Below are 72,089 nucleotides of genomic sequence, written 5' to 3' on the forward strand. Positions count from 1 at the left end.
TCGCACTGGGATCGTGCACGCCGCCTGTCAGCTCAATGTTTTTCGTGGTTCGTTCATATGAGCTGTTTCGCTGTGAGTTGCTCTGAGTTGTACTTATTCATACTATGTGTGAAAGGACCCTAAAGGGATATCATTTTTATTTTAAAAGAGAAGTGAATGGACATTACATGTGTGTTTATCATTTTGTGCAAACACCAAGCTGCAGATTCTGATAATGTACCTTACATAATATCCCTATCTTTCAAAACTGTCACTTGATGAATATTTAGATGTAACTCTTTTTGTGAGTTTGAAGTTCAAATATGATTAGTCCAATGGATAGCAAGTTGATGAGTCATATAAGTAGAATCATGCATATGCAGATGTATATGTGAAATGACTTAATAACACCAAACATTTACATACATTGACATGATAATATCAGTTATCAAGTCGTTCACCAATGAATATGGCTTTATACACACTGAAGAAAACCATACACCCTGAGGCCGAAGGCCGAAATTTGATGTTTGATAAAATTTGATAAAATTTGATGTGTGAAACAGCCTAAATATTTCTGTTGTGTAATAAATGTGAATACCATTGCACTGATGCATATTTTAGCCCCTTTCTCAATTCAAGGTTCTTTTTGTCAATGTGCTTTTGTTTCTGTGATTCCTTTGAGATAACAACCCTGTGCAACACTGAATTATTTAATGATGGAGATAGAAAAAGGAAGGTAACAGAAAACGTCCCACAAAATTGCTTATTATATTGTTCCCTATATATATATATATAAATTTATTCCATTCATTCAGTCACTCATTTTCCATCCCTCCTTACTCCAGTTAAATTTGCTGGAACCTATCCCAAAATTCATAGGATGAGAGGAAGGGTACACCCTGAACAGGATGCCAGTCTATCACAGGGTGTTTTGTTTGATTGGATGTTAAAATTTCAAAGAATGTTTTACCTTGTGATATTGTTTCTCTGACTATGAGTATTTGTTCCTCTTGCATTGACATCACAGTGTTGCCTTGCAAAGTAAACAGAAAATGTGATAACCTCCTCAAACAATAAAAGCAGAGAAGAAAATCATATATTGGTACATATTTCTGCTTGGATATAACCTAGACCGTCAAGGGCATGACAATTCAAATGTGGTACTCCTGCTGTCTACACTGGCATTGTTAGCATCCCATACGAATTGCCTGTGATCCATATCAGCTGTGTAATGCTCAGTGAAACATTGTTACAGGCTCAGCATACCAATTTACATAAATTCAACAAAATATTTGGCAGGTGCTCCACTTTGATTATGCATCTCAGGTGGGTTTGACTGAAAGCAGGCAAGGGTGATTTTTTTATTTTTTTTATTTTTTTCATTTTTTGAGATTTCAAATCCAACTGTGGGTTTGTGTATTTTTGCCAAAGACTTGATCTGAGTACATTACCTTGAAATAATATTGCAGGCTCAACCAATTAAAATATTTCACTACTTCCCACAACATTCAGCTGTTTTTGGTTATGTATGTATGTTTGTTAAAGTGTGAACAAAATATTGTTCATTCGAGTTGGTCCTAACTTTGAATGGCTGAGAGACAACAACGGACAAACTATGAGGTCTGTTAGAAAAGTATCGGACCTTTTTATTTTTTGCAGTATCCTTATGGATTTGAATCACGTGTGATTGCATCAGCCAAGCTTGAACCTTCGTGCACATGCGTGAGTTTTTTTCACACCTGTCAGTTGTGTCATTCGCCTGTGAGCACGCTTTGTGGGAGAAGTGGTCCAGCCCCCTCGGCGGATTTTCATTGTCAGGAAAATGGCCGAGCGACTGCCGCTTTGCTGCATCAAAATTTTTTCAGAAACTGTGAGAGACAGCCAGGTGGAAACCATTCGGAAACTTCAGATGGCTTTCGGTGAAGATCTTATGGGCATCACACAGATTAAGGAGCATTACAACCGGATTAAAGACGGCCCACAGCGGATGAGGGCACGCTGCGCTTCGAGCGGCCATCGACAGGCTGAAACGACCAGATCATTTCCAAAGTGAAGGCTGTATTGATCCGGGACGTTATCTGACTACCAAAGAAATGAGAAGGCGGAAGCTTCACAAAGACAGCTGTCAAAACAAATCGAGCGTGGGCTGACCCAGAACCTGAGGAAACGTGGACAAACATGAACTATAAATAGAAATATAACTAAAAACCAAAACCGTGGGCGGAACCTACTGGATCACAACAACCGGGGCAACCCCCAGAAGCCACGCGAATGAAAGGAAATCCTGGTCCCCGTATGCAGCAGAACGAGTAAGAAATACGTCACAGACACACATTCTTACATACGCACAACAGAACACTGAATCAACTACATATACCTTCATCCCTACTCAGGCACGCACGCACACACACAGAGTTCCACTGAATCAACCACACACACACTCACACCTACTCAAGCAGGCACGCACGCACACACACACAGAGTTATCTGACTCCACAAATAACACATGCACCGGCTTTACCGTCATGACAACTAATGCAGAACACTTAACAGAAGAGAGTGAGAGACAGTCAGTCACAAACCTTCAACCAGAAACAGCATGATGGGACAACACTAAGACACAAAAGAGCATGGGAACCAGGGACACATCCAACACAACCCCCAGAACCGAAACCCAACAGTACCCCCGCCCAAAGGCTGGCCCACGACAGCAAAAAACACAACCCCCCCAAGGGGAAAAAAAACAGACGAGAGACAAAAACCACAACAGCAACCGCAGGGGACACGGAACAAACACAGGACCACCACCGAAGGAGGCCAAAACACACCCCAAACCCAACAAAAGAAACATAAGACGGGAGGGGGGGACCAGGCCCACGGAAAACAACCGGCCAAGCCTGGGGGAACCACCCAGCGGACCAATGGACAGGAAAGGCCCACCAACCAAGGGAGAGGCAGCCTGGAAACCCAGAGGCAGAGGAACAGGTACATGTGAGGGGCGGAGCTCTCGCATGACAGCTGTCACAAACCCCAGGCCGGAAAGACCCATCCAACGGGGACAGCCTTGGCCGGAACCTGGGGAAACAAAGGAAAAGGACAATGCCCCGATGGGGCAAACCCACCTAACCGGGACAACTCAAACTGAGAGCTTTGAAAAGAAGGATTAGAGGAACACCCTGGTGGGATAAGCCTGCCTAACAGGGGTGACGCTATAGAATCATACCCGGGCCGGTAAGGCCAGCTACACAGAGGCACTCCGGTCTGAACACCGAGACTGGTCTGGAAACAAACATAAAAGCGGGAATGGTTTGGAAACCAGGGAGTAACAAACTGTGGTTCATCTGGGAACCAGGAGACACAACATTAGGACTGGCCCGGGACCCAGGAGACACAACATAAGGACTGGACTGGAAACCAGGACACAAAACCTCAGAACCGGGAGACACAAAATGAGGACTGGTCTGGGCACCAGGACACAAAACCTCAGAACCGGGAGTCACAAAATTAGGACTGGTCTGGGCACCAGGACACAAACCTCGATACTGGTCTGGGAACCAGGAGACACAAGATTAGGACTGGTCTGGGAACCAGGCGACACTGGTCTGGGAACCAGGACACAAAACCTCGGAACCGGGAGACACAAAATTAGGACTTGTCTGGGAACCAGGCGACACAAAATTAGGACTGGTCTGGGAACCAGGACCCACTTCAGCCAGTCCAGCCCCACTTCACTGTCGTCGGCACGAGTGGGGACGTCCAGCCCCACTTCACTGCCGCTGGCATAAGTAGGGATGTCCAGCCCTGCTTCACTGTTGTCATCCTGAATGGAGACGTCCAGCCCCACTTCACCGTCACCATCGGGAGTGGGGACGTCCAGCCCCACTTCACCGTCATCATCGTGAGTGGGGACGTCCAGCCCCACTTCACCGTCGTCATCGCGAGTGGGGACGTCCAGCCCCACTTCACTGTTGCGGGCATGAGGAGAGACGTCCAACCCCACTTCACTGCTGCTGGTGTGAGGAGGGAGATCCAACCTCATCCCATCAATATTCTCTGAAGCCCCAGACTCCTTCTCAAATGCAGGCGACCATCTGGATAGCACGTCTGACCCCACGTTGTCCACGGACGGAGGACCGGGTGACAGACTGGAACAAATTTGACAACTGTTAGCGGGTTCCCCGTCCCCCCTGTAGTCAGAAGACTCACCACCAATGTCCAAGAGGACCTCCCCGTCAAACTTCTGGAACTCCGCCTGGGCAGCGGGTGGACCACCTGAGGGCACCTCAGATCCTTCAGCTATGATCTAGTCTGTGGACCTGGAAAATAAGTCACAATAATTACTGCATCCCACCCTGGAGTCAAGGAACTGCTTCCCTGGGGCCCCAGCTGAATCACTGAAGCTGTCCGGGGCCGGTGACTGCAGAGCAGTGACTGAATCCAAAAGGGATGTATGATCTGCTGGCTGTAGGAGTGGATGAAGATCTGCTGATGGAGGACCTTGGAGGACTGTCCTCATAGTGGACACTTTTATAGAACAGACCTTCAGTGAAGCTGGAACCTGCGGAATAGCAAATGATCAGATGTGTGGCAAAGGAGCCTCTTCTGTGGCAAGACGTGTGTCAAAAATCAATTGACCAGCACCAGCCCTGATCCAAGTGATGCTTAAATAACAAACAGAATTAATGGCAACTATGACCAACATGTGCGAACGAAAACACAGGAGGCATGTGAGAAACAAATCTGTTGTGAAAGTGTAGTGACACGGACCCACAACAGGGGGCGCAAATGAACGGTCAATAGATGAGCCAAAAGGTAACAATTTAATGTTGTGAAACGTGCACAACGAACATACAGACAATCTCAGAATATAATTACAGTCAAATTACAAAGGTGACGTGTGGGCAGGCTCGAGGATAGAAGACGTCTGTCCTGAGAAGAGCCGGAACCACACGATTTCCGCCCCCACAGAACCTGGTGAATACTGGAGCCGCCAAGTCCCGAATTCCCAGGTGATCACCGTCCCCGACTGTCGGATCTGGTACTGCTGGCGAAGAACAAAGACAGTCAAGTGTGGGTGTGTGTACACCCAGTAACAACAGCGGTGGGAATGCTACCTCCACCTCTCACTCAATATGTTGCAGAGTACCGCAGTGATTCCTCAGGGGAAAAGAGTGCCGTCCTGCACTCACTCAGCCTCCACAGAAAAAGGAACCGGTACTCCTGCAAACACTCACAATATACAGATATATTGCAAAAGACACAAACGGCTGAGGATATTACCTCCAATGAAGTATGATATCTCGGCGATGAGGTGGAGATGACGTCTGGTCTTTATGGAGTGCGATGATGAAGAATGTGTGACAGCTGTCAGGAATTAATGAGTGACAGCTGTCACTCCCGGCTGTGTCCGTGGCGGCAGCGCCCTCTCGTGCCTGAAGCCCGCACTTCAGGCAGGGCGCCCTTTGGTGGTGGGCCAGCAGTACATCCTCTTCTGGCGGCCCACACAACACAAATCCATCAGTATTGAACGATAACAAAATATTCTGATTGGGTGGAGAAATAAACTGAGCACAAAACCAAGAAAAGTATAACAATATCGTGATGACTCAGAAACAATCAATAAGGGAACTTCAGAATGTTTTGCAGGAGGAAAGAAACACTAAATGTGTGAGGGGCGGAGCATGACAGCTGTCACAAACCCCGCGCTCGGCTAACAGCATGAGAAGGCGGAAGCTTCACAAAGACAGCTGTCAAAACAAACCGAGCGCGGGCTGACCCAGAACCTGAGGAAACGTGGACAAACATGAACTAAGGGAGAAATATAACTAACAACCAAAACCGTGGGCGGAACCTACTGGATCACAACAACCGGGGCAAGCCGCGTGAATGAAAGGAAATCCCAGTCCCCGTATGCAGCAGAACGAGTAAGAAATACGTCACAGACACACATTCTTACATATTAACAAAAGCATACTGACTCGACCACGTACACCATCCCTACTCAGGCACGCACGCATGCACACAGAGTTCCACTGAATCAACCAGGGAAACATTCACACCTACTCAAGCAGGCACGCATGCATACGCGCGCACACACACACACACACACACACACACACACACACACACACACACACACACACACACACACACACACACACACACACACAGAGTTATCTGACTCCACAAATAACACATGCACCGGCTTTACCGTCACGACAACTAATGCAGAACACTTAACAGAAGAGAGTGAGAGACAGTCACTCACAAACCTTCAACCAGAAACAGCATGATGGGAGAACACTAAGACACAAAAGAGCATGGGGACCAGGGACACATTCAACACAACCCCCAGAACCGAAACCCAACATGTGCAGTCCAAAGCAAAGATCAGCACTCATTGGAATCGTAAAGGTTTGCAGCTTTGAGGCGTTTTGCCTCATTAACCCTCCTTGTGGGTTAATGAAGCACAACGCCTTCTTGATATCTTTATCATGAATAGCAGACACATAGAGGAACATAATAAAACAAGTTCCACTGAAATCCATATGGGGCGCACCGAGATGTGGCCAAATGAAAATTGCCAAATATCGCATTTTTAACATAATGAGCACCACCTATGCAAAAGAACCCTAACAAAGCCACTGCCATTTATGCAAATTTGGAAAGAATTTGTCCCGGTGTATCCAAATATGTATAAATGAGCAAGGCTTATTCAGGGCGCAGGCCCTGGGAGGGTCCCAAATGTAGCCCAACATGCCAAAAGTTGTGAATTGAAGCGCCACTTATAGGCAGCACCCTCAGTTAGCCTTGAAAATTATAACGCTAAATGGGACAACTCCATGCATACATTCATATACTATAAGATCAATGATGCTTACTGAGGGCGCACAAAGATATTCAAAGGTCAAAATCCACATTTTGACTATATCACTGTCTTGGCCCCATTACCCCCTATCCTAAAAAGGTCCATAAATTTCCTCCCGAAGGGATTTTTGGATAAAAAACTTTTTTTTTTTTTTTTTTGTCCATTTGTACAATACATCTTCCCCTAAAAAAAACTTCAGTGGCCTACTGAAACATGATATATCACCACCCATTTGAAAGTTAGGGCCCTGTCCCACAGGCATTTAGGAGATTTTGCGTATGGATTGCACACAAAATTGGCTCATATTCGCTTAATATCCACAGTATGCGTGAAACATGCTTGTATGAGTTGGCTGACACCCGCACATGTCCACAATTATCCGTAGAGGCACGTTTTTCCGCTGCCAGGATTTTTGAGCTGCACAAAATTTGGGCTGCGGATGACATCCGCCTTACATACTCCATACATACTCAATACATACACAATACATACATATACATACTCAATCTATGCGCTATATATTCGCCGTCATCTACTCATATCCGCAACTGACAGGGATTTGCAGCTTGGCAGCTGACTGGGTGTCAGATGCGCTGTGTTCACAGCTGTATGTCGTTCTTTGTTATACCGGCTGCCACGCGCTCTGCGCTGGACGCTGTGTATATATAATAATTTAGTGGCAGATTAATCATTTTATTGTGCAAATTGGCTGTTGAAAATGGATATAATCACCTCCTGAATCATAGGAAGCTGCAGCTGAGCCGTCTAAAAAGGTAATTATTTGACTTGTTTACATTGTCAAGGCTTGATAAAACAGTTGCGTGTTTTTTTCCTTCTTGTCTGCAGCTGTTACAGTATTTGTGTTTATAACAGATTTAACTTCTTGTTATAATCCTTCAGATGAGCTGCGCTCTGATGCAATCCGCTGACGTCTTCACTCGCCCTGTTCACTGCTTGTTTACTCCAATCAACTTGTCCAAGTCCAGCAAATGCTCCAGAGGCTGTATTGTTGGTGTGAATAGCGATGCCAAAAGGAGCGAGTGCGCTTCTTTTATGACCGCAATGCAGATGCCATGGACGCTCAAACATGAGCGAGATGCATTCATAATACACCCGTAACACTGCCGTGATAATCGCAATGCGTCGGATCCGTTTCCTCACTACATGCATTATACAACCGTGATTGTTCATCATATATTCGCTATACATTATTAATATATCCATAATTCATACTGGGACATTTGTCATTTTTAACCATTTTTGTTGCGGACAACAACGAATGCCCGTAATTTGTATACTCAATTCATGTGCAATTAATCCTCTCCCCAATGGGACAGGGCCCTTACAGATTTCGGCTCTTAAATATTATATGGTTTGTTTCCACAACTAAAGATGAATATTAGAAGACATTTGTGTAAATCTTCTTTCATATCTGATTTGAAAACTCCATCCATCCATCCATCCATTTTCTTCCGCTTTATCCGGAGTCGGGTCGCGGGGGCAGAAAAACATATGTGGACTGGTTGGGCGAACTCCCATGAACTCTCGAGCACCTGATGGAGCGTGTAGAGCTGGTCCAGTGTGCCGCGACCAGGACGAAAACCACACTGCTCCTCCTGAATCCGAGGTTTGACCATCAGTCGAATTCTCCTCTCCAGTACTCTGGAATAGACCTTACCGGGAAGGCTGAGGAGTGTGATCCCCCTATAGTTGGAACACACCCTCCGGTCCCCCTTTTAAACAGAGGGACCACCACCCCGGTCTGCCAATCCAGAGGCACTGTCCCCGATCGCCGCGCGATGTTGCAGAGGCGTGTCTGCCAAGACAGTCCCACAACATCCAGAGACTTAAGGTACTCAGGACGGATTTCATCCACCCCAGGAGCCTTGCCACCGAGGAGCTTTCTAACCACCTGCACCATAAACAGTGCTGGTGGAGAGCTGATTCCGCCTCCTGAGGCGTCAGACGGTTTGCCAGAATCTCTTCGAGGCCGACTGATAGTCCTCCTCCATGGCCTCCCTGAACTCCTCCCAGACCAGAGTTTTTGCCTCTGCGACCGCACGGGATGCGGCACACTTCGCCTGCCGGTACCTGTCAGCTACCTCTGGGGTCCCACCTACCAACAAAGATAAGTAGGACTCCTTCTTCAGCTTGACGGCATCCCTTACTTCCGGTGTCCACCACCGGGTTCGGGGATTGCCACCGCGACAGGCACCGGAGACCTTGTGACCACAGCTACGAGTGGCCGCATGGACAATGGAGGTGGAGAACATGGTCCACTCGGACTCCATGTCTCCAACCTCCCCCGGGATCTGGGAGAAGCTCTCCCAATCAATCAATCAACTTTTTTTTTATATAGCGCCAAATCACAACAAACAGTTGCCCCAAGGCGCTCTATATTGTAAGGCAAGGCCATACAATAATTATGAAAAACCCCAACGGTCAAAACGACCTCCTATGAGCAAGCACTTGGCTACAGTGGGAAGGAAAAACTCCCTTTTAACAGGAAGAAACCTCTAGCAGAACCAGGCTCAGGGAGGGGCAGTCTTCTGCTGAGACTGGTTGGGGCTGAGGGAAAGAACCAGGAAAAAGACATGCTGTGGAGGGGGGCAGAGATTGATCACTAATGATTAAATGCAGAGTGATGCATACGGAGCAAAAAGAGAAAGAAACAGTGCATCATGGGAACCCCCCCACAGTCCACGTCTAAATGGATGGTCCAGGGTCACCTGATCCAGCCCTAACTATAAGCCTTAGCGAAAAGGAAAGTTTTAAGCCTAATCTTAAAAGTAGAGAGGGTATCTGTCTCCCTGATCTGAATTGGGAGCTGGTTCCACAGGAGAGGAGCCTGAAAGCTGAAGGCTCTGCCTCCCATTCTACTCTTACAAACCCTAGGAACTACAAGTAAGCCTGCAGTCTGAGAACGAAGCGCTCTAATGGGGTAATATGGTACTACGAGGTCCCTAAGATAAGATGGGACCTGATTATTCAAAACCTTATATGTAAGAAGAAGAATTTTAAATTCTATTCTAGAATTAACAGGAAGCCAATGAAGAGAGGCCAACACGGGTGAGATATGCTCTCTCCTGCTAGTCCCCGTCAGTACTCTAGCTGCAGCATTCTGAACCAACTGAAGGCTTTTTAGGGAACTTTTAGGACAACCTGATAATAATGAATTACAATAGTCCAGCCTAGAGGAAATAAATGCATGAATTAGTTTTTCAGCATCACTCTGAGACAAGACCTTTCTGATTTTAGAGATATTGCGTAAATGCAAAAAGGCAGTCCTACATATTTGTTTAATATGCGCTTTGAATGACATATCCTGATCAAAAATGACTCCAAGATTTCTCACAGTATTACTAGAGGTCAGGGAAATGCCATCCAGAGTAAAGATCTGGTTAGACACCATGCTTCTAAGATTTGTGGGGCCAAGTACAATAACTTCAGTTTTATCTGAGTTTAAAAGCAGGAAATTAGAGGTCATCCATGTCTTTATGTCTGTAAGACAATCCTGCAGTTTAGCTAATTGGTGTGTATCCTCTGGCTTCATGGATAGATAAAGCTGGGTATCATCTGCGTAACAATGAAACTTTAAGCAATACCGTCTAATAATACTGCCTAAGGGAAGCATGTATAAAGTGAATAAAATTGGTCCTAGCACAGAACCTTGTGGAACTCCATAATTAACTTTAGTCTGTGAAGAAGATTCCCCATTTACATGAACAAACTGTAATCTATTAGACAAATATGATTCAAACCACCGCAGCGCAGTGCCTTTAATACCTATGACATGCTCTAATCTCTGTAATAAATTTTATGGTCAACAGTATCAAAAGCAGCACTGAGGTCCAACAGAACAAGCACAGAGATAAGTCCACTGTCCGAAGCCATAAGAAGATCATTTGTAACCTTCACTAATGCTGTTTCTGTACTATGATGAATTCTAAAACCTGACTGAAACTCTTCAAATAGACCATTCCTCTGCAGGTGATCAGTTAGCTGTTTTACAACTACCCTCTCAAGAATCTTTGAGAGAAAAGGAAGGTTGGAGATTGGCCTATAATTAGCTAAGATAGCTGGGTCAAGTGATGGCTTTTTAAGTAATGGTTTAATTACTGCCACCTTAAAAGCCTGTGGTACATAACCAACTAACAAAGATAGATTGATCATATTTAAGATTGAAGCATTAAATAATGGTAGGACTTCCTTGAGCAGCCTGGCAGGAATGGGGTCTAATAAACATGTTGATGGTTTGGATGAAGTAACTAATGAAAATAACTCAGACAGAACAATCGGAGAGAAAGAGTCTAACCAAATACCGGCATCACTGAAAGCAGCCAAAGATAACGATACATCTTTGGGATGGTTATGAGTAATTTTTTTCTCTAATAGTCAAAATTTTGTTAGCAAAGAAAGTCATGAAGTCATTACTAGTTAAAGTTAATGGAATACTCAGCTCAATAGAGCTCTGACTCTTTGTCAGCCTGGCTACAGTGCTGAAAAGAAACCTGAGGTTGTTCTTATTTTCTTCAATTAGTGATGAGTAGAAAGATGTCCTAGCTTTACGGAGGGCTTTTTTATAGAGCAACAAACTCTTTTCCAGGCTAAGTGAAGATCTTCTAAATTAGTGAGACGCCATTTCCTCTCCAACTTACGGGTTATCTGCTTTAAGCTACGAGTTTGTGAGTTATACCACGGAGTCAGACACTTCTGATTTAAAGCTCTCTTTTCAGAGGAGCTACAGCATCCAAAGTGTCTTCAGTGAGGATGTAAAACTATTGACGAGATACTCTATCTCCCTTACAGAGTTAGGTAGCTACTCTGCTCTGTGTTGGTATATGACATTAGAGAACATAAAGAAGGAATCATATCCTTAAACCTAGTTACAAGCGCTTTCTGAAAGACTTCTAGTGTAATGAAACTTATTCCCCACTGCAGGGTAGTCCATGAACGGGTTGACGGTGTACACGGGGCTTCTGTTTAGGGCTACGCTTCCTCTCACAGTCACCCAGTCAGCCTGCTTTCCCGACTGCCCGGGATCTGCCAGGGGGGAACTAACGGCGGCTAAGCTACCTTGGTCCGCACCGACTACAGGGGCCTGGCTAGCTGTAGAATTTTCCACGGTGCGGAGCCGAGTCTCCAATTCGCCCAGCCTGGCCTCCAAAGCTACGAATAAGCTGCACTTATTACAAGTACCGTTACTGCTAAAGGAGGCCGAGGAATAACTAAACATTTCACACCCAGAGCAGAAAAGTACGGGAGAGACAGGACAAGCCGCCATGCTAAATCGGCTAAGAGCTAGTAGCTACGCAACCTAGCGGATTCCTAAAAACACACAAAGTGAAACACACAAACTCCCAGAGGTGGGAGTTGAAGACTTCACTGACAGAGGGTTCCGCCAGTCGTTCCCAGCAGACCCTCACGATACATTTGGGCCTGCCAGGTCTGACCGGCTTCCTCCCCTCCAAGCAGATCCAACTCACCATCAGGTGGTGATTGGTCGACAGCTCTGCCCCTCTCTTCACTCGAGTGTCCGAGACACCTGGCCCGAAGGTCAGATGATACGACTACAAAGTCGATCATCGACCTCCGGCTCAGGGTGTCCTGGTGCCACGTGCACTTATGGACACCCTTGTGCTCGAACATGGTGTTCGTGATGGACAAACTGTGACAAGCACAGAAGTCCAACAACTGAACACCACTCGGGTTCAGATCGGGGAGGCCATGCTTCCCGCATCACCCCCCTCCAGGTCTCACTGTTGCCGCCCACGTGGGCGTTGAAATGCCCCAGGAGAACAATGGAGTCCCCAGTTGGAGCGCTATCTAGTACCCCTCCCAGGGACTCCAGGAAGGTCAGGTACTCTGCACTGCCACTCGGCCCGTAGGCCGAGACAACGGTGAGAGACCTGTCCCCAACCTGAAGGCGTAGGGACGCGACCCTCTCATTCACCGGAGTGAACTCCAATACATGGCGACTGAGCTGGGGAGCAATGAGCAATGCGACCCCAGCTCTCCGCCTCTCCCCGTGGGCAATGCCAGAAAAATGAAGCGTCCAGCCCCTCTCCAGGAGTTGGGTACCAGAGCCCAAGCTGTGCGTGGAGGCGAGCCCAACTATCTCTAGGCGGTATCTCTCAACCTCCGGACAAGCTCAGGCTCCTTCCCTCCCAGCAAAGTTTTCAAGTCCCCAAGGGGGGACTTGAAAACTCTATTTTCCTAAAAACAGTAGCTACATCAGTACTTCACACAACAGGTTATCCTTGAAAATTTGTAGTAAAATGTATGAAAAGTAAGCCCCTATGGCTCCTCCCTTGTTTTCACTCAGGGTCCCACAGCAATTGTGAGATGTATCTGCATGTTAATTTGGCATACATTTTACACTGGTCGCCATTCCTGATGCAATTACGTATTATATGGAGAATGGACAGGGATGGGGTGTGAACCAAGAGCTCTCTGTCCTGGAAAAATGCACACTTAACTGCTTGTCCACCACCCCTGCAGTAAAGCATCCAAAAAGTAATGCAGCAAATTGTATATATTCCACATATTCGTCAGCCAGTAGTTAGTAAATCAATGAAAACAAGATGGCAGTTTTTTTTTTTCATCAGATCTTTCTTTGATTGGTGGATTTTATGTCAAATGATATTCATTATTTATCCCAGTGGATGGGTGACATTACCACATTTTTTGTACAATTTGCCGTGCATTTTTTCTCCCATCCATTTCGCTGTATTGCACGGCTCTGTTACATTTTTCGCAAAAATGCTTCCATGATACAAAGTAACTAAATCCAGCAACTGCAGTGTTCATGGAAACATTTTAAGCGGCTATTGAAGCACTGTCAGATGAAAACCTAGACAGGTGTTTGACATGATTTTTTTTTTTTGGACTGAAGAAAAGACAGATGTGTTTCCACACACACTGCGAAGTGCCACAGGTTCTCACACTACTCAGCAACATGTTGACTGAGCTGCCAGCAGGGTCTTTCAGCGTTCTGATTCATGTGCTGAAAAGAAACACCTCCCTCAATTTAAGTAAAATACAACCCCAATTCCAGTGAAATTGGGATGTTGTGTAAAATGTAAATAAAAACAGAATACAATGATTTGCAAATCCTCTTCAACCTATATTCAATTGAATACACCACAAAGACAAGATATTTAATGTTTAATCTGATAAACTTTATTGTTTTTGTGCAAATATTTGCTAATTTTTAAATGGATGCCTGCAAAATGTTCCAAAAAAGCTGGGACAGTGGTATGTTTACCACTGTGTTATATCAGCTTTCCTTCTAACAATACTCAATAAGCATTTGGGAACTGAGGACACTAATTGTGAGTGTCATGATTGGGTATAAAAGGAGCATCCCCAAAAGGCTCAGCCGTTCACAAGTAAAGATGGGGTAAGAATCACCACTTTGTGAACAGCTGCGTGAAGAAAATAGTCCAACAGTTTAAGAACAATGTTTCTCAATGTTCAATTGCAACAAATTTATGGATTATATCATCTACAGTCCATAATATAACCAGAAGATTCAGAGACTCTGTAGAACTTTCTACATGTAAGCGGCAAGGCCAAAAACCAACAGTGAATGCCTGGACCTTTGATCCCTCAGACGGCACTACATTAAAAAACCAACATCATTGTGTAAAGGATCTTACGGCATGGGCTCAGGAACACTTCAGAAAACTATTGTCAATTAACACAGTTCGTCACTACATCTACAACTGCAAGTTAAAACTCTGCCATGCAAAGCGAAAGCCATACATCAACATCATCCAGAAACGCCACCACCTTCTCTGGGCCTGAGTTCATTTGAAATGGACAGACGCAAAGTGGAAAAGTGTGCTGTGGTCTGAGGAGTCCACGTTTCAATTTGTTTTTGGAAATCATGGATGCCGTGTCTTCCGGACAAAAGAGGAAGAAGACCACCCAGATTGTTACCAGTGCAAAGTTCAAAAGCCACCATCTGTGATAGTATGGGGGTGTGTTAGTGCCATGGCATGCACGTGTTACAACAGCGTGGCTTTGTAGTAAAAGAGTGCAGCTACTAGACTGGCCTGCCTGCAGTGCAGACCTGTCGCCCATTGAAAATGTGTGGCGCATTATGAAGTGCAAAATACGACAACGGCGACCCCGGACTGTTGAACAACTGAAGTCGTACATCAAGCAAGAATGGGAAAGAATTCCACCTACAAAGCTTCAACAATTAGTGTCCTCAGTTTTCCCAAATTATTGAGTTTGAGCTTATTGAGTATCGTTAGAAGGAAACGTGATGTAACACAGTGGTAAACATACCACTGTCCAGCTTTTTGAAACATGTTGCAGGCATCCATTTCAAAAATGAGCAAATATTTGCACATAAACAATAAAGTTTATCAGTTTGAACATTAAATATCTTGTCTTTGTGGTGTGTTCAATTGAATATAGGTTGTAGAGGATTTGCAAATCATTGTATTCTGTTTTTATTTACATTTTACATAACATCCTAACTTCACTGGAATTGGGGTTGTATTACTAAAATCAATAAAATAACCTATGCAGACCTATGTTGGTGTCATATAAAACAAATAATGATTGTTTTCCATTTGTGAAATGGAAAAAAAAGCTAGAAAGGTGACTGTCTCATTGAATGGTATATTTAATGTTTCAACTTCTGCAAATATTCTTTCCCCTATTCATGCTCTGAGAAGAAGAATCTATCTAAGTTTAAGTAAAAATGTTAAGACTATAAATAAAAGAGGCAGACTGATTTTAGTGTCAGATGAAATAATTGTTTTACATTCATGCAATGAAAAAAAAGAAATTATGGACTGAATGTCTCACTGAATGGTTTGTCCAACTTTCATATCATAGAAATATTCTTCCATTTCGCTTATAAAGATTATTATTTGTAAGACAGAGGACATGTAATGCTCTTAATCATGATGTGAGGTTTTTTGTTTTATTAAACAAAACTAAACTCTAAGATAGTGTGCCATAAATGTTTTGGTTGGTGAGCACATTCATACCATGTACATTGTTTCTAGCTATATCACTAAAATTGAAGCACTGCCAGTTGGGATTCTCTGCACAACATCAGGGTGTAATTTCAGACTTAGCTGTGATTAAAAAAATGGGTGCACTATACATCTCATTAATAATTCTGAGTACATTAAAGGACCATCACAAAGTCTGATTTGAAAGCAGAAACAGCAACAGACAAACAGTCCATATTCAGACAGTTGCTGAAATCAAATTGAACTAAAATAGGATTTGAAGTCCTTCTTACAGCCTGGACTCAGTACCCCTGTAGTTTCGCTGGCTTGACACATAACAAAAAAGCCAGTGCAAATAATAGAAGTGGCTGACATGGAGGGTTCCACTTCAGAAAACTCACATCACTTCTACCCTGAGGAAATTTGGAGTGAAACTTTACTTGGATGTGATTTAAGTGTGAGGGAAACAAGAACAATAGATGGAGAGGCTTTGGAAAGTGACCTCTTCAGTTTCAGTGTATTTTGTGTATGTGTGTGTGTGTGTGTGTGTGTGTGTGTGTGTGTGTGTGTGTGTGTGTGTGTGTGTGTGTGTGTGTGATTCCCTGTAGTGAAATTTGTTCTTGTCCCTCCCTGTAGGGAGGGCAGACGTCAGAGGGCGGGGTCAGATATAAAGCCATGCCCCTGACAATGTCAAGGATTCAGCATGTTGTTTAAGGCACTTAATCAGGGCAGGTTACTGGGTTGATTCCTGGATGGTGTCTCACTGGCATGCTGTCCCACTGACCGTAAAGCTTACAATGACCTTTAGGAATGTCAAATCCCAAACACCACCACTGCTGTGAGGTAATGGGCTGCAATGTCTCACAATGCACCCCCTCCAAAAAACAAAACAAAACAAAACAAAAAAACCTGTCTATCATATTGCTTCAAGAGGCACACAAACGTTTGCATGAATATGTGTTTGAAATTATTACAAAAACCCTGCTTTGACATAACTGATCAAAAATCATATGCCAATCAATCCTGACCTAATGAGTCCATCATATTCTAACACTGAGGTTGATCCAGACACTTGACCTTTCTGTATGGCTTAAATCTTGGCATTAGTGGATCTGACAGTTGAGCACGCTGTGGCGCTGAAAAAGATGGGATGAATCACAATTTGGATTTTTGGCAGGTCAGAAATTAACACAGTCGCCAGGGGAAAGAAATACCCTTGAAAGTTCAGAAAATGCATGTGAAATTAAAACTGAAGAGGAAGAACATGCCCCCTGATAGTAATGGATTGCCTGTTCTGTATTTCACCCTTTCACATTATATTCATTGAGCTGTCAAATATTCACATTTGAATGTGTCGACTGGATCATTTGTAGTGATTTGTTGCAATGAGATTCTCCAGAGTGCATCTTGGGCAAGACAAATGGACCTGTTTTGATCAGAAAACTGAATGCTTATGTGCTCATACACACACACACACCCCCCCCACACACACACAAAAAAAAAAGTGCCTGCTTTGTGGTTGTTTTGACTTTCGTTTTGGCAAATTGTTTTCAAATTAAGTTTTAAATTCACAATGTGCAACACAAATTAATACAGGAAACAGCTTTTAGTGGTTAGAAATAGGGTTTGATAAATCTGAGGTGGGAATAGTACAAAAAGAATGCAGCACAGCGTCACAACAATGAACATAAAGAAATTATACTGAATGCATGGAAAGCCAACAAAAAAGAAAAGTGTTAAACATATGAAAAAAACCAGTATGTCTGGACCATTGTGTTCCATGAAATGTGAATAACTGGATACAATTTGTGAAGATATTCAGTGATTTGTCTTTTACTTTAACTTTACAGATGACTTTGTTTTGTATTTGTTAGTGCACCTTGAAATCAATAATTTCCCACATCCGGAGGTGTGCGTGTGGGTGTGAATGTGATTGTCTGTCTATATGTGGCCTTGCAACAGACTGGTGTCCTGTCCAGGGCGTACCCTGCCTCACGCCCTGTGACTGCCATGATTGGCTCTAACCCTCCGGGACCTTTAATTAGAGTAAGCAATTGTATAAAAAAATGTATGGATTATTATTATCATTAATGAAGACCAATGACTTTTTAAAATGTATTTTTAATGACTTCTCAAGGGGTGGTGGCCAAGCAGTTAAGTGTGCTTGTTTCTAGTGCAGAAGGTTTCCGGTTCAAGGCCACCTCTGCCCATTCTCCATATTATGTAGCGTGGCATCTGGTAGGCCATCCAGTGTAAAACCTGTGCCAAACAAAAATGCAGTTCCACCTTGGATCTGCTATGGTGACCCCATGTGAAACAAGGGAGAAGTTGAAGGGACTTTTACATTTTAATGACGTCTCTTGGCAACCAGCCCACACTTTGAGAGTCACTGTTGTTGAGTGTGAAAAAGGAATCTGAAAACAAAACATCAGCGTAAAACAGCATTTGATTTGGACAAAATGAATACAGTATCCTGTAGTATTGCAACTATAAATTGTTGGGAAAGTGTCGTGACACGGACCCACAACAGGGGCCGTTAAAGAACGGACAATGGATAAGCCAAAAAGTAACAATTTAATGTTGTGAAGCGCACAACGAAGTACAGACAATAACAATAGTGCGGAATGTCAATCATACACAAGGTGGCGTGTGGCAGGGTCGAAGATAGAAGACGTCTGGTGATAGAAGAGCCGGAACCCACACAGCTTCCACCACCAATGGATCTGAAGAACACCGGAGCCGCCAAGCCCTGCGCCCCAGGTGGCCACCGTCTTCAGCAGTCAGACCCGGTACTGCTGGCAGAGAACAGAAACAGTTTGATGAGTGTGAGTACGCACACTCAGTAATCCCACAGTCTGTGTTCAATTAGGAGGGAGCACCTCCACCTCCAATCACACACTCGTGCAGCTCCTGTTTAACCACTTATCTGGTTTGGGGTGTGAGGCGAAGCCGTCGCAGTCCACACCAAACGCCAATACCGCAGAATAAGGACACCGTCACAGGAAAACGGCTGCAACTGAGATCAGACTATTACACAAGGTTTTTGGATTCAGCAGAGAAGTTACCTGTATGGTAGATGATTTCTCGGCGGGGAGGTGGAGTCGCAGTCTGGCTTTTATGGAGGTTGACGTAGATGAGTGACAGCTGGTGGTGATGATGACAGCTGTCACTCCACTGGTTCCGGCGCCCTCTTGTGCTTGAAGCCCGCACTCCAAGCAGGGCGCCATCTGGTGGTGGTGGGCCAGCACTACCTCCTCTTCAGCGGCCCACACAACAATAAATATTCTAATGAAAGGATATAATGATATATACTGTTGTTCTTGTTTCTGGTCCTCCCATTATGCATTGCCACAACAGATCATCCAACTCGCCCAGTCCTCTGCATCTTCTTCTGTCATGATGATGGCCTGCATATCCTCTCTTACCCCATTCATACACCTCCTCTTTGGTCTGATATTGGTGAATAACCAATAATAATCCTGTAATAATTTAGTTTTGATGTACTATATTTTAGAAATACATTTATTGAAAAAATAATTTCAGCTTCAAGATGCTTTTGGGAAACCTGACCCTGATGTGGAAGCCCCAGTTATGAAACTCATAGTGATGATGGCTATAACAGCCAAAGAAGGGCATTGGATAGAGTCAATGATAATGCTGCCCTAGAGAACATTTAAGGTCAACTTGCCCTCAAGAGGAAGATTAAAGACTCTTCACACATCAAGGTGAACACCACCAGTGACCTCTTTGGGTTGAATTGCCCTTAAGGTGACTAACATTAGCATGAGCTCCTTGATGTCCTGCGGGACACTTTTTGGTTAGCAGTCAGAAGGGTATAACTTTGGCTTCCACATAATTTTAGATTAAACCAAAGAAGCCACCCAGAATTTAGGTGAAGCATCTTGAAGAATGAAAAATGACTTAATTTGCTTTCAACAAAAATTTTCCATATATTCATCCTAATTAACTGATCATCTTCAACAATTTACAGTGATCTTTATTCAGTTTTTCTAGTTTGCGATGTAGACATTGTATTTGTATCTTACAGCTAATTCAGTCATTTTATAGTTACTGCATTCCCTGACAGATAGTTTCCTAATATGATGTAATTACCTACATTTCAACATGTGTAGGAAATAGATTTTTTAAAGTATGTGGCACCAGATAAGATATCTTAAGAATAACATGACAAAATTATATTATTGTCATGAATTACAGCAGTGTCTACTATCCATGTTGTCAGGCTGTTGTAAATGATTTCCTCAGTGCAGAACTATTTGCAATAGTTTTTCTGTCAAACAAAATTATTTTCTTTGAATCTTTCTTGCCCCTTTGTTACCTCTTGTGATGAGTTTTTATTATATATTTAGTTTGTGTTTGTTTTGTTTGTAGGATAATTAATGGGAGGCACTGTGGCTTAGTCCCATCTGCATGGGGTTCAGGTGTATCTGCAACGTTTAGTATCATATTGGCATTTCAATGACAGAATCAGCATTTTTGGTGGTCAAATGCAACTTTTGACACTGTCCCAGAGTGGATAAATCTAAAAATGGCGGAGTTGATTTGATTGCTTGTCCTTGTGGACAAGCAATTTGGATGTTTTCTGAAACAGTGATGTACGTCCTACCTCGAACCCTCAGCCACACATGATGATGTTGGTGTTGCTACAGTGTAATTTAACATACTTTTTGTCTTGGTGATCAATGTGATGAATAATAACTGCAGAAAGACTTCAGCTTTTAAAATAAGTTATTGTTTCTTGTTATTGGTGTTGGGTCAAAGCCCTGGCATCTTCCAGCTCAGGCTGAGAAAATGCACCCAGAGCAAACACAGAAGGACTTATAAAAAAAAAATAAAAAAAAAAATGCAGCATTTATTCACAAGTAATGTCCATGTTTAAGGAATTAAAGTATTTCTAGATGTTGGCTTCCAAAGCAAGGGCAGCATGTATATTTTTGGCTGTGATGATGAATCCATGCAACAAGTCAGATTAAAAGACATTGTACACACTGTGTGCTGCTTTGTAAAGTTTACCTTCTGCTGCAGGATTGATTACCTCCTTAAACTAGCTCTGTGCATGCTCCATGTCTTCTCCATTTTTTTGTGGAAGCACTACAGTGTGACATACAGGCCTGGTATTTTGACTAGAGTGTTTTCAAGCGATTTCACTGGATCCGTGTGGATGTAAATGTTACTTGAAATGCTGCAGTGTTTAAGGAACATTTCTTGATACAACAGATAAAAAGCTTGTAAAGGGAAAGTTAAGTTTCCGTGTGGTCTTAGTTGTTTGCACTGTTACCTCATGGCAAGAAGGCCATGCCTTCCTGCCTGGTCCTTTCTCTGTGGAGTTTGCATATTCTTGATTGGGTTGCCTGCAGGTGCACCAGATTCCTCCCACTTCCAAAGCCATGCAGGTTGAGTGAGTTTGGAATTCAGAGTTGACCGTAGGGGGCATGCAAATGTGATTGAGTTTTGTTTGTCGATACATGGCCCTGTACAGACATATCCTGTGACTCCTGGGCTAGGCTCCAGCCCCCATGTGACCTTGACCGGGGTAAGCAGTTACACACAGAAAAAAAATATATATAGGTGTGTGCTCAAACGTTTACATACCCTGGCAATTTTTTGTTATTATTTTGTTTGTTTCACTCATGGTTAGTGGTTGTGTGGAGCCATTTATTGTCAAACAACTGTCTTTTTAAATCATAATGAAAGCAGAAACTAACCAATTACCCTGATCAAAGTTTACATAGTTGTTTTTTTTTTTAGTTTATTTAGACCTGCTAACATGCACACAATTCATACAAACATGTTTGAGTGGCTAAAAAGTAACCATCCTCACCTGTGATCTGTTATCTTCTAATCAGTGTGTGTGTGTGTGTGTGTGTGTATGAAAGGTCAGTGAGATTCTGGGCTCCTGACAGACCCTTGCATCTTTCATCCCAACCTGGTCTCATGGCAAGTCGTGATTCAGCAGCACGAAATATACCTTAATCTATTGGCTCATGATATTGTGAAGAAAAGCCCTCATTTTCATCATGGCAGCACAAAATTAGCATTCCGTGATGGCTGCACAAAATTAAAAGTGAAGCGGGGGGTCGGGGTGGTTATGGTTAGCTTGGGGGTAAGATTAGGTTAGGGTCAGGGGTAGGGTAGGGTTAGTAATAGTGAGTTAAAAACCATGTCACGAAAATTTGACTCATTTTGTCACGGGCATGAAAAAAAAACGTGAGACTGGGCTATTCATCCAGTGCTGCACTGGCATTTCTGGTTTCTGAGTCACAGGGAAAGCAAAAGAATTGTAAAAGAAAATGTAATTGAGCTGTATAAAACAAGAAAGGGATAAAAGAAGATATCCAAGACAATGAGATTGCCATGTTTCAATTAGTGTTCAAGTACAACTAACAAAGATTCAGGACAACTGGCAAGAAATTGATCAGACGCAAATAAAATTGTTCAGGATGCAAAGAAAAACCACAAATTACTTCAGGTGAAATACAAAACTCTCTGAAAAAAGTGGGATGGCTGTTTCAAGATGCACAATAAGGAGGCACAAGAAAAATGAGTTGGCAGAAGAAAGCCATTACTACAGAAATGCCACAAAGTATCACCTATAATACACCAACACTACAGAGAACAAAGTCATGTGAAATTATGAGACCAAAACTGAACTTTTTGGCCACAACCATAAATGTTCCATTTGGAGAGGAGTCAACAAGCCCTGATGAAAAGTACACCCTTCCAACTGTGAAGCAAGGCTGCGGATCGCTGATGTTTTGGGTATGTTTGAGCTACAAAGGCACAGGAAACTTGGTCAAAAGTGATGGCAGGATGAATGCAACATGTTATCAGAAAATACTGGAGGAAAATTTGCTCTCAGCCCAGAAGCTGTACATGTGACATGCTTGGATGTTCCGACATTACACACAAGGCCAAGTTGACCTGTCATTGGCTACAGCAGAATAAAGTGAAGGTTCTGGAGTGGCCATCTGAGTCTCCTGCCCTCAATATCATTGAGCCACTCTGGGGAGATCTTAAATGTGCAGTTCATGCAAGACAGCCAAGGATTTTACAAGAACTGAAGGCTTTTTGCCAAGAGGTGGCCAGATTTACCATCAGAGAAAATAAAGAGCCTCATCCACAACTACCACAAAAGACTCAAACCTGTTATTGGTGTTAAAGGGGCAATACTGGTATTAAGAACTGGGATATGTGAACTTTTATCACGGTCATTTGGGTAGTTTCTGTTGTCATTATAAAAGTGTAAATAATTGACTGACAATAAGTAAATTCAATAAATTGACAATAAATGGCTTCACAAAACCACTAACCATGACTGAAAAAGGTGTTTTTGTTTTATCATTCATATTCTCTTAAAAATGCCCCCCCCCCCCAAAAAAACGTAAATTCTGCCAGAGTATGTAAACTTTTGAGCACAACTGTATATACGAGGTCTGTCAATAAAGTATTGTACCTTTTTATTTTTTCAAAAACTATATGGATTCATGAGCTGAAATGAGCTCTTTATCACTACATACAAATCCCTTAAGAGCACCTAAAACGGTCTGAAAAATGGCATGGAGTAGGAGAGTGCAACAATTTTGCATCTACGTGGTGTGTCCAAAAGTAACGGTCCTTTTTTTTTTTCAAAAACTATATGAGGGAGAGGCAGCCTGGAAACCAGAGGCAGAGGAACAGGTACATGTGAGGGGCGGAGCTCTCGCGTGACAGCTGTCACAAACCCCAGGCCGGAAAGACCCATCCAACGGGGACAGCCTTGGCCGGAACCTGGGGAAACAAAGGAAAAGGACAATGCCCCGATGGGGCAAACCCACCTAACCGGGACAACTCAAACTGAGAGCTTTGAAAAGAAGGATTAGAGGAACACCCTGGTGGGATAAGCCTGCCTAACAGGGGTGACGCTATAGAATCATACCCGGGCCGGTAAGGCCAGCTACACAGAGGCACTCCGGTCTGAACACCGAGACTGGTCTGGAAACAAACATAAAAGCGGGAATGGTTTGGAAACCAGGGAGTAACAAACTGTGGTTCATCTGGGAACCAGGAGACACAACATTAGGACTGGCCCGGGACCCAGAGACACAACATAAGGACTGGACTGGAAACCAGGACACAAAACCTCAGAACCGGGAGACACAAAATGAGGACTGGTCTGGGCACCAGGACACAAAACCTAGAACCGGGAGTCACAAAATTAGGACTGGTCTGGGCACCAGGACACAAACCTCGATACTGGTCTGGGAACCAGGAGACACAAGATTAGGACTGGTCTGGGAACCAGGCGACACTGGTCTGGGAACCAGGACACAAAACCTCGGAACCGGGAGACACAAAATTAGGACTTGTCTGGGAACCAGGCGACACAAAATTAGGACTGGTCTGGGAACCAGGACCCACTTCAGCCAGTCCAGCCCCACTTCACTGTCGTCGGCACGAGTGGGGACGTCCAGCCCCACTTCACTGCCGCTGGCATAAGTAGGGATGTCCAGCCCTGCTTCACTGTTGTCATCCTGAATGGAGACGTCCAGCCCCACTTCACCGTCACCATCGGGAGTGGGGACGTCCAGCCCCACTTCACCGTCATCATCGTGAGTGGGGACGTCCAGCCCCACTTCACCGTCGTCATCGCGAGTGGGGACGTCCAGCCCCACTTCACTGTTGCGGGCATGAGGAGAGACGTCCAACCCCACTTCACTGCTGCTGGTGTGAGGAGGGAGATCCAACCTCATCCCATCAATATTCTCTGAAGCCCCAGACTCCTTCTCAAATGCAGGCGACCATCTGGATAGCACGTCTGACCCCACTTGTCCACGGACGGAGGACCGGGTGACAGACTGGAACAAATTTGACAACTGTTAGCGGGTTCCCCGTCCCCCCTGTAGTCAGAAGACTCACCACCAATGTCCAAGAGGACCTCCCCGTCAAACTTCTGGAACTCCGCCTGGGCAGCGGGTGGACCACCTGAGGGCACCTCAGATCCTTCAGCTATGATCTAGTCTGTGGACCTGGAAAATAAGTCACAATAATTACTGCATCCCACCCTGGAGTCAAGGAACTGCTTCCCTGGGGCCCCAGCTGAATCACTGAAGCTGTCCGGGGCCGGTGACTGCAGAGCAGTGACTGAATCCAAAAGGGATGTATGATCTGCTGGCTGTAGGAGTGGATGAAGATCTGCTGATGGAGGACCTTGGAGGACTGTCCTCATAGTGGACACTTTTATAGAACAGACCTTCAGTGAAGCTGGAACCTGCGGAATAGCAAATGATCAGATGTGTGGCAAAGGAGCCTCTTCTGTGGCAAGACGTGTGTCAAAAATCAATTGACCAGCACCAGCCCTGATCCAAGTGATGCTTAAATAACAAACAGAATTAATGGCAACTATGACCAACATGTGCGAACGAAAACACAGGAGGCATGTGAGAAACAAATCTGTTGTGAAAGTGTAGTGACACGGACCCACAACAGGGGGCGCAAATGAACGGTCAATAGATGAGCCAAAAGGTAACAATTTAATGTGTGAAACGTGCACAACGAACATACAGACAATCTCAGAATATAATTACAGTCAAATTACAAAGGTGACGTGTGGGCAGGCTCGAGGATAGAAGACGTCTGTCCTGAGAAGAGCCGGAACCACACGATTTCCGCCCCCACAGAACCTGGTGAATACTGGAGCCGCCAAGTCCCGAATTCCCAGGTGATCACCGTCCCGACTGTCGGATCTGGTACTGCTGGCGAAGAACAAAGACAGTCAAGTGTGGGTGTGTGTACACCCAGTAACAACAGCGGTGGGAATGCTACCTCCACCTCTCACTCAATATGTTGCAGAGTACCGCAGTGATTCCTCAGGGGAAAAGAGTGCCGTCCTGCACTCACTCAGCCTCCACAGAAAAAGGAACCGGTACTCCTGCAAACACTCACAATATACAGATATATTGCAAAAGACACAAACGGCTGAGGATATTACCTCCAATGAAGTATGATATCTCGGCGATGAGGTGGAGATGACGTCTGGTCTTTATGGAGTGCGATGATGAAGAATGTGTGACAGCTGTCAGGAATTAATGATGACAGCTGTCACTCCCGGCTGTGTCCGTGGCAGCGCCTCTCGTGCCTGAAGCCCGCACTTCAGGCAGGGCGCCCTTTGGTGGTGGGCCAGCAGTACATCCTCTTCTGGCGGCCCACACAACACAAATCCATCAGTATTGAACGATAACAAAATATTCTGATTGGGTGGAGAAATAAACTGAGCACAAAACCAAGAAAAGTATAACAATATCGTGATGACTCAGAAACAATCAATAAGGGAACTTCAGAATGTTTTGCAGGAGGAAAGAAACACTAAATGTGTGAGGGGCGGAGCATGACAGCTGTCACAAACCCCGCGCTCGGCTAACAGCATGAGAAGGCGGAAGCTTCACAAAGACAGCTGTCAAAACAAACCGAGCGCGGGCTGACCCAGAACCTGAGGAAACGTGGACAAACATGAACTAAGGGAGAAATATAACTAACAACCAAAACCGTGGGCGGAACCTACTGGATCACAACAACCGGGGCAAGCCCGTGAATGAAAGGAAATCCCGTCCCCGTATGCAGCAGAACGAGTAAGAAATACGTCACAGACACACATTCTTACATATGCACAACAAATACTGACTCAACCACGTACACCATCCCTACTCAGGCACGCACGCATGCACACAGAGTTCCACTGAATCAACCAGCAACATTCACACCTACTCAAGCAGGCACGCATGCATACGCGCGCACACACACACACACACACACACACACACACACACACACACACCACACACACACACACACACACACACACAGAGTTATCTGACTCCACAAATAACACATGCACCGGCTTTACCGTCACGACAACTAATGCAGAACACTTAACAGAAGAGAGTGAGAGACAGTCACTCACAAACCTTCAACCAGAAACAGCATGATGGGAGAACACTAAGACACAAAAGAGCATGGGGACCAGGGACACATTCAACACAACCCCCAGAACCGAAACCCAACATGTGCAGTCCAAAGCAAAGATCAGCACTCATTGGAATCGTAAAGGTTTGCAGCTTTGAGGCGTTTTGCCTCATTAACCCTCCTTGTGGGTTAATGAAGCACAACGCCTTCTTGATATCTTTATCATGAATAGCAGACACATAGAGGAACATAATAAAACAAGTTCCACTGAAATCCATATGGGGCGCACCGAGATGTGGCCAAATGAAAATTGCCAAATATCGCATTTTTAACATAATGAGCACCACCTATGCAAAAGAACCCTAACAAAGCCACTGCCATTTATGCAAATTTGGAAAGAATTTGTCCCGGTGTATCCAAATATGTATAAATGAGCAAGGCTTATTCAGGGCGCAGGCCCTGGGAGGGTCCCAAATGTAGCCCAACATGCCAAAAGTTGTGAATTGAAGCGCCACTTATAGGCAGCACCCTCAGTTAGCCTTGAAAATTATAACGCTAAATGGGACAACTCCATGCATACATTCATATACTATAAGATCAATGATGCTTACTGAGGGCGCACAAAGATATTCAAAGGTCAAAATCCACATTTTGACTATATCACTGTCTTGGCCCCATTACCCCCTATCCTAAAAAGGTCCATAAATTTCCTCCCGAAGGGATTTTTGGATAAAAAACTTTTTTTTTTTTTTTTTTCCATTTGTACAATACATCTTCCCCTAAAAAAAACTTCAGTGGCCTACTGAAACATGATATATCACCACCCATTTGAAAGTTAGGGCCCTGTCCCACAGGCATTTAGGAGATTTTGCGTATGGATTGCACACAAAATTGGCTCATATTCGCTTAATATCCACAGTATGCGTGAAACATGCTTGTATGAGTTGGCTGACACCCGCACATGTCCACAATTATCCGTAGAGGCACGTTTTTCCGCTGCCAGGATTTTTGAGCTGCACAAAATTTGGGCTGCGGATGACATCCGCCTTACATACTCCATACATACTCAATACATACACAATACATACATAACTCAATCTATGCGCTATATATTCGCCGTCATCTACTCATATCCGCAACTGACAGGGATTTGCAGCTTGGCAGCTGACTGGGTGTCAGATGCGCTGTGTTCACAGCTGTATGTCGTTCTTTGTTATACCGGCTGCCACGCGCTCTGCGCTGGACGCTGTGTTATATATAATTTAGTGGCAGATTAATCATTTTATTGTGCAAATTGGCTGTTGAAAATGGATATAATCACCCCTGAATCATAGGAAGCTGCAGCTGAGCCGTCTAAAAAGGTAATTATTTGACTTGTTTACATTGTCAAGGCTTGATAAAACAGTTGCGTGTTTTTTTCCTTCTTGTCTGCAGCTGTTACAGTATTTGTGTTTATAACAGATTTAACTTCTTGTTATACCTTCAGATGAGCTGCGCTCTGATGCAATCCGCTGACGTCTTCACTCGCCCTGTTCACTGCTTGTTTACTCCAATCAACTTGTCCAAGTCCAGCAAATGCTCCAGAGGCTGTATTGTTGGTGTGAATAGCGATGCCAAAAGGAGCGAGTGCGCTTCTTTTATGACCGCAATGCAGATGCCATGGACGCTCAAACATGAGCGAGATGCATTCATAATACACCCGTATACTGTTTCCTCCTCACTACATGCATTATACAACCGTGATTGTTCATGATATATTCGCTATACATTATTAATATATCCATAATTCATACTGGGACATTTGTCATTTTTAACCATTTTTGTTGCGGACAACAACGAATGCCCGTAATTTGTATACTCAATTCATGTGCAATTAATCCTCTCCCCAATGGGACAGGGCCCTTACAGATTTCGGCTCTTAAATATTATATGGTTTGTTTCCACAACTAAAGATGAATATTAGAAGACATTTGTGTAAATCTTCTTTCATATCTGATTTGAAAACTCCATCCATCCATCCATCCATTTTCTTCCGCTTTATCCGGAGTCGGGTCGCGGGGCAGAAAAACATATGTGGACTGGTTGGGCGAACTCCCATGAACCCTCGAGCACCTGATGGAGCGTGTAGAGCTGGTCCAGTGTGCCGCGACCAGGACGAAAACCACACTGCTCCTCCTGAATCCGAGGTTTGACCATCAGTCGAATTCTCCTCTCCAGTACTCTGGAATAGACCTTACCGGGAAGGCTGAGGAGTGTGATCCCCCTATAGTTGGAACACACCCTCCGGTCCCCCTTTTAAACAGAGGGACCACCACCCCGGTCTGCCAATCCAGAGGCACTGTCCCCGATCGCCGCGCGATGTTGCAGAGGCGTGTCTGCCAAGACAGTCCCACAACATCCAGAGACTTAAGGTACTCAGGACGGATTTCATCCACCCAGGAGCCTTGCCACCGAGGAGCTTTCTAACCACCTGCACCATAAACAGTGCTGGTGGAGAGCTGATTCCGCCTCCTGAGGCGTCAGACGGTTTGCCAGAATCTCTTCGAGGCCGACTGATAGTCCTCCTCCATGGCCTCCCTGAACTCCTCCCAGACCAGAGTTTTTGCCTCTGCGACCGCACGGGATGCGGCACACTTCGCCTGCCGGTACCTGTCAGCTACCTCTGGGGTCCCACCTACCAACAAAGATAAGTAGGACTCCTTCTTCAGCTTGACGGCATCCCTTACTTCCGGTGTCCACCACCGGGTTCGGGGATTGCCACCGCGACAGGCACCGGAGACCTTGTGACCACAGCTACGAGTGGCCGCATGGACAATGGAGGTGGAGAACATGGTCCACTCGGACTCCATGTCTCCAACCTCCCCCGGGATCTGGGAGAAGCTCTCCCAATCAATCAATCAACTTTTTTTTATATAGCGCCAAATCACAACAAACAGTTGCCCCAAGGCGCTCTATATTGTAAGGCAAGGCCATACAATAATTATGAAAAACCCCAACGGTCAAAACGACCTCCTATGAGCAAGCACTTGGCTACAGTGGGAAGGAAAAACTCCCTTTTAACAGGAAGAAACCTCTAGCAGAACCAGGCTCAGGGAGGGGCAGTCTTCTGCTGAGACTGGTTGGGGCTGAGGGAAAGAACCAGGAAAAAGACATGCTGTGGAGGGGGGCAGAGATCGATCACTAATGATTAAATGCAGAGTGATGCATACGGAGCAAAAAGAGAAAGAAACAGTGCATCATGGGAACCCCCCCACAGTCTACGTCTAAATGGATGGTCCAGGGTCACCTGATCCAGCCCTAACTATAAGCCATAGCGAAAAGGAAAGTTTTAAGCCTAATCTTAAAAGTAGAGAGGGTATCTGTCTCCCTGATCTGAATTGGGAGCTGGTTCCACAGGAGAGGAGCCTGAAAGCTGAAGGCTCTGCCTCCCATTCTACTCTTACAAACCCTAGGAACTACAAGTAAGCCTGCAGTCTGAGAGCGAAGCGCTCTAATGGGGTAATATGGTACTACGAGGTCCCTAAGATAAGATGGGACCTGATTATTCAAAACCTTATATGTAAGAATAGAATTTAAAATTCTATTCTAGAATTAACAGGAAGCCAATGAAGAGAGGCCAACACGGGTGAGATATGCTCTCTCCTGCTAGTCCCCGTCAGTACTCTAGCTGCAGCATTCTGAACCAACTTAAGGCTTTTTAGGGAACTTTTAGGACAACCTGATAATAATGAATTACAATAGTCCAGCCTAGAGGAAATAAATGCATGAATTAGTTTTTCAGCATCACTCTGAGACAAGACCTTTCTGATTTTAGAGATATTGCGTAAATGCAAAAAGGCAGTCCTACATATTTGTTTAATACGCGCTTTGAATGACATATCCTGATCAAAAATGACTCCAAGATTTCTCACAGTATTACTAGAGGTCAGGGAAATGCCATCCAGAGTAAAGATCTGGTTAGACACCATGCTTCTAAGATTTGTGGGGCCAAGTACAATAACTTCAGTTTTATCTGAGTTTAAAAGCAGGAAATTAGAGGTCATCCATGTCTTTATGTCTGTAAGACAATCCTGCAGTTTAGCTAATTGGTGTGTATCCTCTGGCTTCATGGATAGATAAAGCTGGGTATCATCTGCGTAACAATGAAAATTTAAGCAATACCGTCTAATAATACTGCCTAAGGGAAGCATGTATAAAGTGAATAAAATTGGTCCTAGCACAGAACCTTGTGGAACTCCATAATTAACTTTAGTCTGTGAAGAAGATTCCCCATTTACATGAACAAACTGTAATCTATTAGACAAATATGATTCAAACCACCGCAGCGCAGTGCCTTTAATACCATGACATGCTCTAATCTCTGTAATAAAATTTTATGGTCAACAGTATCAAAAGCAGCACTGAGGTCCAACAGAACAAGCACAGAGATAAGTCCACTGTCCGAAGCCATAAGAAGATCATTTGTAACCTTCACTAATGCTGTTTCTGTACTATGATGAATTCTAAAACCTGACTGAAACTCTTCAAATAGACCATTCCTCTGCAGGTGATCAGTTAGCTGTTTTACAACTACCCTCTCAAGAATCTTTGAGAGAAAAGGAAGGTTGGAGATTGGCCTATAATTAGCTAAGATAGCTGGGTCAAGTGATGGTTTTTAAGTAATGGTTTAATTACTGCCACCTTAAAAGCCTGTGGTACATAACCAACTAACAAAGATAGATTGATCATATTTAAGATTGAAGCATTAAATAATGGTAGGACTTCCTTGAGCAGCCTGGCAGGAATGGGGTCTAATAAACATGTTGATGGTTTGGATGAAGTAACTAATGAAAATAACTCAGACAGAACAATCGTAGAGAAAGAGTCTAACCAAATACCGGCATCACTGAAAGCAGCCAAAGATAACGATACATCTTTGGGATGGTTATGAGTAATTTTTTCTCTAATAGTCAAAATTTTGTTAGCAAAGAAAGTCATGAAGTCATTACTAGTTAAAGTTAATGGAATACTCAGCTCAATAGAGCTCTGACTCTTTGTCAGCCTGGCTACAGTGCTGAAAAGAAACCTGGGGTTGTTCTTATTTTCTTCAATTAGTGATGAGTAGAAAGATGTCCTAGCTTTACGGAGGGCTTTTTATAGAGCAACAAACTCTTTTTCCAGGCTAAGTGAAGATCTTCTAAATTAGTGAGACGCCATTTCCTCTCCAACTTACGGGTTATCTGCTTTAAGCTACGAGTTTGTGAGTTATACCACGAGTCAGACACTTCTGATTTAAAGCTCTCTTTTTCAGAGGAGCTACAGCATCCAAAGTTGTCTTCAATGAGGATGTAAAACTATTGACGAGATACTCTAACTCCCTTACAGAGTTTAGGTAGCTACTCTGCTCTGTGTTGGTATATGACATTAGAGAACATAAAGAAGGAATCATATCCTTAAACCTAGTTACAGCGCTTTCTGAAAGACTTCTAGTGTAATGAAACTTATTCCCCACTGCAGGGTAGTCCATGAACGGGTTGACGGTGTACACGGGGCTTCTGTTTAGGGCTACGCTTCCTCCTCACAGTCACCCAGTCAGCCTGCTTTCCCGACTGCCCGGGATCTGCCAGGGGGGACTAACGGCGGCTAAGCTACCTTGGTCCGCACCGACTACAGGGGCCTGGCTAGCTGTAGAATTTTCCACGGTGCGGAGCCGAGTCTCCAATTCGCCCAGCCTGGCCTCCAAAGCTACGAATAAGCTGCACTTATTACAAGTACCGTTACTGCTAAAGGAGGCCGAGGAATAACTAAACATTTCACACCCAGAGCAGAAAAGTACGGGAGAGACAGGACAAGCCGCCATGCTAAATCGGCTAAGAGCTAGTAGCTACGCAACCTAGCGGATTCCTAAAAACACACAAAGTGAAACACACAAACTCCCAGAGGTGGGAGTTGAAGACTTCACTGACAGAGGGTTCCGCCAGTCGTTCCCAGCAGACCCTCACGATACATTTGGGCCTGCCAGGTCTGACCGGCTTCCTCCCCTCCAAGCAGATCCAACTCACCATCAGGTGGTGATTGGTCGACAGCTCTGCCCCTCTCTTCACTCGAGTGTCCGAGACACCTGGCCGAAGGTCAGATGATACGACTACAAAGTCGATCATCGACCTCCGGCTCAGGGTGTCCTGGTGCCACGTGCACTTATGGACACCCTTGTGCTCGAACATGGTGTTCGTGATGGACAAACTGTGACAAGCACAGAAGTCCAACAACTGAACACCACTCGGGTTCAGATCGGGGAGGCCATGCTTCCCGATCACCCCCCTCCAGGTCTCACTGTTGCCGCCCACGTGGGCGTTGAAATGCCCCAGGAGAACAATGGAGTCCCCAGTTGGAGCGCTATCTAGTACCCCTCCCAGGGACTCCAGGAAGGTCAGGTACTCTGCACTGCCACTCGGCCCGTAGGCCGAGACAACGGTGAGAGACCTGTCCCCAACCTGAAGGCGTAGGGACGCGACCCTCTCATTCACCGGAGTGAACTCCAATACATGGCGACTGAGCTGGGGAGCAATGAGCAATGCGACCCCAGCTCTCCGCCTCTCCCCGTGGGCAATGCCAGAAAAATGAAGCGTCCAGCCCCTCTCCAGGAGTTGGGTACCAGAGCCCAAGCTGTGCGTGGAGGCGAGCCCAACTATCTCTAGGCGGTATCTCTCAACCTCCGGACAAGCTCAGGCTCCTTCCCTCCCAGCAAAGTTTTCAAGTCCCCCAAGGGGGGACTTGAAAACTCTATTTTCCTAAAAACAGTAGCTACATCAGTACTTCACACAACAGGTTATCCTTGAAAATTTGTAGTAAAATGTATGAAAAGTAAGCCCCTATGGCTCCTCCCTTGTTTTCACTCAGGGTCCCCACAGCAATTGTGAGATGTATCTGCATGTTAATTTGGCATACATTTTACACTGGTCGCCATTCCTGATGCAATTACGTATTATATGGAGAATGGACAGGGATGGGGTGTGAACCAAGAGCTCTCTGTCCTGGAAAAATGCACACTTAACTGCTTGTCCACCACCCCTGCAGTAAAGCATCCAAAAAGTAATGCAGCAAATTGTATATATTCCACATATTCGTCAGCCAGTAGTTAGTAAATCAATGAAAACAAGATGGCAGTTTTTTTTTTTCATCAGATCTTTCTTTGATTGGTGGATTTTATGTCAAATGATATTCATTATTTATCCCAGTGGATGGGTGACATTACCACATTTTTTGTACAATTTGCCGTGCATTTTTCTCCCATCCATTTCGCTGTATTGCACGGCTCTGTTACATTTTTCGCAAAAATGCTTCCATGATACAAAGTAACTAAATCCAGCAACTGCAGTGTTCATGGAAACATTTTAAGCGGCTATTGAAGCACTGTCAGATGAAAACCTAGACAGGTGTTTGACATGATTTTTTTTTTTTGGACTGAAGAAAAGACAGATGTGTTTCCACACACACTGCGAAGTGCCACAGGTTCTCACACTACTCAGCAACATGTTGACTGAGCTGCCAGCAGGGTCTTTCAGCGTTCTGATTCATGTGCTGAAAAGAAACACCTCCCTCAATTTAAGTAAAATACAACCCCAATTCCAGTGAAATTGGGATGTTGTGTAAATGTAAATAAAAACAGAATACAATGATTTGCAAATCCTCTTCAACCTATATTCAATTGAATACACCACAAAGACAAGATATTAATGTTTAATCTGATAAACTTTATTGTTTTTGTGCAAATATTTGCTAATTTTTAAATGGATGCCTGCAAAATGTTCCAAAAAAAGCTGGGACAGTGGTATGTTTACCACTGTGTTATATCAGCTTTCCTCTCTAACAATACTCAATAAGCATTTGGGAACTGAGGACACTAATTGTGAGTGTCATGATTGGGTATAAAAGGAGCATCCCCAAAAGGCTCAGCCGTTCACAAGTAAAGATGGGGTAAGAATCACCACTTTGTGAACAGCTGCGTGAAGAAAATAGTCCAACAGTTTAAGAACAATGTTTCTCAATGTTCAATTGCAAACAAATTTATGGATTATATCATCTACAGTCCATATATAACCAGAAGATTCAGAGACTCTGTAGAAACTTTTACATGTAAGCGGCAAGGCCAAAAACCAACAGTGAATGCCTGTGACCTTTGATCCCTCAGACGGCACTACATTAAAAACCACATCATTGTGTAAAGGATCCTTACGGCATGGGCTCAGGAACACTTCAGAAAACTATTGTCAATTAACACAGTTCTCACTACATCTACAACTGCAAGTTAAACTCTGCCATGCAAAGCGAAAGCCATACATCAACATCATCCAGAAACGCCCACCACCTTACTCTGGGCCTGAGTTCATTTGAAATGGACAGACGCAAGTGGGAAAAGTGTGCTGTGGTCTGAGGAGTCCCCGTTCAATTTGTTTTTGGAAATCATGGATGCCGTGTCTTCCGGACAAAAGAGGAAGAAGACCACCCAGATTGTTACCAGTGCAAAGTTCAAAAGCCACCATCTGTGATAGGTATGGGGGTGTGTTAGTGCCATGGCATGCACGTGTTACAACAGCGTGGCTTGTAGTAAAAGAGTGCAGCTACTAGACTGGCCTGCCTGCAGTGCAGACCTGTCGCCCATTGAAAATGTGTGGCGCATTATGAAGTGCAAAATACGACAACGGCGACCCCGGACTGTTGAACAACTGAAGTCGTACATCAAGCAAGAATGGGAAAGAATTCCACCTACAAAGCTTCAACAATTAGTGTCCTCAGTTTTCCCAAATTATTGAGTTTGAGCTTATTGAGTATCGTTAGAAGGAAACGTGATGTAACACAGTGGTAAACATACCACTGTCCCAGCTTTTTTGAAACATGTTGCAGGCATCCATTTCAAAATGAGCAAATATTTGCACATAAACAATAAAGTTTATCAGTTTGAACATTAAATATCTTGTCTTTGTGGTGTGTTCAATTGAATATAGGTTGTAGAGGATTTGCAAATCATTGTATTCTGTTTTTATTTACATTTTACATAACATCCTAACTTCACTGGAATTGGGGTTGTATTACTAAAATCAATAAAATAACCTATGCAGACCTATGTTGGTGTCATATAAAACAAATAATGATTGTTTTCCATTTGTGAAATGGAAAAAAAAGCTAGAAAGGTGACTGTCTCATTGAATGGTATATTTAATGTTTCAACTTCTGCAAATATTCTTTCCCCTATTCATGCTCTGAGAAGAAGAATCTATCTAATTTTAAGTAAAATGTTAAGAATATAAATAAAATGAGGCAGACTGATTTTAGTGTCAGATGAAATAATTGTTTTACATTCATGCAATGAAAAAAAAGAAATGTATGACTGAATGTCTCACTGAATGGTTTGTTCCAACTTTCATCTCATAGAAATATTCTTCCATTTCGCTTATAAAGATTCATTATTTGTAAGACAGAGACATGTAATGCTCTTAATCATGATGTGAGGTTTTTGTTTTATTAAACAAACTAAACTCTAAGATAGTGTGCCATAATGTTTTGGTTGGTGAGCACATTCATACCATGTACATTTGTTTCATAGCTATATCACTAAAATTGAAGCACTGCCAGTTGGATGCTCTGCACAACATCAGGGTGTAATTTCAGACTTAGCTGTGATTAAAAAAATGGGTGCCTATACATCTCATTAATAATTCTGAGTACATTAAAGGACCATCACAAAGTCTGATTTGAAAGCAGAAACAGCAACAGACAAACAGTCCATATTCAGACAGTTGCTGAAATCAAATTGAACTAAATAGGATTTGAAGTCCTTCTTACAGCCTGGACTCAGTACCCCTGTAGTTTCGCTGGCTTGACACATAACAAAAAAGCCAGTGCAAATAATAGAAGTGGCTGACATGGAGGGTTCCACTTCAGAAAACTCACATCACTTCTACCCTGAGGAAATTTGGAGTGAAACTTTACTTGGATGTGATTTAAGTGTGAGGGAAACAAGAACAATAGATGGAGAGGCTTTGGAAAGTGACCTCTTCAGTTTCAGTGTATTTTTGTGTATGTGTGTGTGTGTGTGTGTGTGTGTGTGTGTGTGTGTGTGTGTGTGTGTGTGTGATTCCCTGTAGTGAAATTTGTTCTTGTCCCTCCCTGTAGGGAGGGCAGACGTCAGAGGGCGGGGTCAGATATAAGCCATGCCCCTGACAATGTCAAGGATTCAGCATGTTGTTTAAGGCACTTAATCAGGGCAGGTTACTGGGTTGATTCCTGGATGGTGTCTCACTGGCATGCTGTCCCACTGACCGTAAAGCTTACAATGACCTTTAGGAATGTCAAATCCCAAACACCACCACTGCTGTGAGGTAATGGGCTGCAATGTCTCACAATGCACCCCCTCCAAAAAACAAAACAAAACAAAACAAAAAAACCTGTCTATCATATTGCTTCAAGAGGCACACAAACGTTTGCATGAATATGTGTTTGAAATTATTACAAAAACCCTGCTTTGACATAACTGATCAAAAATCAATATGCCAATCAATCCTGACCTAATGAGTCCATCATTATTCTAACACTGAGGTTGATCCAGACACTTGACCTTTCTGTATGGCTTAAATCTTGGCATTAGTGGATCTGACAGTTGAGCACGCTGTGGCGCTGAAAAAGATGGGATGAATCACAATTTGGATTTTATTGGCAGGGTCAGAAATTAACACAGTCGCCAGGGGAAAGAAAATACCCTTGAAAGTTCAGAAAATGCATGTGAAATTAAAACTGAAGAGGAAGAACATGCCCCCTGATAGTAATGGATTGCCTGTTCTGTATTTCACCCTTTCACATTATATTCATTGAGCTGTCAAATATTCACATTTGAATGTGTCGACTGGATCATTTGTAGTGATTTGTTGCAATGAGATTCTCCAGAGTGCATCTTGGGCAAGACAAATGGACCTGTTTTGATCAGAAAACTGAATGCTTATGTGCTCATACACACACACACACACCCCCCCACACACACACACAAAAGAAAAAAAGTGCCTGCTTTGTGGTTGTTTTGACTTTCGTTTTGGCAAATTGTTTTCAAAATTAAGTTTTAAATTCACAATGTGCAACACAAATTAATACAGGAAACAGCTTTTAGTGGTTAGAAATAGGGTTTGATAAATCTGAGGTGGGAATAGTACAAAAAGAATGCAGCACAGCGTCACAACAATGAACATAAAGAAATTATACTGAATGCATGGAAAGCCAACAAAAAAGAAAAGTGTTAAACATATGAAAAAAACCAGTATGTCTGGACACATTGTGTTCCATGAAATGTGAATAACTGGATACAATTTGTGAAGATATTCAGTGATTTGTGTCTTTTACTTTAACTTTACAGATGACTTTGTTTTGTATTTTGTTAGTGCACCTTGAAATCAATAATTTCCCACATCCGGAGGTGTGCGTGTGGGTGTGAATGTGATTGTCTGTCTATATGTGGCCTTGCAACAGACTGGTGTCCTGTCCAGGGCGTACCCTGCCTCACGCCCTGTGACTGCCATGATTGGCTCTAACCCTCCGGGACCTTTAATTAGAGTAAGCAATTGTATAAAAAAATGTATGGATTATTATTATCATTAATGAAGACCAATGACTTTTTAAAATGTATTTTTAATGACTTCTCAAGGGGTGGTGGCCAAGCAGTTAAGTGTGCTTGTTTCTAGTGCAGAAGGTTTCCGGTTCAAGGCCACCTCTGCCCATTCTCCATATTATGTAGCGTGGCATCTGGTAGGCCATCCAGTGTAAAACCTGTGCCAAACAAAAATGCAGTTCCACCTTGGATCTGCTATGGTGACCCCATGTGAAACAAGGGAGAAGTTGAAGGGACTTTTACATTTTTAATGACGTCTCTTGGCAACCAGCCCACACTTTGAGAGTCACTGTTGTTGAGTGTGAAAAAGGAATCTGAAAACAAAACATCAGCGTAAAACAGCATTTGATTTGGACAAAATGAATACAGTATCCTGTAGTATTGCAACTATAAATTGTTGGGAAAGTGTCGTGACACGGACCCACAACAGGGGCCGTTAAAGAACGGACAATGGATAAGCCAAAAAGTAACAATTTAATGTTGTGAAAGCGCACAACGAAGTACAGACAATAACAATAGTGCGGAATGTCAATCATACACAAGGTGGCGTGTGGCAGGGTCGAAGATAGAAGACGTCTGGTGATAGAAGAGCCGGAACCCACACAGCTTCCACCACCAATGGATCTGAAGAACACCGGAGCCGCCAAGCCCTGCGCCCCAGGTGGCCACCGTCTTCAGCAGTCAGACCCGGTACTGCTGGCAGAGAACAGAAACAGTTTGATGAGTGTGAGTACGCACACTCAGTAATCCCACAGTCTGTGTTCAATTAGGAGGGAGCACCTCCACCTCCAATCACACACTCGTGCAGCTCCTGTTAACCACTTATCTGGTTTGGGGTGTGAGGCGAAGCCGTCGCAGTCCACACCAAACGCCAATACCGCAGAATAAGGACACCGTCACAGGAAAACGGCTGCAACTGAGATCAGACTATTACACAAGGTTTTTGGATTCAGCAGAGAAGTTACCTGTATGGTAGATGATTTCTCGGCGGGGAGGTGGAGTCGCAGTCTGGCTTTTATGGAGGTTGACGTAGATGAGTGACAGCTGGTGGTGATGATGACAGCTGTCACTCCACTGGTTCCGGCGCCCTCTTGTGCTTGAAGCCCGCACTCCAAGCAGGGCGCCATCTGGTGGTGGTGGGCCAGCACTACCTCCTCTTCAGCGGCCCACACAACAATAAATATTCTAATGAAAGGATATAATGATATATACTGTTGTTCTTGTTTCTGGTCCTCCCATTATGCATTGCCACAACAGATCATCCAACTCGCCCAGTCCTCTGCATCTTCTTCTGTCATGATGATGGCCTGCATATCCTCTCTTACCCCATTCATACACCTCCTCTTTGGTCTGATATTGGTGAATAACCAATAATAATCCTGTAATAATTTAGTTTTGATGTACTATATTTTAGAAATACATTTATTGAAAAAAATAATTTCAGCTTCAAGATGCTTTTGGGAAACCTGACCCTGATGTGGAAGCCCCAGTTATGAAACTCATAGTGATGATGGCTATAACAGCCAAAAGAAGGGCATTGGATAGAGTCAATGATAATGCTGCCCTAGAGAACATTTAAGGTCAACTTGCCCTCAAGAGGAAGATTAAAGACTCTTCACACATCAAGGTGAACACCACCAGTGACGCTCTTTGGGTTGAATTGCCCTTAAGGTGACTAACATTAGCATGAGCTCCTTGATGTCCTGCGGGACACTTTTTGGTTAGCAGTCAGAAGGGTATAACTTTGGCTTCCACATAATTTTAGATTAAACCAAAGAAGCCACCCAGAATTTAGGTGAAGCATCTTGAAGAATGAAAAATGACTTAATTTGCTTTCAACAAAAATTTTCCATATATTCATCCTAATTAACTGATCATCTTCAACAATTTACAGTGATCTTTATTCAGTTTTTCTAGTTTGCGATGTAGACATTGTATTGTGTATCTTACAGCTAATTCAGTCATTTTATAGTTACTGCATTCCCTGACAGATAGTTTCCTAATATGATGTAATTACCTACATTTCAACATGTGTAGGAAATAGATTTTTTTAAAGTATGTGGCACCAGATAAGATATCTTAAGAATAACATGACAAAATTATATTATTGTCATGAATTACAGCAGTGTCTACTATCCATGTTGTCAGGCTGTTGTAAATGATTTCCTCAGTGCAGAACTATTTGCAATAGTTTGTTCTGTCAAACAAAATTATTTTCTTTGAATCTTTCTTGCCCCTTTGTTACCTCTTGTGATGAGTTTTTTGTTATTATATATTTAGTTTGTGTTTGTTTTGTTTGTAGGATAATTAATGGGGAGGCACTGTGGCTTAGGTCCCATCTGCATGGGGGTTCAGGTGTATCTGCAAACGTTTAGTATCATATTGGCATTTCAATGACACAGAATCAGCATTTTTGGTGGTCAAAAATGCAACTTTATGACAACGGGTCCCAGAGTGGATAAATCTAAAAATGGCGGAGTTGATTTGATTGCTTGTCCTTGTGGACAAGCAATTTGGATGTTTTCTGAAACAGTGATGTACGTCCTACCTCGAAACCCTCAGCCACACATGATGATGTTGGTGTTGCTACAGTGTAATTTAACATACTTTTTGTCTTGGTGGATCAATGAATGACATGAATAAAATAACTGCAGAAAAGACTTTCAGCTTTTAAAATAAGTTATTGTTTCTTGTTATTGGTGTTGGGTCAAAGCCCTGGCATCTTCCAGCTCAGGCTGAGAAAATGCACCCAGAGCAAACACAGAAGGACTTATAAAAAAAAAAAATAAATAAAAAAAATGCAGCATTTATTCACAAGTAATGTCCATGTTTAAGGAATTAAAGTATTTCTAGATGTTGGCTTCCAAAGCAAGGGCAGCATGTATATTTTTGGCTGTGATGATGAATCCATGCAACAAGTCAGATTAAAAGACATTGTACACACTGTGTGCTGCTTTGTAAAGTTTACCTTCTGCTGCAGGATTGATTACCTCCTTAAACTAGCTCTGTGCATGCTCCATGTCTTCTCCATTTTTTTGTGGAAGCACTACAGTGTGACATACAGGCCTGGTATTTTGACTAGAGTGTTTTCAAGCGATTTCACTGGATCCGTGTGGATGTAAATGTTACTTGAAATGCTGCAGTGTTTAAGGAACATTTCTTGATAACAACAGATAAAAAGCTTGTAAAGGGAAAGTTAAGTTTCCGTGTGGTCTTAGTTGTTTGCACTGTTACCTCATGGCAAGAAGGCCATGCCTTCCTGCCTGGTCCTTTCTCTGTGGAGTTTGCATATTCTTGATTGGGTTGCCTGCAGGTGCACCAGATTCCTCCCACTTCCAAAGCCATGCAGGTTGAGTGAGTTTGGAATTCAGAGTTGACCGTAGGGGTGCATGCAAATGTGATTGAGTTTGTTTGTCGATACATGGCCCTGTAACAGACATATCCTGTGACTCCTGGGCTAGGCTCCAGCCCCCATGTGACCTTGACCGGGGTAAGCAGTTACACACAGAAAAAAATATATATATAGGTGTGTGCTCAAACGTTTACATACCCTGGCAATTTTTTGTTATTATTTTGTTTGTTTCACTCATGGTTAGTGGTTGTGTGGAGCCATTTATTGTCAAACAACTGTCTTTTTAAATCATAATGAAAGCAGAAACTAACCAAATTACCCTGATCAAAAGTTTACATAGTTGTTTTTTTTTTTAGTTTATTTAGACCTGCTAACATGCACACAAGTTCATACAAACATGTTTGAGTGGCTAAAAAGTAACCATCCTCACCTGTGATCTGTTATCTTCTAATCAGTGTGTGTGTGTGTGTGTGTGTGTGTATGAAAGGTCAGTGAGATTCTGGGCTCCTGACAGACCCTTGCATCTTTCATCCCAACCTGGTCTCATGGCAAGTCGTGATTCAGCAGCACGAAATATACCTTAATCTATTGGCTCATGATATTGTGAAGAAAAGCGCCTCATTTTCATCATGGCAGCACAAAATTAGCATTCCGTGATGGCTGCACAAAATTAAAAGTGAAGCGGGGGGTCGGGGTGGTTATGGTTAGCTTGGGGGTAAGATTAGGTTAGGGTCAGGGGTAGGGGTAGGGTTAGTAATAGTGAGTTAAAAAACCATGTCACGAAAATTTGACTCATTTTGTCACGGGAGCATGAAAAAAAAAACGTGAGACTGGGCTATTCATCCAGTGCTGCACTGGCATTTCTGGTTTCTGAGTCACAGGGAAAGCAAAAGAATTGTAAAAGAAAATGTAATTGAGCTGTATAAAACAAGAAAGGGATAAAAGAAGATATCCAAGACAATGAGATTGCCATGTTTCAATTAAGTGTTCAAGTACAACTAACAAAGATTTCAGGAACAACTGGCAAGAAAATTGATCAGGACGCAAATAAAATTGTTCAGGATGCAAAGAAAAACCACAAATTACTTCAGGTGAAATACAAAACTCTCTGAAAAAAGTGGGATGGCTGTTTCAAGATGCACAATAAGGAGGCACAAGAAAAATGAGTTGGCAGAAGAAAGCCATTACTACAGAAATGCCACAAAGTATCACACTTATAATACACCAAACACTACAGAGAACAAAGTCATGTGAAATTATGAGACCAAAACTGAACTTTTTGGCCACAACCATAAATGTTCCATTTGGAGAGGAGTCAACAAGCCCTGATGAAAAGTACACCCTTCCAACTGTGAAGCAAGGCTGCGGATCGCTGATGTTTTGGGTATGTTTGAGCTACAAAGGCACAGGAAACTTGGTCAAAAGTGATGGCAGGATGAATGCAACATGTTATCAGAAAATACTGGAGGAAAATTTGCTCTCATCAGCCCAGAAGCTGTACATGTGACATGCTTGGATGTTCCGACATTACACACAAGGCCAAGTTGACCTGTCATTGGCTACAGCAGAATAAAGTGAAGGTTCTGGAGTGGCCATCTGAGTCTCCTGCCCTCAATATCATTGAGCCACTCTGGGGAGATCTTAAATGTGCAGTTCATGCAAGACAGCCAAGGATTTTACAAGAACTGAAGGCTTTTTGCCAAGAGGGATGGCCAGATTTACCATCAGAGAAAATAAAGAGCCTCATCCACAACTACCACAAAAGACTCAAACCTGTTATTGGTGTTAAAGGGGCAATACATGGTATTAAGAACTGGGATATGTGAACTTTTATCACGGTCATTTGGGTAGTTTCTGTTGTCATTATAAAAAGTGTAAATAATTGACTGACAATAAGTAAATTCAATAAATTGACAATAAATGGCTTCACAAAACCACTAACCATGACTGAAAAAGGTGTTTTTGTTTTATCATTCATATTCTCTTAAAAATGCCCCCCCCCCCCAAAAAAACGTAAAATTCTGCCAGAGTATGTAAACTTTTGAGCACAACTGTATATACGAGGTCTGTCAATAAAGTATTGTACCTTTTTATTTTTTCAAAAACTATATGGATTTCATGAGCTGAAAATGAGCTCTTTATCACTACATACAAATCCCTTAAGAGCACCTAAAACGGTCTGAAAAATGGCATGGAGTAGGAGAGTGCAACAATTTTGCGTCTACGTGGTGTGTCCATAAAGTAACGGCCCTTTTTATTTTTTTCAAAAACTATATGGATTTCATTCATATGTTTTTACGTCAGACATGCTTGAACCCTCGTGCGCATGCGTGAGTTTTTCCACGCCTGTCGGTGACGTCATTCGCCTGTGAGCATGCCTTGTGGAAGGAGTGGTCCCGCCCCCTCGTCGGATTTTCATTGTCTGGAAATGGCGGAATGAAAAGGACTTTTTTCCATCAGAATTTTTTCAGAAGCTGTTAGAGACTGGCACCTGGAAACCATTCGAAAAAGATATCTGGCTTTTGGTGAAAATTTTACGGGCTTCACAGAGAATAAGGACTTTAACTACAGCTTTAAGGACCCCTTTAAGGACGGTTGGTGCGCCGTGCTCCGAGCTGCGACGTCGCGGCACAAACCACTGGATCATTTCTAAGCTGATGGCTCACGACCGATTCGCTGATGAAGTGAGACAAAGGAACACCTCCGTTTCGGAGTGTTAGAGGACAGGTTTGGACATGTCCAGCTCTCCACAAGTTCTCTTATACTCACTCGACTGGTAAGCACAGAAAGCCGAGATAGGCATGTCCAAACTTGTCCTCTAACACTCCGAAATGGAGGTGTTCCTTTGTCTGGTTCCTTTGTTTGGTCGTGACGCGCGAAGCCTCCGCGTGGCTTTCCATGACAAAATCTCTTGTTAAAAGTGAAATCTGCCGGAAAATGGCTGATGTCCAGCTCTTGTGATAACCAGAGAAAGAGCACACGACAGTCTCGTATCCACAGAGCCATCAGCTTAGAAATGATCCAGTGGTTTGTGCCGCAACGTCGCAGCTCGGAGCGCGGCGCACCGACCGTCCTTAAAGGGGTCCTTAAAGCTGTAGTTAAAGTCCTTATTCTCTGTGAAGCCTATAAAATTTTCACCAAAAGCCAGACAACTTTTTCGAATGGTTTCCAGGTGCCAGTCTCTAACAGCTTCTGAAAAAATTCTGATGGAAAAAAAGTTCTTTTCATTCCGCCATTTCCAGACAATGAAAATCCGACGAGGGGGCGGGACCACTCCTTCCACAAGGAGTGCTCACAGGCGAATGACGTCACCGACAGGCGTGGAAAAACTCACGCATGCGCACGAGGGTTCAAACATGTCTGGCGTAAAAACATATGAATGAAATCCATATAGTTTTTAAAAAAATAAAAAGGACCATTACTTTATGGACACACCACGTACACTAAGAGTATGTTAGTCCCCTCAAAAAAAAAGTTCAAATCCTACTGCATAAAACACGTTTTCCCCGTTGTCATAACTGACGATCAAGACCAAAATTGAAACTTAAAAAAACCCCTCACTACATGCAAAATCCTAAATGGCATCACATGTACCCTCAGTAATGAATTGTTCCTGACTGCTTCATAAGATTTTGTTCTCAGGGTATGTCAGGTCTGTTGGTAACTTCTGAGAAAAAAAAGATCACACAATGGAAGCCAAAGTCCCCAGCTAGTGAGGTGCATTAAACGTACGAGGTCTGTTAGAAAAGTATAGGACCTTTTTATTTTTTTCAAAAACCATATGGATTTGAATCACGTGTGATTGCATCAGCCAAGCGTGAACCTTCATGCGCATTCGTGAGTTTTTTCACACCTGTCGGTTGCGTCATTCGCCTGTGAGCAGGCTTTGTGTGAGCAGTGGTCACACGTGATTCAAATCTATATGGTTTTTGAAAAAAAATAAAAAGATCGGATACTTTACTAACAGACCTCGTATTCCTCTTAATTGCATCCTAGTGTGTCTGCTGTTGAGCCCTCACAGCAGCACAGGGCTTTAGAAATGAATTACACATCCTTTATCCTCACCTTTTAGCAACACCTTTGAGAGGGTGTGTGTGTGTGTGTGTGTGTGTGCTATTGATATGCATCAATGTAATGATGAGGTCCATAGAACCATTCAGAAACTGGAGACTCAAGAACTGTGTATGAGGGTGTGTGCCTAGCAAAAGCAAGACAGCATACCCAATAAGACTACCAGAATGCTTTGTTGAGCCTCAAAAGAAGCTGATTCTCAAAGTTCTTGTGATCAATATGTGCCCTTTTTGGATGGAAGATCAGTCCCGCTACACTAAACAGTCTCTCACATGCAGCTGAGGCTGGGAGTGCAGTGTTAAGCCTCAAGGAAAGGTTGCAAATAGGTGGAAAAGTCTTAAGTGCTTCCATTGTATCACCTGGGGAGCCAAGGTAAGTCTCCAGCTGTTTGGCCTTTTCTTGGGAACTGGGCTGTTTGATTGAAGAAAAGAAGTCCTCCTCTGAAGAAGAAGAAGGCAAGCTGTCAGCTTGATTGTCCTCAGCTTGGTCCTTCAAGTGACTTTTGATGTAGTCAAGGCCTAATGAATATGGGGAAAAGACAAAAAACACTGAAATTACAATAGTGAAAAATTGCATAATGATTAACTGTATATGGGTTACAAACAAATACACCAGCACATGCTTGTGTTAGAGCTGAAACAGTTGGCACCCTCCTTGACTGGTTGGCATTTGAGGGAAATTCACACTCGCCATGGAAACCAATAGAATGTATAGTCTACCGTCAATTAGATATCGACTGATACAGTATTTCCCTGAATGCTACCACAGATGACATCTGATGACCTATAACATGTCCTTTTATCCTTTTATCGCTGCTAAAGGACACTTGTTGTGAAGGGTGCCATGAATGAATGAGGAAAATGACTGTATTTCAGCTGCGTTGGATAATAAAAAAAAAAGCCTGATTTGGTTATTCAAAAAACTTCAAAATTATGTTCAAAAATAAATAAATAATCCTGAAGGGTGCCAACAGTTTCAGCCATGAATGTACTTCGTAGCAAAACCCCCCACCTGTATTATAATAAAAAGCAGCACTTACCGAGTCTCAGGGTGTAGTCGTCATTTGTCCAGCTGGTCTTGAATTTGGGCACGAGAATTGCAGCAGCGATCAGCTCTGGTTCTGTGAGGACGTGTTCGAAACGCTTCTCAAGGCATTTTAGTAGAGCATCAATTAAAGGCCTACAGAACTTGGTGGCAAGGCGGAGGTTTTGGAGCTTATTCTTGAGTATTGTGATCGTTGGCACCAACCAGCCCATCTGCACATTCGTATCGCCCTGCAGGACATCCAGGGCCTTCGCCACCGGGGCCATGGTCTTCATGTATTCGGCCAGGAATGCAAGCTCAACAGGTGTGAACCTATTGAATCAACAAAGAAAGAACAGAAAACAACACCTTCAATTAAATAACTAACAAATACTGCAAATCACCTGCACAAGGGGTTAGTAAAAATATACTGTAAATAGAGGAAATGCATTAATATGTATTTTATATCTTTTCAGTTAATATTGATTGAAATAATACAAAAAATAAAAAGTGTCCGGTACATACATGGCTATCTTCAGTGCGCTGCATACAGCTGTGATGGCCCCTTCTCCCTGCTCCCTTGTAATTCTGATGATCCTCTCCACTGCCAAGAACAGGGAATTCCATCTTGTTGCATTTGGTCTCAATAACTGCAGTTTGCAGTTCTTTTCGATGACTTCTGCTGCTGTGGTAGATCTTGCGCTTTTGTTCCAAAGTCCCCAACACTTCGAAAAAGCTGAGCGTGAAACCCGCTTGTAGGCGCTGTTGACATTGGCCTCCTCAACATCAACAGCTGACACCAAATTAAGAAGGTGGCAAGCACAGCGATGGTGTCTGGGTAGTTGGTATTCCAGGCAGTCATCCTCGTCAAGTATCGCTCCAGCCTCGACGAACTCCATGCCCTCACTCTCCTGTTCTTCATCATTCCCATCACCATTGTCATCTTCGGCTTCAGCACTCTCGACACTAGGACCTGGGTTGTTGTTTTCATCAGTTTGCCCATATAGCTTAAAAGCTTTTATGAAGTTGGACCCATTGTCAGTCGTGGTGCGTGTGATTTTGTCTCGGATGTTGAATTCACAGTGAACTTCGTTCAATGCACTGGCAAGGGCAGAGAAGGTGTGTGGCCCATTGAGCTGTTTACAGGCTAGGGCAGCGCACCGGTCATACTCTGAGGGTCTAACCAATGTGCTGTTACGCCAAGAAATCCACGCCTGTATGCTGTCCAGCAATCCGTTGTAGTGCCAATGAAGTCAATTTCACTCATTGCTGCTTTCAGATTGTTTCTCATTTCAAGAGAGGCTTTCTGAATTTTGTTGACTACAGTGTTGCGGGACATGACATTTACATTGGGCTGGAGATGCTGTATGAGATCTATAAACCCCTGCTGTTCCACTGTATTAGTTGCATGTAGACCTTGCACAATAAAGTTAAGGATTTTTTTATCGACACTGGCCTGGGACACTGGCCTGCTGCCCCATAATCTGGCTTGTTTGGTTGCTGGGCCTTGCTGTGGTGGTGCTCCGTCTGCCTTTCTTTTTGGGGCCGTTGAAGTGAGGACTTTGTATCTCTCCAGATGATTTCTGTGTTTTCTCTGCAAAATATGCAACAAAACATTTAATCATTAGTTCATTAAGAGGGCACTGTTAACATCGTTACAGATTTGTTCAGCCACATTTCCTCTACTTATACAGTACGTGGCCACTAGGGATGGGTATTGATAAGATTTTATCGATATCGATGCCATTATCGATTCTGCTTATCGAGCCGATTCCTTATTGATTCCCTTATCGATACCTCTTGTGAATTTTGTACTAAAAGTAGGCTTTACAGTTTTTCTATGTATTTCATTAAGTCTTAAAGTAAATAAATATGAAATTGGTCACTGTATCCTTGATCTCTGGACATAAATAAAAATAAACAAAACGGTGTTTCACTTTGAAGTTATTAATTCAGACTAGATTCTATCATTCTAACTTGACTCAGCAGAGAGCTGTTCAGCGTTTGGAGCTGTGTGAACAGAACGGACGACGATTCTCGTTTCTTTCTCCAACAAGACAGGAGTCCCAGTTAGTAACTTTAATCCACACAAAAATGAATCACGATTGACATATTCAGGGATGAAGGTGGTGAAAAACAAAAAGCTGAAACCCAAAATTACCCCCCGACACCACCTGCACGAAAATGTTTCAATTCTAGACGCTCTGAAATGCAGTCTGGGACTATTCCAGACAATAAACTGCAGTGAGTGCAGCATCCATTTAGTGAAGGAAAAAAACAAACTTAAAAACAAAAAAAACAAAAAAAGAAAAACAAGAAAAACACAACTTTCCTTATTCAAATTCATTCCAGTAGTATTCTGCTCTTACTCGGATGCAGCAGTTTTCTAGTTTGGCAGAAAGTTCTGGAGGAAATCACTGAAGAAATTAACACATTAAAAATATGGTTTGACCGAAACAAACTGTCATTAAATGAGACAGGGATGAATTGGAGGTGTGAGAGTCACTAGGTGTTCACAAGAAACACTTATTTATGTATGTATGTATGTATGTATTTATTTATTTATGTATGTTCATTGTTAGTTGCCTTTATATTTTCTGTTGTGTTCCTATTCAGGTTCTTTTTTTGCCTTTCTCTAAAATTATATATAATAATCATTAGATTATTAATATATAAACAAAAATACATTTAAGAAATATTACAATTTTGAAATTTGAAAACAAATGCACCCGAACGTGATGAGAGCTGCAATTGCTTAATGCTAAGTTTTAACATTGAAAATGCCATAGACATGCTAACGCGTTAGCATCGCTCCCGTTTTTAAGTTATAAAATACATCTATCAACTGTTTCAGAAGACCATAACAGGTCGGTTTAACATAGAAAAGGTAAATAATACTCACAGAATGCTCTTTGGGGTTTTAGCGGGGGAAATTAAGCGAAAGAAAGAAATAATAATCGAAGCAATAGATCGAAGCATTGCTTCAATCTACGAACCACTACTTCAATTGGTTCACGGTTCAAAGCAAAGCCGTGCTGCAGAAAATTTTAAATTACAGACCCGCTGCAGGGTCTGTAATCAATGTAGAGAAATTATCATTTTCCTAATACACGCCCCAACACAACAGCCACTCTGAAGGACCGATAATAACAGAATCGTTAAGCACAAAGCTTATTGATGTCAGTGGATCGAATCATTTCTTAACAATACCCGAAAGGAACCAGTTCTCGATACCCAGTGGCCACCATCTCACACAATTCACACTTTGACACAATTGCCCGGGGTAAAAAAACAACGAAGTGGCTGTATTCAACGAGCCGGGGATAGGCTTGGTGAATAGCCTGCGCTAAGCTAATGGACGAGCCCGGCTCGGTGAATAGCCAATTAAACATGGTCCTAAATTAGGTGATGAAGATATTTGGACATGTCATATTGAATTCAAGCAATCTTGGTCTATACAAAAGAAAGTGACATGAAGGAAGGCTATGAAATTGTTAATTCAATCGCCCAGGACACACAACCAACCAACACAACTGAAGACAGTGAAAAACGCTGAAGGCACATGATTACATAAATATGGGAAAATAAACCAGATATTAGACGGTCTAAAAGCTTACAAGAGTGTAGTAGCTCACACTTTAGAGATTGGGGGCAGCTTATTCCGAAAACATCAGAGAGGCAAGGCTAGCGCCTTCGGCAATTGTTAGCTGCTACCCGGGCATGTCTTGGCATGTCCCTATGCTAGCCAAGCTGCAGCAAAATATATCAGTTATCACAGTTCGGTAGTAACAAAGAATAAGCTTACTTACCTCTACATGTTTTTTCAAATTGGAGGGAGAGTTATTGAACGCCAAAATAATGTGGGTCTTGGGTGTGCAGAGTTTGCACTGCATTTTCCACGAGTCATTTTTGCTCCCGACTATTTCGAAAAATTCTTTGAGATAGGGCCAAGGATGAGGAAGGTCTTGTTGGTCTCCGTCTCCGTCTCCATCTCCCGATACGCTCTTGCCTGTGTCCGACATCTTTTTCTGAATCCGACATTGTGGCGTGACATACACTTCACGTTTGCAGCTTGTAGAACACCAGCTTGCTTGCTTCTGACAATTTCCTTTTGTGTCAGCAGCACAAATTTGACGAATAGCCTAACCAATGAGTGTTTGCATTATACGATTCATCCAATTACACTCGTTCTCACTAGGTGTGGATGGCGCCACTGATCTGTATTGGATGGCGCACATGACGTGAAATATATATATAAACATTAAACTGAAGCCAAGAGTAACGAGGCTGTTTGTTTTAAAAATGTAAGTAATAGAAAGTACAGATACTTGTGTGAAAATGTAATGAGTAGAAGTCAGAAGTAGGCAGAAAAATAAGTAATGGAGTAAAGTATAGATACCTAAAAAGTGTACTTAAGTACAGTAACGAAGTATTTGTACTCCGTTACTTGACACTGTTGGTAAAACATTTTAATAAAAAAAAGTCTACTGCAGTATTTTGTGATGGGTCTTCAGAAACCTGGCACAATTTAACACTGGCAGGCCCAGAGATTTTTGTTTCTGCTGCCTGCCCCTCCTCCAAAGAAACAATATGCCACATTCCTCTGTTGTGTCTGATTGAGCCTTAGTGCAAAAGTATTCTTTCAGCTGGAGTCTGCCACCACTGCCCCTGCAACATTATTCATTTTGCAGTCAATTTCATTGAGGTTATATCTTATTTCATGTACTAAGAGTAACCATTTTTCATTTTATATTTTATTTAGCCAACAATCAGTTTTACCCTATTTGTATCATTTGATCCAAGATACATTTTCTATTTGTCATAAAAAAACACTTATTGTAATAACTGCCTGTCATTTTAAGAAGGGCAGCAGTATTTCTGCTGAAAATCCTTCATGAATGATAATTTGGTTGTAGGATAAACACCAATTACAATGACAATGTACTGTACTAGGGCAGCACGATGGCTTAGTGGTTAGCACTGTTGCCTCACAGCAAGAAGGTTGTGGGTTCAATTCCCGTGGCCTTTCTGTGTGGAGTTTGCATGTTCTCCCCCTGTTTGCGTGGGTTTCCTCCGGGTGCTCCGGTTTCCTCCCACATCCAAAGACATGCATGTTAGGTGGATTGCAATCTTTAAAAAAAATTGTCCGTAGGTGTGTGTGTGTGTGTGTGTGTGTGTCTGTGTTTGTTTGTCTATTTGTGGCCCTGTGACGGACTAGCATCCTGTCCTGGGTGTACCCCGCCTTGCGCTCTATGACTGCTGGGATAGGCTCCAGCCCCCCGCGACCCTTAATTGGACTAAGCGGTAGAAGATGGATGGATGGATGGATGGATGTACTGTACTAAACTCATAATATCATAGAACTGGGATTACCCCCCCCCCCCCCCAAAAAAAAAAAACAACAACAAAAAAAACAAAAAACAAAAACAAAAAAAACCAAAAAACATTTAATCTTGGAATAACAAAAAACAGAAGGTATAATGCCAGGAAGAAAAAAAACATTCTCCCAAAGAAAAGGCTTGTTACTATACAAAGACTATACAAAGATAAGAAAAGAAAAGATAAGACTGTATTGATCTCACAGTGGAGAAATTCACGTTACGTCAGCTCTTAAAAACACAGAGATGGGTGCAAGTAGAGGAAAATGTGCATCAAACAGTGTGTGCAAGGATAAGCAATAATAATACTTGTAACAATACAATAAAATAAGAAAATGAGGTAGAAATAGAATATATATATATATATATATATATATATATATATATATAAAGCACACAAATGTAGCATACAGTTGTCATAACTAGCAATTTCCACAATCCCAAGGTCTTTCCTACATTTGCTACAGGTGCATTTTCGGCAGTGTACACAATGTGTACACTAGTGAAGATCCATACACCTATTCCAGGACACCAGAGTCTCGGTCCCTTTGGGAACATCCAGAACCGAATTTTGGTGATGGCCATGAACACAGGACCATCCACGTACAGAGACCCAGATTACATCTGACTGTATCTGGTCACTACTGTGGCTGGTGTGTTGGGCCATGACCCAAGTAGAGAACCTTACCATATGACATGGACCACTCCAGCATTACAGTAGCCACACAAGCGAGTGCAGGTACCTTGACACAAAGAGATCCAGGATGCAGAGCTCCAGGGGAAGCAAGGAGTACCAGGACAGCGGAAGGGTCCAGGGGCCAGGGGCCAGGGAGGACATCCGCCAGGGCCACCTGAGCAGCCTAACAAACCATCGGCAAGCAGCCCAGGCGAGACAGGAGGCATCCCCCACCCCCCCAGGCACAGGAAACACCAAGGATAAGCATGCAGGGTACCGGCAGCAGTTCATAGGGAGATGTCCCAGCACCACAGCACAGGAGGTACGACCCTATGGGGTCATGGCCCCCCAGAGAGCCTCATAAGTGAATTACGTATATGTCTGTCTTAGTTGTGACAAAACCTCCCGTATTCCATATGCAGGATAAGCATGCAACCTTTATTCTTTAAGAGGGCAGTACAGAACCATATGAAGTAAACAGGCTCAATGCAGACACACACACACACACAGACACACGTAGGAGAGGCATGAGATGAATGCAGGTAAATACCTGATATGACAGATCCAATCCTACTTGTGTAACATAAATAGGGATGGATAGGTGCAGGCCCAAACAAAATATTAACAAAGAGTTGTGCTTTTGAGATGTGATGAGAGCTCCGGCATTACACTCATTCATCTTTCACTTTGCTTTTCTCCAGGCCATAATATTTCTCATCAATCAGCAAGTTAGATGTCAAGTGAGAACAATTCAGCACAAAGTGAATGTCAAGCTCTCTTCACTGGCCATTTTCCAATCTGGCAAATAAATGGCTCTCCGATGCTGATGAATATGTATTGATGGTGTGAAGACGGTATGCAGTGGGGGCCAGAGTACTTTACATACTAATGAGCAAAAGACATCTTCTGTTGGTAAAAGCAGATTGACATGGACCTACTCAGAAAGTCACTTAATTACATATACATTGCTGGAAAATGCAACCATTATTCAAAAGTAGTGTTTCACATCATATGTGCTTACTCTCTGACAGCCTGTGCTTCCAACACCACTTGTTGTAACTCTTAATTAGTATTGTCCACATATGAATACAAAGATGTCACTATGCTCATTAGGGTTTCAGCCCTAAAACTGTCACATATACACTTGTAATACTTCTGAGATTGCATGATTGTTTAACTTTTAAATTAGCATACCAGAGCTTGTTTGCATCTTTGCTTGATCGTCACTTTTTAATTAGATTTTAATGTTAACAATTACCATTGAAGTGGAGTCAGCAACACTTGATTGGAATCCTTCATGAATACAACCTCAGAATATGTTTTATTGTTCTGAGTAAATCAGTAAGAAGAAAAAAAGACCACTTCTTCAGTTAAAAAAAGTTGTTACAGACAAATGAGTTTGATTTAAAAGGAAAAAACAGATACATTGTGTATTTTTAGCAATACATGTATCATACTGCACTTTTGTCTCTGAAGATTTTTTATTTTTTTGCTTTTCTTGTGAATAACATTAAAGTCACAATGCAAGGAGATAAATTAAACTATTTTTTAAAGATGAGAAATAATCACAGAAAGCAGACTGTGAACTACAAGATGTTAACACAATCTTTTGAATGAGACACTCATGACTTATGGACTACCGTCAGCACCTTGCAGATGATGTGAATTATTGGGCTGTTTACACATCAAGTCATGACAAACATCAATAGTTTATCACCAGGAAAATTATTTGTGACCCATTTTTATGGTCTTATGTTGTCTGATTAAGCTAAAAGCTGCCTTCAGAGGACAATAGCCCCTAACATCTTCAGATCAAGTCCCTTCAAAGTATTTAACTGTATCTCTTTGGATGTAATCCTATAATAAATGTTAACTGTGCATGTAATTCATTACAATATATCAAAAATGTTATATTTATAAGAACATGTTCAGGTGCCAGTTAATAATGAGCAACAAACTTGTTGAAGCACTTGCGTATTTTTGGTATAGTCAAGGTTTCAATGTCAGTGGCGTGTAGAATCAGCATGGATGAGCTGAATTTTAAAGATTTGGGAGAGATTTCTTGGCTGTCAGCACTGTACTTTCTATCACTCATCACTCAGAACGACATACATTGGAATAGGCAGAGAAGAGCAGCCATTTGATGCTGTCACTTTCTTTCTGTACCGCCCAGTTATTTCTCACCAAGTCACTCCACAGAATAGCAAAGTAAGTGTCACCATTGAAGTGTGTTCTTCAGCTGACCCACACACACCCATCACTCCGCCCACCAATCTCATCCATCCATCCATTCAACCATACAAAAAAAAAAGCATCTGACAATGACATGTCAGCCATTTGCTACACCATTACTATGGGAAATTTATAGTGTGTGACTCTGGGGTAGTTTCTAAAGTGGTGGATATGTGGTTACATTTGATCAAATCTGATTTTAAAGCAGAAGTCGGTTTAAGTCATTGTGTAACCTAAAGTGAGAGAAGTGAGAGCATAATGGTAACAAAGGAGCAGAGTCAGAGGACTGAACTGCTGCATTCAGACCTGAACAGGGACTTGAGACAGATTAGTTTCCTGTTTATTAAGGAGACTGAGTGTTCAGTTCTGCTAAAGCCCAGATTACATGTTCTCTCCATATCACTGTGGAGTTCCTTTGGGAACTCTGGTTTTCTCCAACTATCAATAACATACATTAAAGTCATGCTCCTTCCGCCACCTTTGACCAACTCAGTTTTTCAAAAACTTAGAATGTGCCCCTGAGGCAGAACCATGTGGCTACTCACTTTTCCTTGCAGTTTGATTGTTTCTATAAACATCTTTGAAATCCATAGGACAAGTTTTGTTCCATTCAATGATGCAGATACAACAGCAAATCAAATCTATAGATGTTACCTTGACCATCTTTGGTGCACATTTGAGTCTGTTGCTTTTTTCTGTCATTTGTACTCTACTTTATTTCTCACGTGCATTTTTGTTTTCTGTATTTGTTTGCTATGCACCTGTGACATTAGTTGCTTCACTATTTTAGCACACCAGTTCTCTGTTCTTGCTGGCAGTTCATTATTCAAGATAGACGGACTTAGTTTGCCTTGTTTCTCTGCTGCATGCCTCGTATTGTGAGTATTCATATTATTCTCTAGACATTCCGTGTGCTCCTCTGGTTTTTCCTGGTTTATTGTTTTTGTCCCTATTGTAATCGACTTCTTGCCTCCATGTGTTTTTGGATACCCTGCATTCTCACAAACTGTTGTATGATTCTACTGGCCTCAGTTAATAAATCACAGAAAAAATATCACATCCTTGGAGTTTCACGTCTGCATTTTTGAGTTACAATTACAGCAAACTATAACAGGGACTTTGTTAAAGATGCTATGTTTCTTCAGCCACAACAAGGAATTAAAGTATTTTCAGATGTCATTTTCCAAAATCAGGACGCTTTATGTGGATAACTTTTCATCAGGCTGTGATAATGAATCTGACTGAAATGAACAGGTAAGATTAAGACTTTATATTCACCCAGAATCATTTTGATATGTGTAACAGTCTGAACTGCTCACATGACTGCAGCTTTCAGTTGTTGAGCCAGTCAATGGCCAGCGTCAATGGACGCATTTCGATTTATGAGTAACTTACAAGAAACGTGCTTCAGCAATCTCAGAACTTATCATTAACTTATGGCCTGTGTATATGGGACATAGACATACACTGGCATATGTCAAAAATATTGTGCATGCCCAAATATTTTTGACATACTCCCAGCATTATTACATATATCAACATGCTTCAATATGCTTTAACTTACACAAAACTTACCCATAATGTATTAGACATATGCAAGAATATGCCAGCATTTTTTATAAGCTCAGCATATGCTGGCTAAATTGTCAAGGTGTGTCAAGGGTGAAATCAACATTCAGATTTAGAACATTTTAACCATGATTTTGTAAAGTGGTGTTTTTACGCTGTGCAATGAGCAAATTATTATTTTGAAGTGTAGCTAGATAACAAGGCACATCCACATTTATCATTTTAAAGCTGGCAATGAAACCAGCATTGAAAACTTGTCTAAATGTGAAAGTTTATTCAACATCTATAAAGCAGTTGAATAAACTTTCACTTGTAAACCAATAACTGTTTTTAAACATCTATTCAGAATTAAAATCCTCTCTGTTGGGAGTCTTAATTAATGACCATACCATTTATTTTTATTAAAACTGTCAACACACAAATTATACTTTGAAACATTGTTATGACTGTTGGAAGACAATTACAACACCAACAAATATCACATATCTAATCATAATATTTTACAAATAAATAAATAAATTAATTAATTAATTAATGCTATACAGGATATAATGCATTGTGTTAAGCAACATTTTAAATACAACATTGATAATATCTTTGAATTGCCCCATTTGGAGAGAATTTATTGAATTTTAATTTTTTCATAAAAGTACTACAAAATAAAATCTACAACAGCTGCAACATATAAAAATGCAGTGCTACTTGTTTTGGCAAATCCCCACATCAAATTTCTATGAAAATTATTTTTCATCAAAAACTCAATGCAACATGTCCACATACACACCAATTGTGACATTGTAATTTGTCAATATTGCTTTGATTCTACCATAATTAGTGTCATTTATAGTACAGGTTTTAAAATGATTGTCATGTCAATTGGAGAAACATTACACAAAATAATGTTGAGAAATAGGCTTTTTCAAAATATAGTAAGTTCAATAAAAGCATCAATTTTAGACAAACAAATTTAAGAGGACATATTGGGTTTTTTGTATACTGTATATATATATATATATATATATATATATATATATATATAAAGTAAAGCTTATTAATTTTGAGGATATACTCACCAAACCATGGTCTGGAAGCATACATGCATACAGCAATATGCAACCAAAGAAAAGTGACTGACACCTCCACCTCTGCACACCTTGTACTATGCACAGCCCAGACTAACTGATTTAAAATATGCATATTATGTGGTTTTTACAAAAGGGCTTAATTTTTTTTTTCCAATTGTTTTTTTATATTTAAAAAAATGGATGTTGCACTCACCCAGAATTGCACATGCGAAGCAGATTACACTCACCTCTCCAGCTGGACAGTGGGACCGCACCGCAGCCCTATGGGGCTGTGGAGTTCGATTGTGTGCAGCCCTGTGCAGCTGTGGAGTTCGATTGTGCACAGCCCCGTGGAGCTCTTGAGTTCAATCGAGTGCAGCCCCATGGATCTGTATAGTCCAATCCTGCTTAGCCACATACAGCTGTGAAGTCTGATCACACACAGCCCTGTGCAGCTGTGGAGTTTGATCGCACACAGCCCTGTGCAGATGTGGAGTTTGATCGTGCGCAGCCCAGTGGAGCTGGATTGCACACAGCCCTGCACAGCTATGGAATTTGATCGTGCGCAGCACTGTGGAGCTGTGTAGTTCATTCATGCACAGCCCTGTGCAGCTGTGGAGTCAGATCCCACACAGCCCCATGAAGCTGTGAGATCTGAATTTGCTCGGCCTTGTGCAACTGTGGAGTCAGATCCCACATAGCCCCATGGAGCTGTGAGGTCCAATCATGCGCATCCTTGTGCAGCTGTGGAGTTGGCTCATGTGCAGCTCTGTGCAGCCGTGGAGTCAGATCACCTCTATACTCACCTCTCCAGCCGGACAGTGGGACCACACCGCAGCACTATGGGCCTGTGGAGTTCAATCGCACAGAGCCCCGTGGAGCTGTGGAGTTCAATCACGTACAGCCCCATGGAGCTGTGGAGTTCGATCGCAGTGCTGCCCTGTGGGGAGCTCCTAAACTCTGATTGCACAGTGCAGAGGATCTGTTATGTGTAGGAAGGAAATGTCCATCCTGAGGGGACGTGTTGTGCTGATAGACAGTGAGCTGGAGAGTGAGGGAGAGGGGCAGGTGAATGACCATTTTATAACATATCACACATGACATATTATGGGCTGTTGGAGAACAGTGATTGGACACATGTGGGGCGTCGACACATTACATGTCAGGCGACATCATGGACTGCTTGTTATAATAGGCAGATGTACTGGTGATGCACACAGAGGTGATCTGATGGTGATAAACTGATTTCTCATGCACTACAGTGATGCGAATATCAAGGGCACCGGCTTTACATGATTACAGTCCATACATTAGATGACATTCGGGGTCCAGTAGAGTGACACTGCAGGTCTTGGAGGAAGGCCAGACGACAGCACTGTTGTCCCCCTCCTCTCCCATGCTTGCCTCCAAGACTTTCCGACTTCAGGTGGCAGCTGGAGCGCACACATATGGCATTTGAAGTGCATACTTCATGTTCGTACTGCATTCTAACCGAAGTCTGAGTATTCGTACCGTGTTCAAACGACATTTGAACGGCACATGTACACCCTCATCGGAGCTTGGGACTCTGACGAGGGCAGTCAAATCTCCTCCACTCTCCCTTATCTCTGGTCTCTGCTTTAACCTGCAAGTCCCTACTTCACCAGACTGTGAATTCCTCAAAATTATACTGGATACTGGATCTATTGGACTACTATTGGATTAACCATGGAATTGATCAGCTGGTCTCTGAACGCTATTGACACCATCTTTTCTACAAGAAGGTCAGGACCGGGGGATCCTACCTGCCCAGATGGAACATGTCCTGCAGGCTATGTTCTCGACTTCTGGGGGTTATGACATGTTGCATGCTTTTGCGCCATTCTCTGTGGAGGACGTCGAGGATTTATCCATATTTGGTCTTATGGTAGCAGGGCTGGTGCTTTCTGGCTTATGTGCTGCCCTGATCTACCGGAAAATTGGCAAGATGGCGGCATCAAGAACCACGGCCCCTCACTTGTCCGTCATGATTAACGAGGTGGGCAAGGCAATGCATTCTCATACTGCGATGACTCTTGAACTCAGACGCAAATTGGATGACATCTTGGAGCAGATGCGCACCTTGCAGATGAAGATGAAGATGTTGGAGGCCGGGGAATATTCTTAATTGATAATTGGGATTTGGTTGTTCAAGTGAAGGTGTAAAAAGTGTTTTTCACTGCTCAAACCACAACACGGTAGGGTTATCAGCCTGAAGGACAAATTGCCCTGCTGTTTCCTCCAGAGGAATGTCTTCGGCCTTGGTGAACATTTGGCTATTTCTTATCTTAACTCACAAAGACAAACTGTTTCACAGGAATGAAGCATGCTCCACTCCCTCTCCCCACCCCCCTCCTACCCCCCATCACACACCCCCACTCCGGCTTCTGCTCACATCATCCCTTCCCTTCTGCAGGGGTGGCGCAGTTTTAGCTGCAGCAGGTCCCCGTTCCCCCCCAAGCTGACAGTGGCGCGACTCAGGGTTGCTGCGAGACCTTCACCCACTTGCCTCAATTCAGATAATGGACTTCTTCAAATTTAGTGCACATAAACAATGTCAAATGTGTATGTGCTGTCTTGAATTCTGATGTGTGCCATTACGGTAAACAAGTAATAATTGTGGACTATTTGCTGTCTGAGGTAACTGGAGTGTAAACATAATTTCTCCACTGTGAGATCAATCAAGTATATCTCATCTCATACACTTGGAATGTGCCTGAATCAGCTGAGGTGGGATCCGCCCATCCATTTTTAACATTCACACAGATGCTGAGGATGACAGCCTCAACACTGCATTTAATCTATTATTAGACTCTATTGGCTTTGCTCAAAAAGTAAATGAGTCCACCCACCACTTTAATCATATCTTAGATCTTGTTCTGACTTATGGTATGGAAATAGAAGACTTAACAGTATTCCCTGAAAACTCCCTTCTGTCTGATCATTTCTTAATAACATTTACATTACTCTGATGGACTACCCAGCAGTGGGGAATAAGTTTCATTACACTAGAAGTCTTTCAGAAAGCGCTGTAACTAGGTTTAAGGATATGATTCCTTCTTTATGTTCTCTAATGCCATATACCAACACAGTGCAGAGTAGCTACCTAAACTCTGTAAGTGAGATAGAGTATCTCGTCAATAGTTTTACATCCTCATTGAAGACAACTTTGGATGCTGTAGCTCCTCTAAAAAAGAGAGCTTTAAATCAGAAGTGCCTGACTCCGTGGTATAACTCACAAACTCGTAGCTTAAAGCAGATAACCCGTAAGTTGGAGAGGAAATGGCGTCTCACTAATTTAGAAGATCTTCACTTAGCCTGGAAAAAGAATCTGTTGCTCTATAAAAAAAAGCCCTCCGTAAAGCTAGGACATCTTTCTACTCATCACTAATTGAAGAAAATAAGAACAACCCCAGGTTTCTTTTCAGCACTGTAGCCAGGCTGACAAAGAGTCAGAGCTCTATTGAGCTGAGTATTCCATTAACTTTAACTAGTAATGACTTCATGACTTTCTTTGCTAACAAAATTTTAACTATTAGAGAAAAAATTACTCATAACCATCCCAAAGACGTATCGTTATCTTTGGCTGCTTTCAGTGATGCCGGTATTTGGTTAGACTCTTTCTCTCTGATTGTTCTGTCTGAGTTATTTTCATTAGTTACTTCATCCAAACCATCAACATGTTTATTAGACCCCATTCCTACCAGGCTGCTCAAGGAAGCCCTACCATTATTTAATGCTTCGATCTTAAATATGATCAATCTATCTTTGTTAGATGGCTATGTACCACAGGCTTTTAAGGTGGCAGTAATTAAACCATTACTTAAAAAGCCATCACTTGACCCAGCTATCTTAGCTAATTATAGGCCAATCTCCAACCTTCCTTTTCTCTCAAAAATTCTTGAAAGGGTAGTTGTAAAACAGCTAACTGATCATCTGCAGAGGAATGGTCTATTTGAAGAGTTTCAGTCAGGTTTTAGAATTCATCATATTACAGAAACAGCATTAGTGAAGGTTACAAATGATCTTCTTATGGCCTCGGACAGTGGACTCATCTCTGTGCTTGTTCTGTTAGACCTCAGTGCTGCTTTTGATACTGTTGACCATAAAATTTTATTACAGAGATTAGAGCATGCCATAGGTATTAAAGGCACTGCGCTGCGGTGGTTTAAATCATATTTGTCTAATAGATTACAATTTGTTCATGTAAATGGGGAATCTTCTTCACAGACTAAAGTTAATTATGGAGTTCCACAAGGTTCTGTGCTAGGACCAATTTTATTCACTTTATACATGCTTCCCTTAGGCAGTATTATTAGACGGTATTGCTTAAATTTTCATTGTTACGCAGATGATACCCAGCTTTATCTATCCATGAAGCCAGAGGACACACACCAATTAGCTAAACTGCAGGATTGTCTTACAGACATAAAGACATGGATGACCTCTAATTTCCTGCTTTTAAACTCAGATAAAACTGAAGTTATTGTACTTGGCCCCACAAATCTTAGAAACATGGTGTCTAACCAGATCCTTACTGTGGATGGCATTACCCTGACCTCTAGTAATACTGTGAGAAATCTTGGAGTCATTTTTGATCAGGATATGTCATTCAAAGCGCATATTAAACAAATATGTAGGACTGCTTTTTTGCATTTACGCAATATCTCTAAAATCAGAAAGGTCTTGTCTCAGAGTGATGCTGAAAAACTAATTCATGCATTTATTTCCTCTAGGCTGGACTATTGTAATTCATTATTATCAGGTTGTCCTAAAAGTTCCCTAAAAAGCCTTCAGTTAATTCAAAATGCTGCAGCTAGAGTACTGACGGGGACTAGAAGGAGAGAGCATATCTCACCCATATTGGCCTCTCTTCATTGGCTTCCTGTTAATTCTAGAATAGAATTTAAAATTCTTCTTCTTACTTATAAGGTTTTGAATAATCAGGTCCCATCTTATCTTAGGGACCTCGTAGTACCATATCACCCCAATAGAGCGCTTCGCTCTCAGACTGCAGGCTTACTTGTAGTTCCTAGGGTTTGTAAGAGTAGAATGGGAGGCAGAGCCTTCAGCTTTCAGGCTCCTCTCCTGTGGAACCAGCTCCCAATTCAGATCAGGGAGACAGACACCCTCTCTACTTTTAAGATTAGGCTTAAAACTTTCCTTTTTGCTAAAGCTTATAGTTAGGGCTGGATCAGGTGACCCTGAACCATCCCTTAGTTATGCTGCTATAGACGTAGACTGCTGGGGGGTTCCCATGATGCACTGTTTCTTTCTCTTTTTGCTCTGTATGCACCACTCTGCATTTAATCATTAGTGATCGATCTCTGCTCCCCTCCACAGCATGTCTTTTTCCTGGTTCTCTCCCTCAGCCCCAACCAGTCCCAGCAGAAGACTGCCCCTCCCTGAGCCTGGTTCTGCTGGAGGTTTCTTCCTGTTAAAAGGGAGTTTTTCCTTCCCACTGTAGCCAAGTGCTTGCTCACAGGGGGTCGTTTTGACCGTTGGGGTTTTACATAATTATTGTATGGCCTTGCCTTACAATATAAAGCGCCTTGGGGCAACTGTTTGTTGTGATTTGGCGCTATATAAAAAAATTGATTGATTGATTGATTGATTGATTTAAAGTGGCCGCATGGCATTCGCACACGGCTGTCCAAATGTCTGTCCCTCCCGACTGTGACTCAATCTTTGGATTTTTTCTAATTTGGCCTGATTCAGCCTGATTTATTGTGGGCAGTCTAAGGCACACCTGTGCTCTAATCATGGTGTCTAATCAGCATCTTGATATGGCACACCTGTGAGGTGGGATGGATTAACTTAGCAAAGGAGAAGTGCTCACTATCACAGATTTAGACTGGTTTGTGAACAATATTTGAGGGAAATGGTGATATTGTGTATGTGGAAAAAGTTTTAGATCTTTGAGTTCATCTCATACAAAATGGGAGCAAAACCAAAAGTGTTGCATTAATATTTTTGTTGAGTGTATATATACTAACATGAAAGATTGAACGATTGATATGCTACTCTGGAACCACCCCTGAATCCAAACATTCCAACTGTCAACCCCACTGATGTCCTTAGTCTGGGTCTCATTAACATAAGATCACTGTCCTCAAAATCATTGTTGATTAATAATCTAATTATGGATCATCACTTAAATATGATTGGGTTATGTGGAACCTGACTTAAACCTACAGCTGTCCTCCCCTTAAATGAGGCCTGCCCACCGGCATACACATTTAGTCATGTCTCATGATACGAAGCAAGGTGGGGGTGTTGCTCTTATTTATGAATCCAGGTTCAGCTTATTAGCTATTGGGGGTCACAAATATAACTCGTTTGAGCATATGATTTTCCACTCTGCCCACAATGCTACGTATTGCCAAGGATGGAAGAATAAAAATCAGCTGTATTTCTTTGCCACTGTATATAGGCCCCCTGGCCCATACTCTGAATTCTTAGATGAATTTGGTGCATTCATCTCTAACTTGTCAACTAGTGCAGGTAACATTCTGATTATTGGTGACTTTCAAGTGGATATGACACCTAAAAAATTAGGTAAAACTGATATAAATATCAAAAATATACATACATTATAGTAAGTTGAAAGTGGTTTTAATCATTATTACTGAGAAATAAAGTTTGTATACTTTTCAAAAGTGTGTTTCGTTGAACGTGCTGGCAGCGTTCCATCAGTGGTCACATGATGCCGGGATGTCACAGCGTGTAGAGTCCCATCTTTGTCTGTTCGATTGACAACAGGAACAGATAGACCTCAGCATGGACAGTGACGAGATCAAGAACGTTCTGACTCCTCTTCAAGTGTGGATTGTTTCTGTGAGGAATCGAGATTGACTGGGATCCTGAGGATGTCGCGGCAGTGATTAGACCCTACAGATTGGAGCCGTATGTTTCGGACGAACATTCAAACCAGGAGCATGCAAGAGATGTGCCAATTCCGATGGATTTTGAAAGGCTGCAGAATACGGAATGGTAAGGGAGGCTTTGATTTTTGTTGCTGCTGTTTATAACACTATAATTATAGCATTTTCGATTCTAGCGTTTGTTTACCGCCTTTGTTATTTTTCCGTGATAGTGTAGCTACTACTTGTGGACCACTGTCTTTACCTTCGGGTTTTTGCCAATTTCGAGTGCCAGGCATTGCATTCATCCATGTTTAGTTACGTTATTTTCATGAAAGAATAGGAAATAAATGGCGAAAGTTTCAAAAAAGATCGCTGAAAACAACAGTGAACACACCGCCGCCATGTTTACTATGTATTGCACTGATATTTTACAAGTTGCTTGACCATTTCAAGGTTATTGTGAACATATTATTTGGTGTTGACATTTTAGGTGTTCCTGTGAGCAGTGCGAGAATGTGGAGCTGGTAGAGGAAAGTGTCTGCTGTCGGGAGCAAATGTGGGTGTGCGAGCGGAGGGAGTGGCAGCCTGACATTTCGTGCATCACACAACACCGTGGCTTTCAATCAATCTGCCTGGACTTGAAAAGGCTAAAACCTTTCGCCTTTGTGTTTGTGCAATATGCTGCGACACACTGGTCAGGCATATCGACAAACAAGTCCCTGAGAGCTGTGTTTAATCAAAGTTTCTGCTGCTAAAAAAGGTGTTAGCAACAGCCGCCAAGCATGCAAGCCGATATGGTCTACAGGCAGTGACGTATTTCAGGTTTGGTGCTTAGCGGGAAGCTGGTCACGGGGTGTACAGATTTTTCACTGGTGGGACTTTCAAATGTTGTATATAATGGGAGAACCGTGTCCATTTTGCCAAAACACTTAGGTTGACCGAATTATATAACCTTTGTTACATGTAATAAGACTATGCTGTCTTTAAGTGTCATATCCACTTTCACATTCATATAAATAAGCCTTCCGATCCCCTCTGCAAATCATTTATGGAAAGTCGATGCATTAGGATTTCAGCAATGCATTCAGGACTCGACGTACGAGTGGAAATACCCTGGATTTGGTTCTCTCACGTGGTATTGCTGTCACAAATATTGACATCATGCCTCTTGCATTGGTGGTCTCTGATCACTCACTTATTTGGTTTACAGTTTCGCTGCCGTGTTTAGTGGAACAAGAACCTTATTTATCACTGCAGTGACACATCAGCTCTTCAACTATGACTGAACTTGAAGCTAGACTGCCTGATATCTTAGCTTCATGTTTGGAAAATGCCCAATGAGTAGACAGTCTTATTGATAGTTTAAACTTAGTGCTCCAAACTACACTCAACATAATTGTGCCACCTTTATTAAAACCATGCCCACCCAAAACACAATAACCTTGGTTCAATGATTACTTGTGTGACCTCAAGCATAAGGCTAGAAGTCTAGAATGGAAATGGCATAGTTAAAAATTAGAAGTATTCCACCTTGCATGGCGTGATGCTGTCTTAGACTATAAGCATGAACTATGGGCTACAAAGCGGACATATTACTCTGATTTGATCAACAAAAACAAGTTCAAAGTTCGTGTTCAACACGGTGGCAACACTTATTCAGGGACAACCATCTGTAAGTTGCTCTCCTTTTACAGCACAAGATTTCTTGGACTACTTCGACAACAAAATAGAAGACATATCTCAGCATGGCTTAACCCAGCAACTGCACCCTGCTATTGAGGTGGTTGCCATTACTGAGGTATTACCTACATTTACAGAATTTGAGAGTATTTTACTAGGCTTGCTGATGAAACTCATAACGTCTACAAAAAGCACAACCTGCTTATTTGTTCCTATACCAACAAAACTGTTTAAGGACCTGTGGCCCACTCTTGGGCCGACTGTGCTGGAAATTATTAATCTGTCATTAACTTCTGGATCTGTTCCTGAATGTGTCAAATCTGCAGTGATTAAACCATTACTTAAGAAACCTAATCTTGACACTAGTGTATTGAAAAATTATAGAAAATCTATCATTTTGCTGTAAAATTCTGGAAAAAGTCATTTCACAGCAGCTCGTGGACCACCTTACTGAGAATAATCTTTTTGAGCCACTGCATTCCACAGAGACAGCTCTCACTAAAGTGGTGAATGATCTTCTGCTTGCAATGGATTCGGACACCACTACGGTTCTGGTGCTATTAGAGCTCAGTGCTGCATTTGATACAGTGGATCATCATATTCTACTCCACAGGCTATATTATCATTTTTGGATTACTGGGAGTGCCCTTGCATGGTTGACGTCATACCTGACCAATCGTTCTCACTGCATTTTGTACATTAACACTACCTCTAACCTTAGTGACATCAAATTTGGGGTTCCACTGGGGTTCAACAGGGGTCTGTCTTGGGTCCCCTGCTTTTCTCCCTTTACATAGCCCCCCTTGGGCAAAAATTGCAGAATTTTGGGATTACCTTTCACTGCTATGCAGATGATACTCAGTTATACATGCCATTAACTGCTGGTAATCTTATCCACATAAAATCCTTAGAAGATTGCCTTGCATCAGTGTGAAGCTGGATGTCTAGCAACTTCCTACTTTTACACTATGATAAGACTGAAATGATGTTGACTGCGGTATTGTATCACTTCCTGTTCCGGAGCACAGCGGTGTTTTTCTGTATCTGTTAGTTGTTTAATCTGCGCAGTTAGATTGATCTAGTTATCTAGATTACGATTTGTTTCCCAGTGTAATCTTTACGTGCCTTAACTAAAGCACTCCTTCTGCTGAATCACCTCTAAATTATTTACACATTATTCACTTTGCGTGTTTTTAGGAATCCGCTAGCTTAGCGTAGCTACTAGCTCTTAGCCGATTTAGCATGGCGGCTTCTCCTGTCTCTCCCGCACTTTTCTGCTCTGGGTGTGAAATGTTTAGTTATTCCTCGGCCTCGTTTAGCAGTAACGGTACTTGTAATAAGTGTAGCTTATTCGTAGCTTTGGAGGCCAGGCTAGGCGAATTGGAGACTCGGCTCCGCACCGTGGAAAATTCTACAGCTAGCCAGGCCCCTGTAGTCGGTGCGGACCAAGGTAGATTAGCCGCCGTTAGTTACCCCCTGGCAGATCCCGAGCAGCCGGGAAAGCAGGCTGACTGGGTGACTGTGAGGAGGAAGCGTAGCCCTAAACAGAAGCCCCGTGTACACCGCCAACCCGTTCACATCTCTAACCGTTTTTCCCCACTCGACGACACACCCGCCAAGGATCAAACTCTGGTTATTGGCGACTCTGTTTTGCGAAATGTGAAGTTAGCGACACCAGCAACCATAGTCAATTGTCTTCCGGGGTCCAGAGCAGGCGACATTGAAGGAAATTTGAAACTGCTGGCTAAGGCTAAGCGTAAATTTGGTAAGATTGTAATTCACGTCGGCAGTAATGACACCCGGTTACGCCAATCGGAGGTCACTAAAATTAACATTAAATCGGTGTGTAACTTTGCAAAAACAATGTCGGACTCTGTAGTTTTCTCTGGGCCCCTCCCCAATCGGACCGGGAGTGACATGTTTAGCCGCATGTTCTCCTTGAATTGCTGGCTGTCTGAGTGGTGTCCAAAAAATGAGGTGGGCTTCATAGATAATTGGCAAAGCTTCTGGGGAAAACCTGGTCTTGTTAGGAGAGACGGCATCCATCCCACTTTGGATGGAGCAGCTCTCATTTCTAGAAATCTGGCCAATTTTCTTAAATCCTCCAAACCGTGACTATCCAGGGTTGGGACCAGGAAGCAGAGTTGTAGTCTTACACACCTCTCTGCAGCTTCTCTCCCCCTGCCATCCCCTCATTACCCCATCCCCGTAGAGACGGTGCCTGCTCCCAGACTACCAATAACCAGCAAAAATCTATTTAAGCATAAAAATTCAAAAAGAAAAAATAATATAGCACCTTCAACTGCACCACAGACTAAAACAGTTAAATGTGGTCTATTAAACATTAGGTCTCTCTCTTCTAAGTCCCTGTTGGTAAATGATATAATAATTGATCAACATATTGATTTATTCTGCCTAACAGAAACCTGGTTACAGCAGGATGAATATGTTAGTTTAAATGAGTCAACACCCCCGAGTCACACTAACTGTCAGAATGCTCGTAGCACGGGCCGGGGTGGAGGATTAGCAGCAATCTTCCATTCCAGCTTATTAATTAATCCAAAACCCAGACAGAGCTTTAATTCATTTGAAAGCTTGTCTCTTAGTCTTGTCCATCCAAATTGGAAGTCCCAAAAACCAGTTTTATTTGTTATTATCTATCGTCCACCTGGTCGTTACTGTGAGTTTCTCTGTGAATTTTCAGACCTTTTGTCTGACTTAGTGCTTAGCTCAGATAAGATAATTATAGTGGGCGATTTTAACATCCACACAGATGCTGAGAATGACAGCCTCAACACTGCATTTAATCTATTATTAGACTCTATTGGCTTTGCTCAAAAAGTAAATGAGTCCACCCACCACTTTAATCATATCTTAGATCTTGTTCTGACTTATGGTATGGAAATAGAAGACTTAACAGTATTCCCTGAAAACTCCCTTCTGTCTGATCATTTCTTAATAACATTTACATTTACTCTGATGGACTACCCAGCAGTGGGGAATAAGTTTCATTACACTAGAAGTCTTTCAGAAAGCGCTGTAACTAGGTTTAAGGATATGATTCCTTCTTTATGTTCTCTAATGCCATATACCAACACAGTGCAGAGTAGCTACCTAAACTCTGTAAGGGAGATAGAGTATCTCGTCAATAGTTTTACATCCTCATTGAAGACAACTTTGGATGCTGTAGCTCCTCTGAAAAAGAGAGCTTTAAATCAGAAGTGTCTGACTCCGTGGTATAACTCACAAACTCGTAGCTTAAAGCAGATAACCCGTAAGTTGGAGAGGAAATGGCGTCTCACTAATTTAGAAGATCTTCACTTAGCCTGGAAAAAGAGTCTGTTGCTCTATAAAAAAGCCCTCCGTAAAGCTAGGACATCTTTCTACTCATCACTAATTGAAGAAAATAAGAACAACCCCAGGTTTCTTTTCAGCACTGTAGCCAGGCTGACAAAGAGTCAGAGCTCTATTGAGCTGAGTATTCCATTAACTTTAACTAGTAATGACTTCATGACTTTCTTTGCTAACAAAATTTTAACTATTAGAGAAAAAATTACTCATAACCATCCCAAAGACGTATCGTTATCTTTGGCTGCTTTCAGTGATGCCGGTATTTGGTTAGACTCTTTCTCTCCGATTGTTCTGTCTGAGTTATTCTCATAAGTTACTTCATCCAAACCATCAACATGTTTATTAGACCCCATTCCTACCAGGCTGCTCAAGGAAGCCCTACCATTATTTAATGCTTCGATCTTAAATATGATCAATCTATCTTTGTTAGTTGGCTATGTACCACAGGCTTTTAAGGTGGCAGTAATTAAACCATTACTTAAAAAGCCATCACTTGACCCAGCTATCTTAGCTAATTATAGGCCAATCTCCAACCTTCCTTTTCTCTCAAAAATTCTTGAAAGGGTAGTTGTAAAACAGCTAACTGATCATCTGCAGAGGAATGGTCTATTTGAAGAGTTTCAGTCAGGTTTTAGAATTCATCATAGTACAGAAACAGCATTAGTGAAGGTTACAAATGATCTTCTTATGGCCTCGGACAGTGGACTCATCTCTGTGCTTGTTCTGTTAGACCTCAGTGCTGCTTTTGATACTGTTGACCATAAAATTTTATTACAGAGATTAGAGCATGCCATAGGTATTAAAGGCACTGCGCTGCGGTGGTTTGAATCATATTTGTCTAATAGATTACAATTTGTTCATGTAAATGGGGAATCTTCTTCACAGACTAAAGTTAATTATGGAGTTCCACAAGGTTCTGTGCTAGGACCAATTTTATTTACTTTATACATGCTTCCCTTAGGCAGTATTATTAGACGGTATTGCTTAAATTTTCATTGTTACGCAGATGATACCCAGCTTTATCTATCCATGAAGCCAGAGGACACACACCAATTAGCTAAACTGCAGGATTGTCTTACAGACATAAAGACATGGATGACCTCTAATTTCCTGCTTTTAAACTCAGATAAAACTGAAGTTATTGTACTTGGCCCCACAAATCTTAGAAACATGGTGTCTAACCAGATCCTTACTCTGGATGGCATTACCCTGACCTCTAGTAATACTGTGAGAAATCTTGGAGTCATTTTGATCAGGATATGTCATTCAAAGCGCATATTAAACAAATATGTAGGACTGCTTTTTTGCATTTACGCAATATCTCTAAAATCAGAAAGGTCTTGTCTCAGAGTGATGCTGAAAAACTAATTCATGCATTTATTTCCTCTAGGCTGGACTATTGTAATTCATTATTATCAGGTTGTCCTAAAAGTTCCCTAAAAAGCCTTCAGTTAATTCAAAATGCTGCAGCTAGAGTACTGACGGGGACTGGAAGGAGAGAGCATATCTCACCCATATTGGCCTCTCTTCATTGGCTTCCTGTTAATTCTAGAATAGAATTTAAAATTCTTCTTCTTACTTATAAGGTTTTGAATAATCAGGTCCCATCTTATCTTAGGGACCTCGTAGTACCATATCACCCCAATAGAGCGCTTCGCTCTCAGACTGCAGGCTTACTTGTAGTTCCTAGGGTTTGTAAGAGTAGAATGGGAGGCAGAGCCTTCAGCTTTCAGGCTCCTCTCCTGTGGAACCAGCTCCCAATTCAGATCAGGGAGACAGACACCCTCTCTACTTTTAAGATTAGGCTTAAAACTTTCCTTTTTGCTAAAGCTTATAGTTAGGGCTGGATCAGGTGACCCTGAACCATCCCTTAGTTATGCTGCTATAGACGTAGACTGCTGGGGGGTTCCCATGATGCACTGTTTCTTTCTCTTTTTGCTCTGTATGCACCACTCTGCATTTAATCATTAGTGATCGATCTCTGCTCCCCTCCACAGCATGTCTTTTTCTTGGTTCTCTCCCTCAGCCCCAACCAGTCCCAGCAGAAGACTGCCCCTCCCTGAGCCTGGTTCTGCTGGAGGTTTCTTCCTGTTAAAAGGGAGTTTTTCCTTCCCACTGTAGCCAAGTGCTTGCTCACAGGGGGTCGTTTTGACCGTTGGGGTTTTACATAATTATTGTATGGCCTTGCCTTACAATATAAAGCGCCTTGGGGCAACTGTTTGTTGTGATTTGGCGCTATATAAAAAAATTGATTGAATTGATTGATTGATTATTTTCCATTTCGTATGGCTAGCATACTGACATAGTATGTCACTATGCTTTTTACTCTTTTAATTCATTTTATTAGGAAAAAGAGCAGTCCGCGGCCTCAACTTTATCTAAATTCTGGG

The 72,089-nt window shown here is 42.5% G+C and overlaps 1 protein-coding gene across 1 annotated transcript; it reads right to left on the reverse strand.

The window, feature by feature from the left end:
- Positions 1-24,929: 24,929 nt before the first annotated feature.
- On the reverse strand, positions 24,930-50,906 carry LOC117520587. The gene is made up of 6 exons (XM_034181901.1): positions 50,875-50,906; positions 48,322-48,459; positions 47,391-48,056; positions 46,882-47,198; positions 46,202-46,360; positions 24,930-25,096 (listed from the first exon to the last, which is right to left on the reverse strand). Exons 1-6 carry the CDS (start codon positions 50,904-50,906, stop codon positions 24,930-24,932), a joined length of 1,479 nt encoding a protein of 492 aa, XP_034037792.1.
- Between the last annotated feature and the right edge of the window lie 21,183 nt (positions 50,907-72,089).

Source organism: Thalassophryne amazonica, chromosome 11 (genome assembly GCF_902500255.1).
Source record: "Thalassophryne amazonica chromosome 11, fThaAma1.1, whole genome shotgun sequence".
Lineage (NCBI taxonomy): Eukaryota > Metazoa > Chordata > Actinopteri > Batrachoidiformes > Batrachoididae > Thalassophryne > Thalassophryne amazonica.

What these genes read in the sequence shown, in the direction of transcription:
- LOC117520587 (XM_034181901.1), bottom strand. Translation starts at nt 50,906, where the DNA reads ATGTCGGATTCAGAAAAAGATGTCGGACACAG. An exon ending in GCAGCAGGCCAGTGTCCCAG is followed by an intron (nt 48,057 to 48,321) that starts GCCAGTGTCGAT and finishes TTGGCGTAACAG; the next exon opens with CACATTGGTTAGACCCTCAG. An exon ending in CGACTACACCCTGAGACTCG is followed by an intron (nt 46,361 to 46,881) that starts GTAAGTGCTGCT and finishes CATATTCATTAG; the next exon opens with GCCTTGACTACATCAAAAGT.